General features: G+C 35.7%; 6 protein-coding genes and 1 pseudogene across 8 annotated transcripts; 1 reads left to right on the forward strand and 6 right to left on the reverse strand.

The window, feature by feature from the left end:
• Positions 1-4,130: 4,130 nt before the first annotated feature.
• On the forward strand, positions 4,131-6,159 carry LOC125203160 (60S ribosomal protein L19-1-like). The gene is made up of 5 exons (XM_048101460.1): positions 4,131-4,287; positions 4,944-5,066; positions 5,363-5,676; positions 5,763-5,830; positions 5,919-6,159. The coding sequence occupies exons 1-5, from the start codon at positions 4,176-4,178 to the stop codon at positions 5,941-5,943; spliced, it is 642 nt and encodes a 213-aa protein (XP_047957417.1). The 5' UTR covers positions 4,131-4,175; the 3' UTR covers positions 5,944-6,159.
• Positions 6,160-7,481: 1,322 nt separating this feature from the next.
• On the reverse strand, positions 7,482-13,160 carry LOC125207377 (kinesin-like protein KIN-14I). Of its 2 annotated transcripts, none has more exons than XM_048106683.1 (19): positions 12,760-13,160; positions 12,152-12,318; positions 11,935-12,078; positions 11,600-11,836; positions 11,438-11,506; positions 11,133-11,201; positions 10,936-11,013; positions 10,722-10,856; positions 10,560-10,641; positions 10,365-10,460; positions 10,108-10,281; positions 9,899-10,005; positions 9,642-9,820; positions 9,389-9,550; positions 9,064-9,317; positions 8,821-8,984; positions 8,581-8,730; positions 8,002-8,489; positions 7,482-7,859 (listed from the first exon to the last, which is right to left on the reverse strand). In XM_048106683.1, the coding sequence occupies exons 1-19, from the start codon at positions 12,878-12,880 to the stop codon at positions 7,727-7,729; spliced, it is 3,009 nt and encodes a 1,002-aa protein (XP_047962640.1). In that variant the 5' UTR covers positions 12,881-13,160; the 3' UTR covers positions 7,482-7,726. The 2 variants fall into 2 exon arrangements, with proteins under 2 accessions (XP_047962640.1, XP_047962641.1); XM_048106684.1 differs by having other exon boundaries at positions 10,722-10,853; positions 12,760-13,159.
• A 6,789-nt stretch (positions 13,161-19,949) lies between these two features.
• Positions 19,950-23,681, reverse strand: LOC125203311 (nicotinamide adenine dinucleotide transporter 1, chloroplastic-like). Its single transcript, XM_048101627.1, has 9 exons — positions 23,209-23,681; positions 22,915-23,010; positions 22,591-22,697; positions 22,431-22,479; positions 22,219-22,328; positions 21,381-21,475; positions 21,186-21,274; positions 20,977-21,071; positions 19,950-20,497 (listed from the first exon to the last, which is right to left on the reverse strand). Exons 1-9 carry the CDS (start codon positions 23,276-23,278, stop codon positions 20,258-20,260), a joined length of 951 nt encoding a protein of 316 aa, XP_047957584.1. The 5' UTR covers positions 23,279-23,681; the 3' UTR covers positions 19,950-20,257.
• A 1,245-nt stretch (positions 23,682-24,926) lies between these two features.
• On the reverse strand, positions 24,927-27,256 carry LOC125205957 (protein DEHYDRATION-INDUCED 19 homolog 4-like). 2 transcript variants are annotated; one of them, XM_048105185.1, is made up of 5 exons: positions 27,010-27,256; positions 26,745-26,911; positions 26,455-26,532; positions 26,042-26,304; positions 24,927-25,421 (listed from the first exon to the last, which is right to left on the reverse strand). In XM_048105185.1, the coding sequence occupies exons 1-5, from the start codon at positions 27,071-27,073 to the stop codon at positions 25,322-25,324; spliced, it is 672 nt and encodes a 223-aa protein (XP_047961142.1). In that variant the 5' UTR covers positions 27,074-27,256; the 3' UTR covers positions 24,927-25,321. The 2 variants fall into 2 exon arrangements, with proteins under 2 accessions (XP_047961142.1, XP_047961141.1); XM_048105184.1 differs by having other exon boundaries at positions 26,042-26,348; positions 26,433-26,532.
• A 6,970-nt stretch (positions 27,257-34,226) lies between these two features.
• Positions 34,227-36,136, reverse strand: LOC125205956 (probable galacturonosyltransferase-like 7). The gene has a single exon (XM_048105182.1). It carries the CDS (start codon positions 35,671-35,673, stop codon positions 34,582-34,584), a length of 1,092 nt encoding a protein of 363 aa, XP_047961139.1. The 5' UTR covers positions 35,674-36,136; the 3' UTR covers positions 34,227-34,581.
• A 15,687-nt stretch (positions 36,137-51,823) lies between these two features.
• LOC125208059 (GATA transcription factor 15-like) lies at positions 51,824-52,671 on the reverse strand. Its single transcript, XM_048107608.1, has 3 exons — positions 52,546-52,671; positions 52,357-52,464; positions 51,824-52,277 (listed from the first exon to the last, which is right to left on the reverse strand). The coding sequence occupies exons 1-3, from the start codon at positions 52,555-52,557 to the stop codon at positions 52,050-52,052; spliced, it is 348 nt and encodes a 115-aa protein (XP_047963565.1). The 5' UTR covers positions 52,558-52,671; the 3' UTR covers positions 51,824-52,049.
• A 3,567-nt stretch (positions 52,672-56,238) lies between these two features.
• Positions 56,239-60,394, reverse strand: LOC125207473 (annotated as a pseudogene).
• Between the last annotated feature and the right edge of the window lie 10,951 nt (positions 60,395-71,345).

The following is a 71,345-nucleotide window of genomic DNA, read 5'->3' on the forward strand; positions in this document are numbered from 1 at the left end:
TTCAATCCTTTTCTAGAAATCAATCTTTTCTGTCTCCTAATGAGAAGACCACCAACCACAACTAGTGACAGAGGAAGACCTTTCCATTTCTCGACGATCGATCTTCCAATTTCCTTCAAATGAGGAGGGCAATGCAATGTAACATCATCATTATCATTTTTCAGCATATCACCGAAGGTAAGATAATAGAGCAACTGCCAATTGTGCTCCAGCCCGAGCAGCTGCATCTCATGAAGTAAACTAGATTTTTCAAAAATTTTATCAGCGACCTCCCGAGGCCTAGTGGTGAGAAGAATCCGGCTGCCATTCCCCTTATCCGGCAAGGTGTGCGCGATCCGATCCCAAGCATTAGTGTCCCAGACATCATCCACGACGATTAGAAACTTGAGATTGTAAAGCTCCTAATGCAGGCACTGGAACAACGTCTGCTCGTCGCCCTAGGTGGCATAGTGGTCTGATTGGTAGTTTTTACTCTCCATGATTACTAGCAGTTCATGACCTCAACTATAATTCATTTACTACTGTTGAATATCAAATGAACTTAGTAAATTTGTTAAATTTAGTCATGCATCAAAAACATTATTCCGATATTTCATACTGAGAAACATGTTTTTACAGCGGGACGAAATTAATTGATATCAAAATCATAAAAATAAAAAAATAAAAACACTTTGACAAACTTTCAGTAGCCAACTTCATTGAGAACTTTCATCAAACAGTTGGCAGAAAGATGCCACTTACATATGTCAACAGTATACAATATCATGTCAATAGCTATTGTATAAAATGTTAATAATCTTAAAAATTTAAACAAATCCTTAACTGGAAGGAGATGTTTGTTCTCTTCCTTTTTTACCAGCAGCAATATTCAATTCCATCTCTTCCGGTTTTACCATAACTAATCAACAAAAAAAAATCAGCAGAAATCGAATTCATAAGTAAACAAATCCAGATGTGTTTTAACATACTAAAATCGAAGCAATATACTTAAAATTTGAATAAATTTCTTAACCTGTAGAAGTCACTTCAACGATCGCCGATTTGGATGCCTTTTTCCGGCAACAATCGGCGCTTCAGCTCCATCCGATTCGCTTACATTTAGTTCTTCGATCCTCATTTTTGGAAATTATTGATGTAGGAAATTGACTTCGTAGATCTAGGATTAGGAGATGAATAACATTAGTTGATTGATTTTTGAAGATTTGCAGAATTGTATAAGTGATTTTTGAAGATTTACAGAATTGTTTGAGAGAGAAACTTGGGAGAGAAACGTTCGAGAGTTTTAGAGGGGTTTTGAATATAATTTAAACATTTAGAACTGAAATGACAATAATACCCCCTTATTGAAATAAACTACATGTTGTTGACATTTCATAAATATTATGGATGAGTGGCTGAGATTGCATCTCAATTCTCAATTAGGCCCAAAAATCTCAACCTAATAGGACCCTATATATATATATATATATATATATATATATATATGCATGTTAGGGTGCCACCACCCCTTAAAATAACATTATACCACCATTCCTAGTCAATCATTTGTACACGTGGACGAATAATAAGCTGTCACGTGGCAAAAAATATTAAAAAAAAATCTGAAAAAGACGGCCAGCAATTTGTTGGTCTTTATCCATCAATTTTTCTTGTCTAGCAATATCCGACACACTATACAACAATCTATAGATTGTTGTGTATTGTAATATTGCTGTGTATCGTTTATAATATTGCTGTATAAGTGGTGTCACAGTGTCATTTTAAGAGGGGTTGTCATATCCACCACCCCTTAAAATAACACAATACCACCATTCCTAGCTAATCATTTGTACATGTGGAAGAATAATAAGCTGCCACGTGGCAAAAATTTTAAAAAATCTGAAAAAGACGGCCAACAATTTGCTGGTCTTTATACATCAATTTTTCTTGTCCAGCAATATCCGACACACTATACAACAATCTATAGATTGTTGTGTAGTGTTTGTAATATTGTTGTGTAGCGTTTATAATATTGTTGTATAAGTGGTGTCACGGTGTCATTTTAAGAGGGGTTCTCATTTTAACACAAACCTATATATATATTCTATTATTTTAATACTATATTTTATATATTCTTTTAATAGGGCAGTGATCAATTGCTAACTAAATTAGCAATCCCAAATTAAGACCATATCTTAGCCATTAGATTAGGAGATCTATTGGTTGAAATAATGCCACATGGATTATATTTTTAATTAATAAAATTATTAAATAAAATTAAAGGGTATTAATGTCAATTCCCTCTCATTAAAATCATCTTAAAACTTTAAATTTACGTAACTCTCTCGATTTAAATTATTTTTTCGCAAAAAATATATCAATTAAAGATAATTTTATAAGGATTCCAACGATATCTCAATTGCATATGTTCCGACGACGTTCGGATGATGAAATTTGATATTTTTTATTTTAGTTTTCGTAAATGTTGATAACCAGATTTTTATCAACAAATACATCATAAAATATCAATATAATGCATATAAAATCTCAATAAAACCATGTAAAAATCTCAATAAATATGTGTTGATGTTTTCTTGTACTAGTGTTGATATTCTTATGGCATATTGTTGATATTTGTAATACATTATGTTGATATAAAAAACACTCACGAAAATTATCATATGATAATATAATGACGATATTACCCTTTTGTTGATATTTTGTCTACTATTTATTAAAATTCGTAAGGTTCAATCTCATCCACTTATTTTAAAATCTAAGGATGTAGATTTGGTTTTAATTTTGGATTGTGATGCTATAAGTAAGAGAAGATGACCCTCTTTTAATATATTTTATATAATATGTATTAAATATATCTTTTATTAATTATATATTTTTTACATATATTTTTTTATTAGTAGTATATATAAAATAAAATATATTACATACATGTATTGATATATTTATTTATTTTTTTTCGATTTTTCGGTTTTTTAAAATTAATTTTGGTTTTCCGGTTTAGTTCGGTTTTTGAAGTTCGGTTTGGATTTTGAACTAAATTCGGTTTTTCGATTTTGGTTCGGTTGGACAAAAAACCGAATCGAAACTCGAATGCTCACCCCTATGTGTATGTGAGGAAAAATTACATCCTTTGGAAATATGGTGTGATAATTACCCATATAATATAATTAAGGCAAAACACATATGGAGAGATCCTTATACTACATTTTATTTTATTAGGTCCTAAAAGAAAAATCACTTAAAGTAAAATGCATTAGTACAGAGACTTATTAAACAAAAATTTGTAAAAGAATTTAATGAAACAAAATGCATTAGTACAAAGATCTGATAAACCAAAAAAAATTTAAAAGGGTATAATGATAGCACACTGATCTCTAGATGTGTTTTGCAATCTCAACTAAACGTCGTTCCCCAGTATAAAATAATACTCCCTCCGTTCCAATAAAGTTGATATAAAATTTTTGGGCACAGAGATTAAGAAATTGTGGTCGAATAGATTAAAAGTAAAATAAAATAGGAGTAATAAGGAGAAAGTAAAGTAGATGATGAAATAAAGTAAGAGTGATGGAACAAAGGAGTACTCCGTATTACCTACCTTTGTTGGGGTGTCAATGATTACGGGCAATTTCGTGATCTCAACTAATTGTCGTTGTTGCTCAGTACAAAAGGTGTATGACGCCCTTTAAGATTTTGACTCAGTTGTGATTCGATATGCACATAAAGGAGGTAACTTGGAGCAGATTTTTGTCACGTTTTGCTTATAGCTATTCTAGAAGAGTCCATATTTAGAGTGCTTTGCTTTTTGGAGTAAGTAGTTAATTGATCCACGATAGCATAAAGATTATTATGGATAATTGTGCTAATTTCAGGCTTGGCCTATTTTCCATTAACAAAAAAAAATTAACCAAAGTTTTGTATATATGCGTCTACGATTATGCCCGCTCTTATAAAAATTAATAGTACTATTATTAGTTTATTACACATTTTCCACATTACTAATTAATTGATATCTACATAAGGAAAGCCCAATATGCGTTGCTATCCTGGAAGCCCATCTAGTTAAGCCCAACAAATGAAAGCTGCATCACAGATCATAAACCCTAGGTCAAAATCGAGTGGATTATAAAACATCATCTTCTGTTCTACATTCCTCCATTTGCTCATCTACTGAAAAAATGGTGACGCTGAAGCTACAGAAGCGGCTGTCCGCCAGCGTGCTCAAGTGCGGCAAGGGCAAGGTCTGGCTTGACCCAAATGAAGTTAACGAGATCTCCATGGCTAACTCTCGTACGCTCTCAAACCACTTTTTGCTTCTAATATGTGCCCCTGCTCTTTGTAGATTGTGTATTTCTTGCTATAGATCGATGCTATATGTTTCTGTTGGCGATTTTTGTAATTTAGATTTGATTTTCATAGCTGTAGGGGTTTCATTCGGTTAGGACTGTTTTGGATGGAAACGAGCTATTAATCTAAGAAGCTTTTATTGTTTATAGCAATGAAATTTCAAATTAAAAGAAATTATGTTGCTGCTGCAACAAATTTGGATTGATGATGATTAGTTTAAATTTATTAGTCTATAGGAGTAATATAATTATATTACCCTTTTGATGTCTTTTAATTGTACCCCGTATTTTAGTAGAGTCTTGTTTGTGGATGCGATTATGGAAATGCTATAGCATGTTCGAATTAGGAAAACAAATTAGGGAATGCTCTACTGCTGCGTCTAGGTGCCCCGCCACATGATATTTGTTGTCTATATTATATGACTAGATATCATCAGAAGCATATTTTATGAAAATAGCCGTTTTAAGTTTTATCTACTGCTGTAATATACTTTCAAGTCATCTGTTTTTTTGCACATATTCCTAGCCTCAAAAATGAATTTCTATGTTGATGATATTAATGCTTTGTTTAACAGTTGATGTTCTCCCTTTCTTATTTAGGACAAAACATTAGAAAACTAGTCAAGGATGGTTTCATTATCAGGAAGCCTACCAAGATTCATTCACGATCCCGTGCTCGTAGAATGAAGGAGGCCAAGAGGAAGGGTCGTCACTCTGGATATGGTACTACAGTCAATGACTTTGTGTCTATTTTAGTGCTTGTGTTCAACTTTTTGATTCAGATTACCATGCGGTTGATTAAGGATCTGGTGCTTTGCTTGACTTATCTTTGTTAACTCGTCATATTAAAAATTAAAAAGTTTTCCTTTTTATTTACAATGTTAATCTGTATTGGCTATAGTGTATGTGAGTTGATTCAATATCTAAGATGGATATCTTAGAATCTATTCGATTGGTTTAGCCCACTTAAACATTATTGTTTAGCTTTGTGTTTTATAATTATTTGTGAATGATAACAGGTAAAAGAAAGGGTACCAGGGAGGCAAGGCTGCCCACTAAAATTCTCTGGATGAGAAGAATGAGAGTTTTGAGACGTTTGCTGAGGAAATATAGGGAGGCTAAGAAGATTGACAAGCATATGTACCATGACATGTACATGAGAGTTAAGGGTAATGTTTTCAAGAACAAGCGTGTTCTCATGGAAAGCATCCACAAGTCTAAGGCTGAGAAGGCTAGAGAAAAGACCTTGTCTGATCAGTTTGAGGCTAAGAGAGCTAAGAACAAGGCTAGCAGGGAAAGAAAGTTTGCAAGAAGAGAGGAACGACTAGCCCAGGTATAACTTGAGTATATTTTTAAATGTATCTGTGTGTTGGTGATGTTTCTAACCCAATTTTCTTATTATTTCTTGTCTGAGTTCAGGGACCAGGGGAGAAAGTAGCACCTCCACCAGCTGCGGCTGCCCCTACACCGGCATCTCAGCCAGCTCAGTAAGTGACTTGTTCATGCTCTCCACTGCAATTGGTTTATTGGCTACGTATTCTATTTTGACTATTTGCAATATTATATGCTATGCAGGGTTACTAAGAAGGCTAAGAAGTGAGATCGCAGATGACTGCCTTTTTGGTGCGAGATGACCTTGTGTGCCATCTTGATGTTTTTGTTAGAGTATTCACAGACTAGTGTTTTTATGATATCCATTTCTCTTGTTATCATAAGTATGCTATTAAATGCAAGGATTATTGATACATAACTTTTATCTTTGGATTATCGTCAGTGTAATTTTACATCTCTGAAAAAGTGTCGTCTTATTGTGTTTTGTGCTTCACTTCAATTAAATTAAAGTACTGTGTGAAGTTACTAAATTTTCCTAATCTACACTACATTAAAGTATTGCTCTTTTTTGGCTGAATTTCATTTAGTTTTGGATTGTCGTTCTAGGGGTCTGAATCTATTGTGCAAGTGCAACACGTTGAATCATGAATCAATTTATTTTCTCAAGAAATAACATATCTATTCTGACTATTCACTGATTCACTCTATCAATAACCGACCTGATTTTTTTACAATAGATTGCACAATCTTTGGGTAGATTTGATTTTGTATATAACGTCATTTCACATTTTGTATACTCCTTGTCTTTTAAAAAGCATGAACTTTTTTTTTTTTTTGTCTGTGTCCCCTGAAGGTGAGAAGGTGAGAGCATTTCCAATGGTCCGGCGATAACATTAGGCGATTTTCCGCCGACCGTTGGGAGTGTTTCGGCGTTTTTTCGGCGTAAATTCTACCGAATTAACGCCAACTTCCGTTTCATCGCCGATTTATCGCCGAATCATCGGCGCCCACTGTAGGCGCGATTCGGCAATTTTTCGGCATTTTTTTTTTCCAAAATAAGGGAGAAACCATTGGAGCAGTTGGCTAAAAATTGGGGATAAATTTTGGTGCTGATGTGGCAGGAGTTAGGGAGAAATAAGGAAGTTTTTAGGGAGAGCATTGAGAATGTTCTAAGAACTTTTTAATTTTGATAATTTTTTTCTCATTAATAAGGGAGACTCATTCTTTATAACAATACTTTAAAATCTTTTTCTTTGTATATAACATTAGTCCATACTGAATCAAATGTTCATACTTTTCAGAGAGGATGAGAGTATTAACTAAAATCTAGCTAAACCAAGATTGCGTATGAACATTCTTCCCCCTCCTTCAATTAGTCAAGCGTGAAAATGACAATTTTTAAGAATAAACGAACAATTTTTAAGTAATTTGTATAATCAATGATACTAATAATTAAATTATGTACTCTTGTATAAAATAAAATTAATAATTCTAAACATGAATTGAAACGATGGTAGAGTTCACAAATAATCTCAAAACTATTTGTATTTGTTGTCTCCAAACATGTAGTAAGTAATAAAATATTACAGAAGCGAGTTAAAGAATTGTATTACTAGTAGGTAGATTTATAGCGATATGGAGTCTATATAAACTTCAATAATTCAAACTATTTGTTTCACTGTATTCTTCAGCTTTAGATAAAGTCTGAATCTTCCGGCTCGTTTTAGACAGCTTTTTACCTAAATGTAATTGTGTCATATGAAAAAGATATATTAGTGCTTATAAAAGAGTTACAGGGACATATAATTCACAGGAAAAATAATGAAAAATTTAATAAATTTAAATCATACACATCATTGTTGAAAGCAAAATATCAACCAAACCAAAAAAACAAAAAAATCTTCCAATCCAAGCAACTAAAATTATTGCTGTGTTGGCCTATGTATGAGAAGGAAAAAAATGAAAAAATTGATAAAAAAAAAAAAACGGAAACTCTACACATTCTCCGCTCCAACTCAATGTAAAAAAACCCCAAAAACTCAAAAAAACTTCTATTTTCTACTGCCTGTTTTCCGCTTCGTTTCAGTAGTAGCCTGCCTTCCCATCCGCAGGGGTGTCTGTCCATGTCCACCTTCATTAACAGATTTCCGCAATGGCGACTGCCCCAGTCTCGGAATCATGCTCCTGATGCACGTAAAAGTTATAAATTTATGAAAAGATTATTAAGTAGATAAAATAACATTAACTTGAAATTTAATGCATATCTAGTGAGGAAAGTGGACTGTAAAATAAGGAGTATTTAGGCAATGCCTGCATGCTACTGTACCTGAATTCTTGGCTTTTGGTGTGTTTGTGATTAGGCTTATGCTCATTTGGACTCCCACCATTTCCAAAGCTGCCAAGCTTGGAATGGTTAATCTGCCACAACAAATCTGGCTCGGATGAGTCGCTGGTCCCGGCATCATGCTCGTCCACGTCGTCATTTGCACATGCATCAAACTGGCTGTTTGTTTGAAATAGGCCAAATGACTTGTCAGGGTAGAATTTTGATGAATCAGGCAGGTATTTCTGATAAATGGCATCGGATGCGTTGCCGTTGCTCGGATCCCAACTAGTCATGAGATTGTCTACTCCACAAAAAGGATCTTGCTTGTTCACCATGAGCTTGTCCACCCACTCACCAGAGCAGAACTCTCTGTCATCATCTACATTGCATAGGCCGGGGCTGCTTGAAGGCGGCCAGCTAGGCGAATTCCCAAGTAGCTCGTCTAGATCCAAGCTCTGTCGTTTTTGCCGCGATCCTCTGCGGTGAACCTGTGGATTTGGTGAAGATCAAACATACGCTTTAAGGTTTGCATCTGGATTTTGCATAGCAATGTTGCTTAGATGGTATTACTTCAAATACCTCTGTGTTGGCTACACCTTCCATTGATTTCCGGAGCCCTTGTGGTGACGGCAGGCTCAAATCTCTAGTGTTTAAAGTAGGTTGATAAGGAGATTGCTGCATGCCACCACCAGATGTCTTTTGCTGCAAGGCGGCCTTCAAACTGACGATCTATCACACAAACGAGAGCAAATTGAGCATGCATACAAATCAAAGGTCAAACTATATTGATATATTGTTAGAAGTAAATAGATGAAAGACCTGTTCCTTGAGTTCCTTCACATCTGCTGGATCCTTGTTCACTCGTGCAGCGCCAAGTTCAACAGAAGCAACACGCTCAGCAAATTTAAGCGTGCTGATGGTCTCTCCAACGGCATCAGGCTCTGGACTTATGTGGACAAACATCAGTGTTTTGGCTTGCCCTCCTGAGAAAGAAGATATGTGGAATCAAATCATGCAGAGAATGGAGACAACAGGTTACTTCTGCAGCTGTGTTAGTCTTACCGAGTGAGTCTTGGAGCAGTTGAGTGAGTTTGCTATTTCTGTAGGGGACATGTGTGCTCTTTTGGGCAAGGGAGGAGATCACATCACCTAATGCAGAAAGTGATTTGTTAATATGCTGAGCCTCTTTGAGTCTGTCTCCGGTTACTTCTGATTTATCAACTCTCTCACTCCCAGCTAGATCGACTAGATGCATACAACCTCGGAGGAAGCTACCGGTAGTCAAGTCTCTTCCTTGGACGTGAACTGTTAAACAACTGCAGCGAAAGGATATAGTAGTTAGGTGACACAAGACTTTGTGAGAGTAACTCGAGCTCTGATTGCTTGCCTGTGTGAACGACTACTACGGTCATTGAGTGCTGTTGCACCCACGGCTCGGTTCCTGTGTCCAAGATTCATTAGATCGATAATGTCAGATGTTGAGGCGACGCGAACCAAACTTGCATCTGGTACGCTAAGTCCTGTCTGGGAACTGTTTCGGATTTCTAATGTACACTCTTCGTAAAGGAATCCAAACAGCGTAAATGCAACCATAAATTGATTATTATGATTAAAAGTTAAGCAACATTGAAAAAGGATATCTTCTGTTTAAACCATCTGAATTAAGTAGATCTCTGACTTGTTCATTGTAAATCTCTATCATTTGAACGGAGACTTCATAGTAGAAAGTGTCCTTTCTTTTCTCGGCAAGCATGAACAGATCACGTAAAGCTCTGTAGTTCACTCCCTGACTATCCTCTGTGAGATCCCTCGGTCCAGTCTGGATAAAAGAAAGAAGTTAACATGAATGCTTGATTCATCTTCCAATAGAAACAGGTAAGTTCCAGTTGTATCCTACCATGGTGAAAGTCTTTCCTGAACCAGTTTGGCCATAAGCAAAAATGCAGACGTTGTAACCATCAAGGACCGATCTTATTAGTGGCTGGGTGTCTGAAAATACCTCCTCTACAAAAAGGTAAAAATAAAACCACAGAATTTTTTTTACAGTTATCAACTAGTAAGAAAATGAAGAAAACAAGTTACTGTATTGATTTGATGAAGGCTAACCTTGAGTTGCAGAAGGTCCAAATACTTTGTTAAAGTTGAAAGATTTGCGCCCTTTCCCATTCTTTGCTAGAGTGTTTATGCATATGGTTCCTTCTTCAATATGATCAATGGTATTCAAATGATCATATTGTCCGTGCAAGAATGGCCTGACTCGGCAATAAACCCTAATGCTTCCTGGTCAATATAAACTACCAAAAATTAATTTACCGTGAAGGAAGTAGGATGAAATGGAAACATATACAATGATCAAATTTTACCCTTTAGATCCTGCACTTGATTATAAAGCTTCCGGTTTTCCTCAAGAACTCTATGATAACTAGAAGCAGCATGAGCTAGTCCATGAATATGGAGGCCTGTTGAGAGTAGAGATATGTTAACATGGCACTAATAAGCAATAATATAGTCTACTTAAATACAAGCAAACAAAGAACTGAAAATTTTCAAATTCTTACCAAGATTGTGAAGTTCTTCATGGAATTTCATTTGCATGGATTGCATGCCTGCTTTTGTAGTTGAAAGAGTTTGCTTGAGCACCTAGACCAGGTTAGTCAAAGATGAGCATTTTTCAGCATACATAAAAATGGAGAGAGTGCATCGATTTTCATATTTCTTACGGTAATGTCCTTATGTTGCTGATTAACAATCAAGTGCTGGTTCATTAATCTACGTTCTGATTCTTCATCGACCTTGTTCTTCTGTAACATGTCGTTTTTCTTCAGTATTGCAGCTGGTTTCTTCTGTTCGGCCTTCTTTCATGAAAGAGGAAAAAAGTACAATTTTACCAATAACTGACGAATTATAAACACTCGGTCATTTTAACAGACTTACCTTCACATGGGACGAAGAGAGATTCACAGAGGATTTGTTGCCATGAGAAACGGTCGAGTCCCTAAAGCAAGCTTTCTTCTGTAAAATGATGAAACACAATGAATGAGAAAATCCAAACATATTTCTATAGCGTTTTGAAATAACAGTTCACAAATGATCAAAAGGTATGCATAAGCAACAAAGAAAACAAACTATACCGGTTCAATTTGGCTTCCAATGCGACTCTCAAATTCCTCCACAACCCTACATAATACAGACTCAACAAGCTGCAAAACACCAGAAGCTACCAGTTTAGGTATCAACAATATTATATTTCAAGCTTTCTAAGTTGAGAAATTTAAGCTGCACACATAGCAAGTGTCCCCGCGTAAACTCACAATGTCACATCTCAAGTATACATAGTCAACTTTCTACTACAATTTTAATTAGCGGAGAGTGGTTTAAAGGCTACATACTTTCCAAGTGTTTCTAGAGAAATTTACATCTAACACTTTTCACTTACATTTGGCACTTCCTCAGGCTTCTTGTCCAATAAAACTGACCGAACAAGCATACTCAAGGATGAACTAGACTGCCAAAACAGAGAATATAGATAACATGAATGTCAGACACATGTGCTAAAGTAGACTCAGTGTCAACTTTGAACCAAGAGCTTCCTACTCACAGTTCTGTTAGAATCTTGCTCATTGCATGCGCCATTCAGAGATTTCTCATTCATAGACGAGCTCCTTGATATGGAACCTGTGAAAGGCTCAGAGTTTTTTCGTGCAAATTGCTTCCCTGATGTACTTGTTCTAAGATTTCCACCAAATTTCCAAACCCCATTCCCTCCCGTCTGTTTCCATTCGCTGTAGGATTTAAGTGCCAGAACACAATTCACCACCCTCGAAGATTTTCCTCCCTAACGAACAGTTGATGATCATCTATCCACCATTTGTTTCAAGACTAGCAAATATAAAAAAAAAAAACAAAAAAATTATTAATTTTTATTATGAATACCTGCTCCAAATCAGAAGCCTCAAAAGTAGGCATTCCCATCTCTTCCACGGCAACCAGAAAGTTCCTCACATTCTCAAAGTACTGAAATGCAGATAGCGCAGCGCCATCAGGGACAAGCACCGGATCAGATGGACTTTCGACTACCTGAAAATGCATCGATAAGCACATAGACCTGAAATCTCAAAATAATATGAACACAATTACTCAATTAACGAACCTTTTGCACAGCTCCAGCTTGAACTTTATTGAGTATATTGCAGAGAATTATTCCACTTCTTAATCCAAGCCTGAACTCTTCCTCAGAAGGCTCGGCTGGCAGATCTTTTGCCGCCACTACTCCGATCAGTTTCCTCATCCACGCCGCAGCTTCATATCTTCTTATCGCTGCATTTACGGACTTGTTATTCCCCAAAACTATGCATCACACCACCAAAATCCAGAGATATGGTATTGGGGAAATAGAATTCCTCAATTAACTATCCAAATTCGAACCAAAATACTATCAATCTCAATTCTACAGCTCAAAATATGTTTTGCATAAAAAAGTCACGTGTACTCTACCAAGCCAAACCAACAACCGCAACTGTATCATCAAAAATGCAGAAATCCTAACACAAGAAATCAAGCACCCACTCCTTTTCGAAAATCATAACTTAAATTTCGACACAACTCAAAAATCAAGTGATCATTCTTCACGTATTGAAATATCGACAGTCAGAATCCTAACATCATCAAACCAAAAAAAAAAAAAAGCTGAGCGGCGGTTGGAGTCCATTTTAAGCATAAAAATAACCAAAATGCGAGCAAAATCCCCCCAAATTTTACCGTCTTCTTCAGCGCGGCGAGCATCCAAATCGAGGCCACGCGATCGGCTGCCGTGCTGCTGCAGCACATCCTCGACGACCGACGCCACGGAAAACGGCAATGCGCCTTCAATCGCCGCCATTCCGAATGAAGTTTTCAGGCAATATCTCCAATTGTCAATCGCAAAACAGAATCATCCAACAATAATTATCAAATAATTTATTATTGTTTGTAATATAAGAAGACAGGAAGATGAGCGATGAGAGCTCCAACGTCAGTTCAGGTACATCATACACTCTTATCATATATAGAAAGAAATAGAATAGTTAGCTTTTGTTCTCATTCTACAACACTACAGTTAAGCATTGGCGATGCTACTACGCCTTTTTCCCCTTCTCTCTCTCTCTCTCTCACTCTGAACTGGAAAAGCTTGTTCATCGCTTTATAGTTGGAGTTGTGACGCTGTGAGTATGAGTGTCTGCCACTTTTCAATTTATATAATTGCTTAAAGGCCCCCCAATCCCAAACCCATTTCCCGACCCTCCCAACCGCTAGCCTCGGCTTTTTCACAAACCTATATTTCAAGCCGTATATTAATTAGTACTTATAAAATGTTTAGATTAGTGTGTGACATTTTTCATGTAATATTTCCTTATGTGTTTATTTCGATTATAAGTAGTAGTACTATCACATGTTTGCTACATGCTATATAGTAGTAGTATTTTGATTCGGCACTTCATTAAATTCGTACACCTGCATTTTGTGATTGTTATATTATATAGTGAATTCATTGTGTGTGGAAAAATTTCTCAACTTTTACATAATAATTTGTACCCATTTGATTGATCTATAATACTTTTACATATTACGTCTGGCAGATTATTTGGAATGAAATATCATACTAATGACGATTGACGAGCATAGGAGATAATAAGATAATACTAAATGTAGCATAAAATCTTGTGCAGTTTAAAACCGTAAATCCTTTAGTTCGTAATATACTAATTTGGTATTTTATTGTATTAGTGCATTTAATTTATTTAAGAAGTATAAAAACATGAGAATGTTTGTGACTGAGATATGGGCATATCATATAGTGGAAGAAATCTTTTAGTATTCACTGGGTTGAAGTTGAACATTAAAACCCAAGATTTCGGTTACAAATATTGTGGTTAATTGTTTCCTTTTCGCTTTATTCCAAATAAGAATGAAATTTGTTCGTATCTGTGATTAAAATCCATTTTTTTGTTCGATTTTCTTCTCTTATATTCTAGAAATATCTGCTCACTTTATTATTTTACTTGCATAGTAGTAATAATTGGCGTGTGTAACTTAGATAGTAGAGGCAAAAAATTAAAATAAAATACGGTTGTACTATTCGATTTGCAAGATTATAACTTATGATTAAATATGTAGTGTATCTGGTTCATGAGATTTAATCTCATAACTTAATCTTAGATGGATAATCATATAATAATTAGTTATAACCATATTCTTTCAAATTAATTAATCTACAACTTAATTATAAATGAATAATCATATGATAATTAATCATGACAACTGAACAACACTATAATCTACTAATACTACTCCTTTAGCTCATTCTCCTTCGACATATTTGCTCATCCTTCTCCTCCCATTTTTTGAAATAAATAAATGTCTTATGCCAACCTAAAAGGTGGGTATCATATTATGTTAGATATTCAATGAAACGTCAACATTGGACGTAAAAAAGGTACTTCATCTGTCCCTGAAAATTTATTATTGATTTCTATTCTCATCTGTTTCTAAAAATTTATCACTTTTCACTTTTATCAATTTTTTTTATCGTAGATCTTATATTCCACTAACTTATTCACACTCACATTTACTATAAAACTAATAGTACAATATATAAAAATAGGACCCACTTGCCACTAACTTTTTCAACAAACCTTTTTACTTCTATTACATTTCTTAAATCAGATTAAATGATGATAAATTATTATGGACGGAAGGAATACTTGCAATAAATTGAATATGGTTTTACTTTGGTAACAAATACTCCGTATATATGGAGTATTTGTTAATGAAAGTGTTAAATGTATATCTGTTAAAGTATTTATTAATTTTACCTACACATAGATTGATTTTATAGAGTCACTGAATTATTTGATCGTAACCTAAGTCGTGAAGGCATCATATTATGTGGCGCTTTTTTTGAACAATGAGATAGATTATTAGAATAATTAAAATTAACCATTAGCTATTACGATGGATTGAATTTGTATCTTGTTTGATCATTTCATCATCTTATATTCAATTTTATTGGATAATTGTATATTATAGTATTTATTTACGGGAAACAATTTTTTTTTTTTTACCTTGCAGGGAGAGTTGACCTAATTAAGTGCAACGATTGTCACCATCTAGGTAGGCAATTTGTCATTTTCAGGAAATGTTAGTTGGAAAATGGTTAACTCCAAGATTGAAGTTTTAAAAAAATTAGATTCGACGTCTGTAAATATTTAGTATTTTTTCTTTCCCCAGTTTTATACTAAAACTTTTTGCTTTCTTTGATATTAAGCATATAATGAATTGGCCACATCTGGAAGAGATTGTTTAGAAGTAAGGTGATGATAATTTGATTTTAAAACCTTGTCCCCGGAACAAAAATCTGCATATTATAGGCGACGTTTGGTTTATTTACTACTACTACTATATTTTATTTGAATTTTGAGGGGTGATGCTTGTTTGGGTTTATTGAGGTGGTCGTCGTACACAACAATTTCAAGAAAATTAAACTGAGATAGTTAGTAGTAGTATGGTCTATTCTTTAGGGTAATTTGAATTTCAAAATTAGCCAAGAGTATAAATAATGGATTGGGTTCAACAATTCAACTTGTTATTCAAACACCAACCTTCAGCTTTTTTGAGGTCTCTAATTCTATCTCATTTTTATTGTGTTGACCATGTTATTCAGTTTACCTATATTTTTTAGTTTTATTTTGTCAGAATATAGCAATTTTTGGATTTTAATTTCTTTCAATATTTAGGAAGAATAGTAGAATACCACCAGTGATTAATAATAATAATAATGATGATGACGACGAGGAGGAGTTAGAATATTAATTTTGCATTTATTGTTACTATTATTATTATTATATATTTATATGGCGGAGTTAGAATATTAATTTGGCATAAGGTCGTGAATTTGGATTTCATAAGTAGGGAGTACACTTGTATATGCATAATATCTTAATGTGAAAAAAAGGGAGATTAAACAAAGTGCAATATGCAAACAGGCAATAGCTACTTATCCACCGAACCAAATAATAGTCATAATTTAGTAGTATAATTTTTTTAAAAGTGGATATAACTTAGTTCGGAATTAATGTTGTCATTCACACTATCGAGTCTACAACTAACGTTCGATTTTTAAAATCGGCGGCTCGGTTCCGAACCAGAGAGGTTCGGATATCTCTTAACTAGTGCATGCATTTCCCAAATTTTAATCCTCTTACGTGTCAGTTTTCTAACTGGTGTTTTTCAGCTTATGCAAATAATTTAGTGTAGATACATTTGAGTTTGTAGCCTGACATTCAATATTTCTAATAATTTATTTTTCCAAAGATCTTCCCCAGCAAATCCTAAAAAGATGAAAATAGTTTGCTAGTTCCTACGACAAATATAAGTTGCTAGTACATTAATTGATTATTAATGGTCACCTTGACAATTCGAATAGTACAATGTAACATTAATACTACATAAATGGACTAAATAACACTAAATCGTAAATTATAGTACAAATTTTATGAACAAATCCACTATCATAACTAAAGCCAAATTAGAGTCATATTAGAGTGATTAACCATCTTAAACAATTAATCTTTTTAAATATTATCTTAGATGTCAGGATTGAATTGAATTTCGGAAAGCTAGCAAGTAAAAGTAGAAAATTAGTTATATGTTCAATATTATACAAATTAATTTAGAAGTTCTCGTCTTTCACCAACTAGTACTGGTCAGAACGACTTATTTCGTTTTGGGCATTTCTCTCTCATTTGATAATTCCTAGAGATGGCTTAATCTACATTAAGTTCTACTCAGTTACCTACTCTCTCGTTTCACAATTAACTGATACCAATCTCATATTTCCTCTGTCCGCAGCTAATTGACATTCTTGCTATTTACTCTATTTTTACTAATGGCATGCACATTCCACTAATTTATCTCACTTATATTTTATTTATAAAACCAATATATAAAAATAGGTCTCATATCTCATTAACTTTTTCAATCCACTTTTCACTATAGTATTTCTTAATACTTGAGTCGAGTCTTAGTGTTTTCTGTCGATATTAAGAAAAAATACTCTGGGGTGACGGTCTTAGTGTTTTCTGTCGATATTAAGAAAAAATTAGGCACTTCTGCTGGTCTAGAGTGACTAGATCTATTTATGAGAGTACGTTTCATAAAAATTGTATAGATTTTTTAGATTGCATGCCGAGCTTCATTTTACTCAAGAATGTACACATGTGATCTATTTGCTCACAAGTGGATAACCTAGCACCTTCAGAATTAATGCCCCATGTTGTAAAAAGGGCAAAATGATAAACAAAGGCACAAAGCCACTAATACATGCCATTGTAGCTATTGAGTATTGTCATGATTATTTTTATTTTGGAGAAGGCATTGATATAACTATCTATTAGCTTCATAAAATTTGCAAATGGAGGTTCATTCCCATATTCCCCACTTTTGTGGTCCACCACAACTCATGCAAAATGTTCTTATTGCATTCATCAAAGGTTTATTATATCTATTTTTCATTTTTATCAACCCATGAGAATCCTATGTAAAATACTTATATACTACTTCTAGGTTGGCTTAGAATTGTGGGTATGTAGTTCTTCTATGGGAAAATCTATTGTCTTTTCTCTCTATATTACTCCTATATATATGTGGATGAATTTTACAAATCTCAAAATTAAAAGGCATAGTAGTTTATTTTTAGCTCAATAACAAATACTACTAGTAAGTGGAGTACATATATACTAATATCTATATACCTACTAACCTAGCTTCCAGATTTATACTTTTTCTATAAACAATTAGCCAGATGCTCCTTTTTAAATCTAGAATATCTTAATTAGCATACTAATGAATACCTATATATTCATAACTTGCATTTCTTTTTGTCACACTTTACCCTACAACCACACTACATACTTTTGTGTGAAACTTGTGAATCCAATAAACTGAGTATCAACACTCGGATGAAAATACAAATTGAAATGTATATTACAAAATTTGTGAATATGCTAATACTAGATACTACTCGTAGTGTATATTATGGGTTTCAACTCGTGATATAATTTCACACTATTTTTCGCAATTATATGAAGATTCTATACATGCAAGATAATAAAATCAAAAAAGACTTTCCATGTGGGAAAAACCCATAAATTCCACCCAAACCATGTTTATCATCTATTTCTTGATATATATCCCACATATGTGACAACCACACAAAATTGTTCAAGATTTAAATAACCACCTAAACTAACCCAACTTTTGCTTCCAATAATAAAGTACACATCTTTCTGAAATATCAAAAAGAAGATTAAATAACAAAGAAAATAATCATATCTTTGCTGTTTTTGCTATTTATTTATTTTTCGGTTTCTATTGTTAGGGCAGTAGGGGTCCATATATGAAGCATCCCCATAAAATCATGATAGCAATGGCACTCCTCAAGAACTTTTTCACTTTTACAGCCCATCAAGATATGATGAAGACAAGGTCATTCATTTCTTTATTAGGGGCCGGATAATTAACTTTATTTTTTCATATTTTAATTTTAATGCTAAATCATTGATTATAGATAGTTTTGTTGATAATGATATTATAACCATGTTGTTAATCCCATTTAATATAATTGAATTCATTGCATTCGTGCTGTTTACCACATGTGTGCAATGATGAGTGTTTGGATGAATATGATAAAAAAAAATAGTGCTTTCAATCCATTATTCATCCATGGCACTCACATTCAACATTATAATTTTGTGGTAATACATCTAAAATGATAATCATAAATTCTTAGTTATCGTTGCAAAAGGAAAAGAAACCATGTTCCATGGTTGTCCCTAACCTCAAGTTATAGGTCAAGATTTTACAGAAGTGTTTCTAAGTCAAATGAGCTGTTGTCCCCTTTCTGAATCTTACCTTTAAACTCAATTAGTGTGATTAATTAGGACACATTGATGTGCTACTATAATTTAGAACGAAAGAATCAAAATATCACATAGTAGTATATAAATTAAAAGTCTTTTTAAGTGGGACATAGTCCTCGTAAATATTCTTAAAGTGATTTATGACTTGTCACTAATTCTCTATGTCGTCATGTGTAATACAACTAGATTGACTTTTACATTAGTACTAGGATAATGACAATTAGTGGAACTAAATACTTTGATTAGGTCAAATGGGACCAACAGCCTAGTTTTCTTTTTCTTAAGTCTTTGTTATTCTCTTGGGAAAGCCGAAAGAGTCATTGCCACGGTTGTTAGATGCTCAAGGAATTTCATTTTCAAGAATCCAATATATCCTTGAATAAAGAGAATTAAAGGGATGAAAAAGAAGAAGGGGAAAATGTGTGGTTTTTAAGACATAGTGCCCTGCATAATTCCAACCAAATCACATGCACTTTGGGAAAAAAATTTCAGAGGATTGCTGCATAAGTGATGCCATTCTATGCAACCCATGATTGTATTGTGTATTGCATTGTGTCCAACGAGAGGTTTATATTTATAAAATTTATTTTATAATTTCGAATAGTAATTCTTAATTTGTTAAGAGAATAATTTGGTCTCCAGGATAAAGGTATAGACATGTGTATGAACAAGGTTGATTCGCTCTATCCAGATTATGGTCATTTTAACATTACCAAAATATAATAAAAAATACAAAATTTGTCAAAAACGTCATTTGTTTAGCAATTTTTTCCTCTATTTGAATCAAATAGTATATAATAGTTACTTCATATTGATGTTTCATGCAGATTAAGTTACTTTGAATGAAAGTAAGAAAAGAAATCCAACTAATTTTCTTATAGTTCACTCATTTAATGACAATTGGGACATTTATCTGAAAAATGGCTACTTGGGCTCACTATAGTTTACTAACATACTTTCAAGACTAAGATTGGCAAAGCTATAAATAACTGATGGTGAAAAACAATACTGAATACAATAATTGGACTCTAAGGAATCCAAGCCCACAAATATCCATTGAGGCCATTTGGTAAATGTCACTAAACTTCTATGTATACAGCAAACAGTAACGAAAGAACAGCAAACGTTGTCGTATTGATGTTCTGTACAAGTAATTATCGTCATCATCATCATTCTAAGAAAAAACTGTCTTCTAAGTATAAGAATACAGAAACAATCACTAATGAGGGCTCCTAGGCACAGCATATATAGGACTGCTGCTAAGAAACAATGCGTCTGTTGAAGCAGGCGATGTACCGTGATCATCTCAATGGTTGAGGGTGTTGATCAGGAGGAAACAATGTAACGAGAAATCGGTGAATCATCTCAAAACTGGTAAATGTGATTACAGCAGCTGGGGTCGTCCTCAGCAGGTTGATGGCACAACCCCGGTAGAAACCAGGGATGCCATCATGCTTGAAAACCTTCTTGATGCAGTCGACAACGCCAGAATATTGCTTCTCGGAGTGGTAACCTTGTTCTTGAAGTCTTGAACGGACAACCTGCAGGAGCATGAAGTTACAGTCTGTTCATCCAAGAACACTTTTTTAATTTCTAAATGGGTTGAATCGAGAGCCATAATACACCAACAAGTGTAAGGAATGGTGAAACTGGAAGAGAGTTTCAAAATCGCAGTTTGATAAAATACCAGCAGACAATTGGATGATCACCGCATGGAATAATTTTAACTAAAATACAGTTTTCAGATACTATAATGGAACTTTCATGTTTGACACTTGTGATTTTTGAGTAATGTATATATCACCTAGTCATGACTCATAAATAAATGAACTCAGTTAGCATTACAACAAGTTTTTTCAGAATTATTCTACATTTCATTATCCAATCAGAATATGTTGAACTAAGTTATTTGTATGTGCAGATGTATCTTTTTTCTTGTGTTTTGAGTTTTGGTCATTTGTTATGAATTATTTTGCACAAAGAAATAAGAAAAAGAAAGATTGACATCTTTTCCACAAACCTCATGAGGATATGTCAAGGTCGAAGCAAATATTTTTGAAACAGACGAAGCTAAAGCAACATCACTTGCACTGAGTTTATCAGTCGTTGTGTTACCTACCATCATCAACAAATATTCAAGATGGGATTATTTCAGCGAGGTAATAAAAATGTTATTGGAAAGAATAAGGAATGTGTCATTTTTTCAAGTAAAATATTGGAGCTACATACCTTGTTTAGCTAGATAACTCTTTATCTTTTCATATGTTGGAAACTGAATAGCAACATGACTAATACCAGCCAAAGCTGGCACTAGTCCACTGCATAGCACAAATAACAAAACAGAAAATTAAAAATTGATTCCTCTGGTGTAAAATATTAATCCAACGTAATTTTCCGGCATGCTTCATGAAAGAGTTAACCAACCTATACAATCCACGAATGCCCTCTTCACGTGCAATTCTTTTTAAGGCAGATAATGTACCCCTATATGGCACCACACCTGTTCTCATCCCTTGTGTCTGCATAAAACAGAAAATCATTGTATCACTAAAATAAATAAAAATAAAATTCATCAATGTCTTTCAATAGGTTGTAAGCAAGACTTTGTACATTAAAGTCCACTGGGCAAGTTTCTGAGGCTATACAAATTTGAAATAAAACATTTATTATGTATCAATGCATGTGCTTTACTGTAGATAGTGGAAAGTACAATATTTTATGCTGATGCCAGAGAGATTCAAATCTTTGATGATTTTGAATGTCAACTTGCAATATGTTTATAGTTTGTATGGCAAATGCGCCATCATACCATATCCCCACACCTACAATCAAAGAGGCAAATTTCTCACGTCTCATTCACCAGTTCCAATTGCCCAACCCTCCACCGATATCGTACACAAACTGCTCTCTTAAACGTTTGGTAGTAAAAAAAACAATCTCTTTCATAACTGTTTCTAATATCAGTATCTAACTATATGAGGACACGAAAGAATTAGAATATAAAGATACACAAATACGTATCCAATGAACACAAATGCCCTTATCCTTCATACAAACACCTGCAGCACAACTTCATGGATTTAAGTTTTATATATGCACTTATCATTAATTCGAAAATGGAGTTTCAGTTTACAAACATATTTAAATACTTTAGATTCAGAAAGTAACATATTAGCTTAGCTACACTTTTAGCAGCAATAAAAAGCATAATAATCAAGATTTACCAAAAAGAACATATGCCATAGTGACCAGAAAGAAATACCTGAAACCTTGTTTTGACAACCCAAAGAGGATTTGTCGTGATTGCTGTTGCAGCTCCAGCACCAGAAGCAGCCGCCATACTTGCACCAACAGAGAGCTGCTGATTTACATCTAAAAATTTCAGAAGCATCAATAACACCCATTCAGACTGTTCAAAGAAACAGCTTTCGACAAATATATGTATAGAATGATAAAAGCAGGTAAATAACTGACCATCGGAACCAAGTAAACTCTTTAATTGTTCATAAATAGTGAAATACACCTGTAAGAAAAGTCAATAACAAGTTAATTGTCTCCCTATTTCCATTTACAAAACCAGTAAATTTGCACATTTATAAGCATCAGTTCAGGATAACTGAAACCTCCAACTTACTGCCCAATTTGGAAACATGGCAAGCATCGTAGGGGAGAGTCCTCGGTACATACCACGTAATCCCTCCTTCTGAAATATCTGTTCTAAACTTTGAATTATAACACTACCTGGAAAATTATGAACAAACAACCATCCATCATATGGTACCACACTCCACACACAACAAAATTGGTAATTGCTACAGCATCAGATTAAACCTCTCTCACAAAAATGTAACCACTGATTGAAACAGCCAAAGAGGAAGCACCGGAAAATGAACCTTCTAAATCTCACCTAGCATGCACTAAACTACTAAGTTTAGCCCAAAAAGAAAACTTTTGTTACCTCTGATATTAGAATTTGCAAGCCGGGGAAGCCCATGGACCTGTAACCTAGTCTTGATAACATCTAAAGGGCATACAAAAGTAGCTGCAATCGCACCTGCACCAATCAAGTTGTTCCTCATCAGAATTTGAAAGGGGGAAAAGGAGGTATGAATCTATCCTCCAAATTTGTTTCTAAATTCATTAAAAAATTGAGAATTTGCAGTGATCGATAACTTAATTGAAACATCCAATCGCATTGAGGAAAGAATAAACCACCACGGAATCGATTAAAAACTCGAGAGAAGATATTTACCAGCCGCAGCGCCGGCGCCAGCATTGCAGAGAAGGCCCCTAGGACTAACGCCGTGACTCTGAGCAGCCATCGATAAATTGAGTAGAATCAACCAGCAAAACTAGAGCTAATTCGGAAACAGCAAGTAGAGAGAAGCGATAATTGTCTGCGACGGAGTTGGAGGAGTCCTCTGTGGAGAGGCCGATCACCGCCGAAAACAACCGCAGCATGGCCAACCAACACTAATGAGAATCAATTAAACTCAACCAAATCTCCATAGCTGTTCCGTCTCAGTTATCAAAAATTAAAGACGTTGGGGAGAATTTGTGTCAACAAATCCTAGCTGGTTGTTGAAGGCGATTAAATCGAGAATGCGATAAGATTGAGTGGAGTGAGATGCATAAATTGAACATTTGACTACAATTGTTAACCATAAATATTTAATGCACATTTAAGATTTATTTTGATAAATTCCAAATTCGGACCACAAAATATTTGCATCAATTCAACACGCATTCTTTGCTTTGAAAAGAAATTAATTTTATTGTACTTTGGTATGAGTTTTTGAATTCAGCCTAATGTAGAAATGTACTTATATCATGTGGAATTCAAATCTTACCCAATTAATAAATAGGTTTATTCAATACGACGCTTTGATGAAAAAATTATTTATATTCTAAACTCGAACAATTGTTAGCCACTCATATGGGTGCATTTACGTATGTGACGGACGGTTCGCCGCAATGGGTCCCGCACACTTTTTGGGCATGTGCATTTAAAAATTGAAATTAATGCTATTACAGATCGGTTTATTAATTTTTAATAATTTGTATCTAAATCATAGTGACATAAACACGTTAATAAATTTGTGTGACACGATGGATCCTTGTTCTAGTTTTGGCGTTTCTTGAAAAATTGTTTACTCTCGCCTTGAAAAGAATAGCTGCCGAAAAAATATTAAAGTATGTGTTGCATAAATTGGCCCTAATTCAGTTATTTCTGTTGTCGGATATTGTTGAAGGCTTCAGATTGAATGACGTTATTGGCCCTATTTATAAATTCAGTTATTTCTATTGTCGGAAATTGTTGAAAACTTTTGGTTGAATAAACGTCATTTTTTCGATCAAAGTGAGATGCGTCAAATTGGTGGAATTTTAAAAAACTCAATTATTAAAATTAGAATATAAATCAATGTGAAGTAAATTTACTTATATCAAGAGAAGAAACTAAGACAAGATAAATTTACCCTTTGCAATTCTCTCTTACCAATAAATTTATAATGTTATGAATGACAACTCATTTTACTATTAGTTGAGAAAAAACAATATCACTACCTTATCGAATTTTTCAGGATAGACAATATTAATAGTGGAAGCATATCGAAAATCAATAGTATATCATAATACACGGTATATAGAATATTGATGAACATATCACTTTTATTCCAATATTTATTAATCTTGCGTATTACTATACTACATGGTAGTACTAATTTACATTCATAAGCTATTGTTAAGATAGACTATGCATGGTAACTAGAATAAATGCATACATAAAACACATAAGCCCAAAATAAATATCTTTGTTCAAGTAATAGAGAGCGAATCACAATTTACCTGACAAACGTCTTCGGCTGAGGCCCACATAAATACCAAGCACTAAGAATAAGCCTTTTGACCTTTGCCCTATTCACAAGTAATAATGAGTGGCCTAACAAAAATCATTTAAATTTCGGGTCATATTGCAATATTCATCATGTTTTATTGATAAAAGGAAAATTCCAGCCAAAGTAAAGGGGTATATCTCGTTCCAATGCAACATTATACAAACTACAGAGGAGAAATAAATCAGGTTAATAGATTGTATAAGCTCCCAACTGCTCCTCACCACTCACTGACCCAATTTCTCAACCCTACTATCATTTGGCCTTTTGTCAGGTTAATTGATACATTAAAAAATTTCTGCAGTAGGAAAGTTTTTAATCTCATCAATGGCTCACAATACACAGGCACAAATGATAGTAGGGTTGAGAAATTGATTGTGCTTAGACATGTTGATGAACTACCGCCAGGAACAGCAACTGATGTTTGAAAGTGCCCTTCACTCGAACAAAGCTTCGGGCAGATACAGGTGTTCATAAATCGTCCAAAATGGTCGATAATACTAGTCCCTGTAGAAAATTGCACCGGCTGGCCCTCTCTTTATGCCAGTCTTTCGATGGGATTGGTTGTATTCTGCAATAGGGATGATACTACATAAGGCTTGCTATAGCTGCGAGAATGTCAAATAACAGTAGCAAAACTTGTACTATATGCTAAGCATGATAGTAGTCCAACAAGCAAATGTTAGCGTCTATGTATAACATGTGATACACAATCACGATGAACTTTCTTCTGTGACACCAAGAAAGAATACTGAGGGTTATCTCTACAAAAATATCGCCAAGAATCAAACCTAATCAAGCAATGCCAATATAATGTGTGAGTCTACGATTTCCTACAATGCAGTTTTCACGCCTTTTGCATGAGATTTGTTGTTCATCAATAATCAGTTCAATGCATCAATTTAAACGGTGTTTAGTTGAGCTTATAAACTCCTTTGAACAATTTATAAGCTGTGTAGGACAATAGGAGCTTATATTTTCTCAATGATGAGACAATAACAAAAATGTTATCTCAATCTCTAGGTTGTATAATCAAAGTACATCTTTCTAGTTTATGAAGTCTTTCCAAACAAAAACATCCTATGCAATCTAGCGTAAAGGCAGTAGGACACAAGTCTAATGCACTAATGAACTTTGAACATTGACATTTCAAAAGTGTTGTGAAATATCCAAAAGTCATGTGGTGCATACCTGTCTATGGTAACATCTTTTGAAATGTCCAACAATGTTACTCTGGATTTAGTTGAAGAAGCATCTTTTGTGGTTTGATGTTTGCTAGCACGGCGTGGACTATTGGCGAATGAAAGTAGCTTGGAATCAGTTTCTGCATTAGAGGAAGATCCTACACAGGAAGACTCCTTTATAGACTGCAAATGTTTCTTCTGCAACTCTTTTCTGAACTGAAATAATGCTGAACGAGACCGAGTATTCCAATACTTCTTGATGCACAGTGCGTTTGTCGAGTTAAGGTCACAACACAACAATGTAGTATATAATACTGGCAGTAACCATGTTCAAGTTTAAACTTCAAAAAGTTAAAATAAAATGCATATAGTTCACAATCACAAAACAACCCATTCACCTAAAATGCCTTGAAGGGATATCTTCAATACATCTTCGTGCTGTGTGATTACATGTGAAGCCATGTTCATCCTCACTTTTATCATACAATAAGGACATATCTGTGAAATAAAGAACTCGGTTAAACAAAGTAAACTCAAAGCATTACTGTTTTTAATAATCGGTAGAAAGATCTTATTAGACTATATTTCAACAGCACATCAGGCATTACTCACTAGTAATAGTAAACACATATTTCAATAAATACTTTTCAAGCCAAGTATGATCAAACTAATATTCCTAATAACACCAACACGCGATCAAAATTATTAACCTCTATCCGGTGATCGGCATCAATGTGGCAGCACAATCCAAGAACATCAAAATCCTCAGAGCAAAACGGGCACGCCAACTCTTCCGATTTCTCGTCGCTCTCAAAATTGTTCAGTTCATACTCCCCGTAATCCCCTCCCATCTCCTCATCCTCCTCCTCGTAATCATCTACAATTTTAGAAACGGAACCCCAAACAAAAAGATCGCGGGGTGAAAACATAAGATTTTAAAGAAGTGAAAAGAAAAAGAATGTATTGAACACTAACCGATAGTGTTTCGGGAAAAAGAAGACTTCTCAAAATCCATATACTTGTCAAACCGATCCGCCATTATCAATTAAATTAATTGTTGTTGATGAAACTCTGCAAGACATGAGTGGATTCGACAATCAAAGTGAAGAAGAGGTTGAAAGGAATTCAAATAAGAAATTGATAGGGTTTGAGGTGGGTTTTTCTCCTGCTTCTTCCCTCAAACAGTGATTTTGTGCAGAGAGGGAACAGAAAATGGCAGTTGGATCCGAATAAAATTCGAGTCGGATTTCGGGTCGGAAATTGGACTCATTTTGCACACGGATGAAGTCACGACGCGACACGTCAGCCGCCAAATCAATCCTATGATGAATGGATGGAGGGAGATTAATGTTTACACAGCCATTTAAATTAAATCGGACTATTTCAAATGTGATTTTGATTAATAATTCTAGTTTATATTTTTTTAACATAATACCTGAATATTATTATAGCAAAATCGAATGACTAATTATTTTATTAAGACTGAGTGCATATTGTAAATTATTTTATTTTGACTAAATTGCTATGATGGCTACAATGTAGTTGCGAGCACCGTCGAATGGTCGACGATTAAGCTGGGAGGAGGGAAGTTTGCCGAGCGACCGTATGGGGAAGGAGAGATGCAATGTTGCCCCGCCAGACAGGGGCGGACACACTCATAGAGAGGGTAGGGCTTAAGCCCTTACCCAAAATGATATTTTTATGTTTTTTCTACTTCTATTTTTTTTAAATAAATGAAAAATTGTGTTAAGCCCTTATTAGAGCATCTCCAATGCAGCCGATTTCCAAATCCTCCCGTCCCCCCTTATTCCGCCCACCAATTGGGGGCCCCCGGGGCGTTGGCTAAACCCCAAAACCACCCGGGCCGGGGCCCCCGATCGTTTCCCCCCCCGGGACCTCCCCCCCGGGCCAAAGGCCTTTCCCCCGTGCGGCAGCCCCCCAAGCCGCCCTAAATTTCCCCCTCATGTTGACGCCCCGGCTTGTTAGAAACCCGGGGGATCGTGCCACCTCCAACCCCCCCCGGCCCCCCCGGGCGTTTTTCCATCCTCCGTCCATTTTCCCCGTGGGGTTTGCCACCGGGTCAGCCCGCCAACCCCCCTTTGGCCTTCCCCTCGTCTTCTTTCTTCCCGCGGCCCGGCCCCGAAGGGGAGGCCCGGACTGGAATCGACCCCCATGTCATGAATGAAAAAAGGTCATCCCCGTGAACCGGCTTCTCCCGGGTCGACGTGTGAGGGGGCCCCAAAAAATCCGGAGGGCGATGGCCGGTGTTCCTTCCCGGGGACCCGCCCCCGGATAAATACCCTAAAACTGCTTTCTTTCTGGGATCCGGGGCATACTCCCCCGCCCGTTGCCCCAACCCCCGCCGGCATCCCCCACGGCATCCCCCGGTTTCCCCCCCCGGCGCCCCGGCCATCACCCCTTTTCAGGATTCCGGGGATTTTAAAACCCTCCGGCCCCTCTGCCCCCCTTCCCCCCCATCCGGACCCCAGGTCCGGGGACCCCCGAACCCATTTCCCTTGGATGATTTCGGTTGTGACCCATGCCTGATGCTCTTTAAAAATTTAAGAGAGAAAACTCGTTAAAACAAGGGGTTTCAAATGAAAATGAAACTAAATTCGCGTTTATATAGGTTTTAAAAAATAATAAAAAAAAATTTTTTTTGGGCCCAAAATTGGGGGGCCCGCCACAAGGGCCCGGGCGCTTCGGCAAAGGGGCCCTTTTCCCGAAACTAGCCACCCCCGGAATTTTCCCGGTCCCCCGGGCCGCCTCAATGGTTTAGGAGTTATTGGTCAAAGTGTTTAATTGGAGAGAAAGAAGGTGAATATAGGTGTTAAAGTCGAGAGATGAAGAAAGATGGATATTTTAATAGGAGTGAGAAAAAGTGGTTGAGTGTATTAATTGGAGAGAGAAAGTTAGTAGTAAAAAAAAAGAAAATGTGTCATCTTAGTTGGGACAAACTAAAAAGAAAAACGTGTTATCTTAAGCGGAACGGAAGGAGTATTATTATATTATAAATACTTCTGACAAACTAAAAAGAAAAACGTGTTATCTTAAGCGGGACGGAAGAATTATTATTATATTATAAATACTCCTTTTAAAAAGTTCCGAGTACTTAAACCTTAAAAAGCGTGCCGAGCATTTTAAAGGGCCAAATTGCTAGTAAGTACTACTATCATTTATAAATGTTAAACTAAAAGTGCTGAGTTAAAAAGCCATGTAATCTGCGTAAGCAAATTTAAATTCATAACTTCGAGCATCTTTAACAAGGATCTTTAACAAGGAAGGAAAGGTAAATGAAAAAGGTATATCATCTATTTACCTTCTCAAAAAGTGAAATATATTCTTTTAAAAAGTAACACGTTTCAAAGGAAAAAGGTATATAGAAAAGTAAATGATTTTTAAAAAACAAAATAATACTACAATATGCATTAAAAATTATAAGGTGTAATACCTTTTCAAATATCTTCTTCCTTGGAGAATGATTTTCATGTAAAGAAGACAAATATGGTAGTTATAAGATTTTACCTCTCCATCCTCTCCATTGATGGAGAGGTAAAGATACCTCTTCAAAATGGGAAAAAGTATAATACCTTCTCAAATACCTCTCCCCTTAGAGAATGATTTTTCATGCAAAAAAAAGGTAAATATGGTAGTTATCTAATTTCACCTTTCCATTCACCTCTCCCCTTTGAGATGCTCTTATCTAAACAAATTCTATGGATTTATTTGCAAAGAAACTATCTTCACATAAAATATTACTATTTCAAAATATTTCCCATTAAATTCCACACAAACTCAATTAATAACTTGGACTATTTAGCAGTATTAACGCGTAAGATAAGTTTTTCTCTCTTTATTATTTATTTCTTTTTAGTTCAATATGCAAATACTCCCTCCGTCCGAAAATTTATCACCTATTTCCATTTCCGTTCGTCCCTAAAAATTTGTCACCATTCACTTTTACCATTTTTGGTAGTGGATCCTACATCCACTAACTCACTCACACTCATATTTTATTATAAAACTAATATATAAAAGTAGGATACTCATACCACCAACTTTTTCAACTTACTTTCTATTACATTTCTTAAAACTCGTGCCGGATCAAATGGTGACGAATTATTAAGGACAAAGAGAGTATTTATTTTGTATACTATTCATTGTATTGAGAAATTGAAACTATGCAAAAAAATAAATACAGTTTGTATTGTTAAATATATATAGGATTTTGTGATAAAATGATTTAGTTTTATCTGTTCTATTTGAGTTTAAGATGTTTGGAGTGGTGATATTTTTTTGCTAAACTATGAGTTTGAACCATTTGAGTATAATAGTTTGAATTGTTTTCAGTACTATTTATCTGCATCTATAGCTATCGCATGATAATATTTTTAGTTTATGCATTGATTTAGTTTTATGTATAAATATATTTATGTTTTTTATAGTTGTGATTTTTTGCATAATTATTGTTTTGCATGTATAATATAATAGTATAATATAATATACTCCCTCCGTCCGAGATAATTCATGACACTTTGACCCGGCACGGGTTTTAAGAAATCTAATGGAAAGTGAGTTGAAAAAATTGGTGGGATGTGGGTCCTACTTTTAAAGTATTAGTTTTATAATAAAATGTGAGTAGCAATGAGTTAGTGGAATATGGGGGCCACTACCAAAAATAGTAAAAGTGAAGTGTGACAAATTATGTGGGACGGCCCGAAATGGAATATTGGGTCGAATTATCTGGGACGGAGGGAGTAATAAGTATAATATAATATAATGAAAAAATTTATGCACAGTGGAGCCCTTACTGAAATAAATTTCTGCGTCTGCCTCTGCCGCCAGACATTCACAATGTAGCCTCAATCGAGCAGGGCTGCTGCATTATGGACACACTAATGTATATTCCCTCCGTCCCACTAAAGATGACATACTTTTCTTTTTTATTTGTCCCAACCAAGATGATCAATTACTAAAAATGGAACACTTTTATCTCTACTTTATTCCCTCTCACTTTCTTTATTCTCTCCATTTAACATACAAAATAAAGTTACATAAAATATCTTTCCGTTCAAGGAAGAAGTCATCTTTATTGGACAGAAAGAATACATGTCAATGTGATGATACAGGCATAGCGGGGTTGTGTTGTGAATGCCCATATGTGTATATGTGAAGTGATCGATACATACATTCCTTTATAAGGAGTACTAGTATTCAGATTATGAAAAATTATGTGTGATATTATGCATATGAGTATCGTCCGCAAATGTTATCCCCCCAATTTGCTGCTTCAGTTTAACATTATTGTCTTTGATCCATGATTCTAACCCGAGTTCCAGCCTAGAGTGAGAGTTGTCAACTAGGCTAACCTAGGATCTATATGGCGCGACCTATGGCCAGTCTCATTGGTTAAAGTGGACTGTAATTAAGGTGTTCATTAAACCTAGACCTAGGTTCATCAGAATCTCTCTCAATCTAGGCCCTTGCACCATCCAGCCCAGGTCAAAGAGCAACCCATGCCAAGCCCAAATAAAGCCCACAATTATAAATCCTACATTACAATTAATTTAATTATGTTTATCCTAAATTTTATACGGTATTAGTCATCAATTTCCATGATAATTAAACATGGGCCACAAAATTGGTAATGGGCCCCATAAACATGGATGCTGCTCTCAACTGGAAAATTGGTGGTTCTTAGCTGTAAAGTGTAAAGTCTCATGTATTTCATGGTGCCTGGGTTTATACTGTGTTACTATAAAAGTAATATTAATAAATAAAAATTAATAAAATGAATAGATCGAGGTAAGAAACTCGCATGAAACAAATTGGACATAAGAAGTTAATAAGATTGGAACTCGTTTTCTCACCCACTCCACATTAAGCCCATACAAATATATTTTATGTTTCTGTCCAAGTGGGGCGTCTGCATTCAGTTTTAGTTATGTGCATCATCAAATTGATTGTACAGCACACTCACCTTAATCAGTTCAATCACCAACCCAGTTAATTCAAACATTCAATTTTGAAAGAAATTCATACAACGAACAAATAAGGAGGCAGCCACAATTTGTAACCATCTTAGATAGCGCCAAAAACGGATTAAAAAAGTTCTACCAATTTGTATAAGTTTCAGATCAATAAAATATAGTAGTAGAAGGTATTAACTAGATTCGATAAGCCTATATATTTATTGTAATGCCCACCCTACCTATTTACTCATTATTTAACTCATTCATATGGACTATGGAGTACTATAAGAATAGCCTAAATCCTACGAGGCAGAAGCATTAATTTAAGGCCCCAAACAAAATAGCTAACTCCTCTTAGTAAATTAAAAATACAATAAATGCCAAGCCTAATAGTACTCACTAAGTTCACTTTTTTATAGAATAAAGAATTTAATAGCTGAAAAAGAATTAATTCAATTTTGATTCGATTGATAAATACAACAACTAGGCTTCCCTATTCTTAAAATAAACAAGGATAAATAAGTATGAATTTTATTTAATTGCTCCATTCGATGCCTCCAATAACGGTACTATGCAGCAGACCTAAACAATGACACAATTTTGTTTTATTTTCAGCCTTTGAAATCATTTATCCGAAGACAAGAGCATATTTGGTTTTTGCATTGTTTAGAATCGTTTTCTTCAAAATTGAAATATTTGTCGTAATATTGAGACAAGCTCTACCACCCTTTTTGATTCGGCACGCTAATAAAAGAAATATCTGAGTCAAAAAATCATTTTTTATTTCGAAAACGTGCTATGAGGTTTCCATCCACACGTATTATTTCACATGTTGTTTTAATCCTATTATCGAAATTCATACTCCAAAAAGTGCAGCAAAATAAACTCAATATATCGAATTGAGTTTCTCTTTTTTTATATATGTGTGGTTAAAAATCTCTCAATATGAATCGAAGCCTACCCGAGTTATATATGGGGAACTTAATCTTTCACCCCCTAATTCCTTTTTTTTTTAAACTGACTTTAATTAACTCTTTTAAAACAATACTCCCATCAAGACTATACAAATGGTAACACGGAATATAATAAAATGCTAGTGGAAAACGTATCCCATCAAAGACATAGTAGATCAAGATTGTAGGTTGTTAGTTGTTTTTTGGTAAATACTAGGAAGTATTGTAAAAATAAATAAAAAATATTTAACAAAATTAATTGCACTTTCTTAGTGGACCCATATAAAAGTAAGAAAACAAAACCAATAGACTTCGGTTAAATTAATTGTTTTATGTTGTTAGCACTACACGACATGCCATCCAACTCCCCACAACATCCTGAAACAGTCTAACAATCCTAAAAATACTTTTTCCATTTTCAAATTTGGTCGGTAAAATGTTAGTAATTTAATTTGGAAGTCTCCTATAAATAAGCAATAAAAAAGGTTAGGAAGTGGAGAGAGCAAATATTTCATTTCTCACCAACAACCCATACCATGTGTGCCGCATACCTCTTCTCGCATAATGGCCTACCACTATTTCCCATCTTTTTCTTCTTACCATTTCCAAATACTTCTACAACATCCACTTCTCATAATACACAATCTTTCCCACTATCACCATATTCCTTCCTTTTCTTTTTTTTATTTTATTACATGTCCAAAACAAAATCAATAAAGCTTCTAGAGACCAACTTACAACATACTGTATTTCCAATATAACTACAAGCCCAGATGAAACCAACAAATACTGTGGTTGCAAAACTAGTTTCATGTTGCACAATATACCAAAATAACAACTTATTGTTCCCTTATTCTCCTCTTTTTTTTTCTTTTTTTTTCCACTTTTCATTCATGTTATTTATGTTAGTATCAACGAATCAAGAAAGAAAAAGGCAGCCCCTTTTTACCATGGCCCCTTTATGCTGCTATGTTTAGAAAGGAGAAAGAAGATAAAAAGGAGAGCACCAAACTCAAACTTGCTGTCTCAATTATATTCTTCACAAATGCTTAACATATGCATGGAATGAATATAATTTAATTAGTAAAACTAACATTGGGAAAATAAGTACAGCTACGAAGTAGAGATGGAACAAGAAAACTATAGTGCAAGTAGGCCGACAACATCGAGTCTTCTTCATAATTTATTTGTATTAACATAGCTGTATTTCCTAGGCAATCTCGTAGTAGCTTTTAATCAACTCCAAAACTTCTAAATCTCACCACAGTAAAGTGCAAACATTACTATTAGGAATATAACCCTTCAAATGGAAGAGGAGTAAACACTACTACCAAACAACTGTAACATCGCTAGGAATAAAATCCGAGCAGATAAGTAAAATATACAACAAAGCACAAATCGATCAGACTCAGCACAGTTAATCATCTAACAAAAACACGTTTAAGAAATTAATGGTTGAATTGAAGCCATGATTATAATTGAATAAGGAAATAAAATGGGAAAATGTAGCAAAAGAAGATTAAGAAACGAGAAAAAGATTTTTAAAAAAAAGGTGTCGCTCAAGGAATTTACCGGCGGAGAAAGAGCTCTGTTACAATGGCGGAGGCAACGAAAAAAATTTCTCATGTCGAGTGGCCGTACAGATCGTAGGGAGCCCACAAGGAGTCGAGAGGGCATGGCTGCTTCGAGTCGAGCCGAAGCCACGGCTTACCGCTGCCGCTCCAGTGCAGCAGGCTGACGGGGCCGGGGTGGAGGTCCCTGCAGCTGCCGCGCACGTTGTCGCCGCCCAATCCGTGCTGATTCCACCTGTGCTCGATCGGCGCTACGTGTCCGGCGAACACCAGCAGGAACGGCGGCAGTGAGCCGAGCTCGTAAATGCGGCTCGAGCTCGTCTTCTGCACCTCCATCCACCGCTCTATGCGGCGCGTGTAGCCGAACCGCCTCCACTTCCCCAGATCCATCACCATCACGCCGGTGTTGAAGTAGCACGGGCTGCGGCCGGAGAACACGCCGGAGAAGCGACTATTCGACCAGAAATGCGAGGTGAAGTATTTTGTGAAATTGGCGTGGCAGTATTCCGGCGCGCCGATCGTTTTCCGCCCCAATTTCGTGCTCCAGAGCTTCGAAATGTCGTCGACGACGACGAGATCCGAATCCAGGTAGATCACTCGCGTGACGCATGTTTCCAGCAGATCTGCAAGGTAATTTCGGGCGTAATTGAGCGGCTGTTCGAGCGCTTGCCTGACGGAGCTGGAGATGAGATTCCGCACTCTCTCCGGATCGAAGTAATACACATTGAACTTCAATTCCGGGAACGTGGATCGGACGAGGCTTTGGAAACCGATTTCCGGCACCAGGAAATGGAAAAACACACTCTCCGGGCACTTGGTATGCTGAAGAACCGAATGAACGGCGGCGACGGAGCCGCGCAGATACTCGACGTCGAGAGTGATCGCTACGTGGACAAGCGACGGATCGCAGACGCTATAATTCTCCGCCTTCGGCGAACGGCACTCCCCAGCATTGCGGAAAGCCGGTGCGCGGCGGAAGGAGAATTTGTCGCCGGAATGCGTCGGCGTGGAGAATCTGAGCACCGAATCGGCGTGCGAGGAACGAATCGCCTCCGCCGGCGGGAAGGACTGGAAGGAGGGGGAGAGCACAATCATCACCATCGCCGCCGAAAAGAATCCGGAAAACCTCATTATCCACAGCATTTTGGCTCCGCTCTGGAAGAATCTGTGCTTTCTCCTCTTCGATTTGAAATCGCAGCGGCCGGAGGGAATCGGCGACAGCAGGAACGCTAGAGTTCCTCTGAGGTCCGCCAGAGTGAGGCACACAAGCACAAAAATCCAATCCAAAATCACTCGAATTCTAGGGCACAATCGAATTGCATAGACTCCAAATCAGAATGTGGCTTCACTATCTGCAATTCGTTGACCCCAATTTTTGGTACTCACCGCCCATGGCCAAGAGAAGAGAAGAAGAATCAGCGATTGAGGAGGTTGAAAAAGGAGAGATAAGCGCCGACGTGACGCGCAGTCACTCTCCCTCTCTCCTCCTTTGGGGAAGGTGAAGCAGTAATGCGGAGAGATAGAAACTAAAAGAGATGTATAGAGCGTGAGTCTGTGAATTTTGGGATGGGGTTTTCGCTTTTTGTTTTGGTTTTCTTCAGGCTTTTTTGCTGAGTTTTCCACCATAGGAATAAAAGGCCAAAATCATGGAGCTTTTATTATAATCTCTTAATTATAAATATAGTAATTACATAAACTTATCAAATTAAATTCAGAATCCATTTATTAAAAATGGAGTAACAATGTAACATACTACCAGACACGCCAGCTGTGTATACTCTGTCAAAAATTACAATAATTAATATACTCCTACTTACTAAATTAACACACGCCCAGTCGCCCACATACATCCTATCTGGGCACATGGCCTTTCTAATTTCTAACCCATCAAATATCGTCAACTTTTGTATTTGGATAAAATCGAAATTTTAGAGAAAATGTTGCTATCATACTACATAAATTTAATATCGATAATATTTTATTTTTATTTTTAGTAATCAGATATATCCTAAATTCCTAATGCACTTGAATCTTCATAATATTATGTTGAAATTAAATTTTATTTTTGGCTCAGTATCTTCTTGCACTTAGAATCTTCATAATATGCAGTTAAATTGTAAATTTGCAGCATCAAAATTATATCTCTCAATCCACAAAAATTAATCTTATTTTTATACTTTCATCAGTCCATCAAAATTATCCACCTTTCTTTTCATCTCATATATTCTATCTATTTTTTCTTACTCTCTCTTTTATTTTACTCGTTTTTTTTTTTCTCTTTTTCACTTTATTAATTTTTGGTGGACGGAGGAATTATATATTTATTGATCTGTTTACTAAAAAAGTACACTTTGGGGACATTATGTATTTTAATAGGAAATTGATTTGATAAAAAAAACAAAAGTAGTTGAAGTTGTATTATAAGATAATTAGATGAGTATATATCAGTGTTAATAATGTAACATGTGATAGAAATAGTTTTTACAAATAAAATTGGATTAATTTTGGTGGATTAATTAAATAGTAAAATAAGATTATTTTTTTTAAGGGATAGAGCAAGACGGGAGAGGGATGAAGGGATGATATTCTAACCGCTTGTTTCCATCTCTATATCTATAAAATTTATAGGACAAATCACAATTTGAGTTACTTGTACTATAATATTTAATGTATATGCATCATTTTGTACTCTCTCTATTAAGTGTTTATATATTTTTCCCATTTTGCACTATTGACCACTTGTTCAGTTATCCTTATTTTTTATCTTCATTATAATTTATGTACATCAATATAATCAGAACTCGCAATTTTTTTATCTTCATTATAATTTATGTACATCTATCTAGTAGGAGCACTAATTACATAAAATATAATCAAGGTTTGTGTAAAAAAAAAGATATTTCTTCTTCCTAGATAAAAAATAGATTAACAAATACTATAGTACTTACTTTATTATGGACGGAAGGAGCATTTTGTAATACTATCAACTAAAAAATACTATGCGATTGGCACTCACGTGAAATATTAAAAATTACTAGTTTTATTTAACCTACAATGCGACTTATAAGTTGTAGTTATTTCGCAATGCTCGTTTTTGGACATTTTTCGTAATAATAATATCGATCTTTTGGATTGTTTATAAAATTATCCAAAATGATAGGAGTATTTTTCTTCTTTTGCATATAAAGAAAAAATTATTGATTTTTACCTTAAAATGAAAAAAACATGACACACAGAAAGAAAATGATAAAGTAGAGGACCATTTAATAAAAAATAGGAGTACTATAGAGATTTAACTTTTATAGACGATCAAATGAAAATTTATGTAACATATATTTGAACATGAGAGCATCCGCAATGGTGCTTAGGCCAGCCATTCTCTCCCCTGCCACGTCAGCAATACTAAAAAATCCACCTGCCACATCGGATTTAGGTCAGCCATAGGCCAGCCGCAATAAAAATAATTCAAAATATACTACATTTACGGAATTAAATTTACGACACATATACTGAAAAAATTCATTAATTTTATTTAAATAAAAAAAGTACATTAACTAAAAATCAAAAAAATTACATAATAAAATAAAATCCGGGCTTCCACACACGAGCCACCGCCCCACTCTACTCCTCACTAATTTATTAAAAAAATACATTAACAAATGTTAGTATGCTGTGAATCCTATTTAAAAATTACATAATTAAAAAAAAATCATAATAAAACATTTAAAAAATACATTATATATTTTTTCAAAAAAAAAAATTTTAAAAATAGCGCTGGCCGATCGGCACGCCACAATGGCGGCCAGCGCAACGCGATCGGCTAGCCCACGCCGAAATTTTGGCCGATTTTCCGCTAGCCTACTCCAATGGTTCGGCTAGCCACGTCAATCGGCTAGCCGATGGCTAGCCTACCGTTGCGGATGCTCTGAACTCGTATATGTAGCAAAAGAAGTTATTGATTTAACTAATCTAAGGTCATATTTGTAAAGTAGACATTTAATTTTATAAAACACGTTATAACTTAGCGATTTAAATTCATGATAAATGTGTTTGCAGAGACTTTTTTTCAATTGACTGAATTAATAAAATTCGATGATAGGTTTAGTAGATTATTGATGTATTCTGTTACGAAAATGTTATAAGAGTTACTGACTAACTTATTGATTAATTGAAATGATTCCAATCTTAATTTTATACTCAAGTAAGGGTATCCGCAGCGCAGCTCGCCACCGTCTCGGTCTCGTCCCAGCGAGACGAGACGGCGGCGAGACCGCGTTGCAACACAGAACTCGTCTCGACGAGACGGGACGTCTCGTCGCGTGTCGCGCGCAGAAGAGGCCGGTCTCGAGCTGTCTCGCCACGCGCGCTGGCGAATGGCGTGACGCCCACTCGCCGGCCCGCGAGTGGGCGTCGAATTATGACGTCATAATTTTTTAGTTTTTAAAAAAAATTCGAAATTTCGAAAAAAAATTTTAAAAAAATTTTAACGGTCATTTGACCGTTCCAAACGGTCGAATATTCAATTTATTTATTTATTATTATTCTATAAATATTCCATTCCTCTTTCATTCTCCATTTTACACACAAACACTATACTTATCTATTCTTTTCTCTCCAATTGTTGAAAAAATGTCCGGCGATTGAAACTCCAGCGGCGGCGGCTCTTTTGGAAAAAAGTCACCGAAGTTTACAACGCACGAAGGCCGAAGAAGACCTTTGCCCGCAACATGCTCCGCAGATTGGGACCGATGCGACAAAGATGTTAAAAACTTTTGCGCGATATACAGGGCAGAAGAGGCGAATTACCAAAGCGGAGCCAGTAGAGCTGACATTCTGAGAGCGGCGTTGCGGGTCTTCAAAGACAACATCGGTAAAGATTTCAAGCATGTCGAAGTTTGGTCGCACGTCCACCACCTTGAAAGGTGGGCAGGCGGTGTCGAGTCGGGCTCGGGCTCGAAACGCACGAAGCACACGACGCGTGGCCACTACTCGTCTAGTAATGGCGGCGAAGGCAACACCTCACAAGAGGGCACGCCAACCGATGGTGCAGGGGGGTCTTCCGGTTCACGACGTCGGCCCCAAGGGGCCAAGGCGGCGAAGGCGGCTAGAGCGAGGGGGAGAGGGAGAGGGGCCGCGGCAAATCAAGCCAGGCGGGCTTGAGCTCGGGCTCCAGTTCGAACACCCTAATGTCCATGTACTTGGTCGCCACGATGGCTGACACTTAAAAAATGTCCTCCCCAATTTGAAGCCCATATGGACGGAATTGCGCATATGAAAGCTCAACTTGGTATTCGGGCTCGATCTAACTTGGGTGCACCGTCGACTTCGGGGGATGATTCGCCTGTGGAGTAGTTTTTATAATTTAATTTAGAGTATTTTAATTATATATTTTTAATTGTTTTTAGGATTTTTAATTATGTATTTTTTTATTTTTAGGCCTTTAAATTGTCATTTTTATTTTATTTAATGACGTGTGTTTTTATTAATTGAATTTATTGGAATTAAAAATAAAAAATGAAATTGAATGAATAGTTAAGGGATGAGATGGTTAAGAGATGGAGGGATGCAAGTGTTGTCTCTTAGTTAAGAGATGGGTTGAAAAGTACATTGAGACCCATGAATAGTTAAGGGATGAGATGGTTAAAGAATGAATGCGAGATAGCGTTGTGGATGGCCTTATAGTGCATCCTCGGTTAAACCATTTTCAATAATATACTAAAATCTAAAATATAATAAGAACTAACTCCAAAATCAATCTCATTTTTGGTTTTTGAGTAAAATATAGTAGTCCCTCCGTCCCGCTTAAGATGATACGTTTTCCTTTTTAGTTTGTCCCAACTAAGATGACACATTTCATTTTTTGGTAACTTTCTCTCTCCAATTAATACACTCAACCACTTTTTCTCATTCCTATTAAAATATTCATCTTTCTTTATCTCTCTACTTTAATACTTACACTCACCTTCTCTCTCTTCAATTAAACACTTTAACCAATAACTCCTAAAATCCCGTGCCGGTTAAGCAATGTGTTATCTTAGCCGGGACGGAGGGAGTACCTATTTTAAATTATATTAAGCAAAAATCAAAATTTTTTATAAGAATTATGTAAGTAAAAAATATATAATATAGAGAATATTCTTTTAAATTTGAATTTAGTATAAATAATTAGAATATAAATAAATTTATCATGACAGTTATACTTAAAATATGATTGAGTTTAATGTAAAACTGTAAATAGTTAGTGATGCTTTTTTACTTATAAAAGTAGTTGAGTTATGCTAAATTGTATAGTTGTAAGAGTGATTTACGATTGTTTAGTCCACCTATGTAACATTTCTGCTAAATTGTTGAGATTTATATGTGATTTTGTTTCGTCCACCTACACATTTCCGTAACATTTTTTTAATTTATAGAAAAAGGCTCCGCATGTGGCAAGCAAATGTTTAAGATAAACAGTCCAAAGTCAAATAACAAAAATCAAAACAAAAAATTACATCAATTCGAATTTCGAATAGAATATAAAGAGTCTTACGTTGAATATAATGGTCCCTAGAAGCCAAACGATTCGATATTTGTTTATTCTCTCTACAACGTATCACGAAGAACGTTTCAGATTGTTTGGAAAGTCTATAATCGTTGTAAGCAATTCCACAATTCAATTATATATAGATCAATGTACGCTTACATTTTACTTTCTTCCGTCCCATTAGGGTATACACTTTTTAATTCATGATACTTTTCTCTAATTAGAGGTGTGGCCCATTATCTAGTACTCCACAATTAATCCCATCGTTCCGCAATAAAAGACACATTTTGACAGGTATTAATAAATGTAAATAATGAGTTAGAAAAGTTAGTGAAATATGAGGTCAACTTTTTATATTGGTTTTATAATAGAATGCGAGTGAAGTGAGTTAGTGGAATGTGAGCCCTACTTAATATTTATGGTAAAAATGAAATGTGACTCTTATTGTGAACGAGGGAAATAATAATTTTATTACTTTTTTCTTTCTACGTCTTTCTTATTTTATTAATTGTACATTAAAACCATTACCCGACGAAGAGTGCATACTCTTGTGGGAAGAAGGGAATATGATTTATGTTTCTTATGTGTTGTTATTGATTAATCATCATAGAGATATTCATTCAATTATTCCAAAACAAAGACCATAGCGCAAGGTTGGGAACCATGGACACATACCTGGTATAAATCTTCACACCAAAATGATATTGTTCACTTGATCGATCGATAGCTATGTTGTGGGGAGTTTTGAACACCTACTTCTGTTCCCAACGTAATTTGCCAAAACCTTTGTAAAGTCATTTTTATTTTCATACGTTCCAGATTGTCCAAGATATGATATTAAACATAGAGATCCATACCTTCTTATTAGATTTTTGGAGAGGGTGTCCAATCAAGAAAGGAAACGCGCTATCGGGTCCTTGGGTAGGCACATGGATATGTTTCATCTATCATAACAATGGTGCCACAATTAATTTGAAATTTTGCAGCTGAACATAATATATTCAAGAGACTCGATTTCTAATTACGAAAGATGCATCAATCACCCTCAATTCTTGCTATGCCATATCTAATCAATATGTCCTTGATATATTCCCGTAACAAATACATTTCCATAGTCCTACGGTGATAATATCATCGTGATAACAACTAGTCACAAGATCTAAAAACCAACGGTCTTGATTTAATATTTTTGAATGTCAGTGCATTCATAAAAATATCAACAGAAAATATTTTTGCCACAACACATGTTTAACAGGATATAACTATAGAAGGTTGCAAAATTGGAGGGATTTCAGCCCACTCCTCGCGATTGATATTTCTTGACCAAGTTTTCATAAAGTTTTTTTGGTATTGACAAAAAAAAGAAGACATTATTGGCACAAATGATTCCGAAATACAAGAATCTAAAATCATATGTACCCTAAACCAGAAACCTTGGCTTCAGCATTTGTAGCAAATTCACAAACCACGGCTGCTACTCATCAAAATATCTAGTATGCACGGTACAGAACATTGACTGGCGGTAGGCTGCACCCACCCAACTAGAATCGCACACGTGGCGGATCCAATGCATTTGACATGTCACGAGTGGGTCAGGTGGTGCAGGCGTACGTACGCCAGCCCCAATAGATTCTTGGACCGTACAATAGTGCCAGCCTGGATTCCACCGCATAAATATGAGTGATTCTCTTTATTCTGACTTGGCGGGGGAGGCTAAAATAGATTGGAAAGTTGAATATGTGGCTTTTATTCGGTGCTTCGCGGCTCCATCAAATCAGTACTCCACTACTAATATTACTAGTAATTTATAATGATAATAATATTCTCGCTATTTTAATAAATTATTTCACTTAATAAAAGATGCAGGACTCAAATTTTAAAAGGGGAAATGAAATCAATTAACAAATAATGACGCATTTTGTAAATTTCATATGTATGAACTTAGCTAATAAGATGATACTATAAACTAATGAAATCGGAGTGGTAAGAGCATCATTAATGCCGCGGGCAGATCGCACCTGGGTCCTGGCACGCGGCCTACAGCGTTGGAGGGGAAGGAGTTGCGGCTCAGGTCGCGCCTGAGGACAGGGGAGAGTCCAAGGACCGTACCCGGTTGCATTTCGACCCGGCATTGGAGGCTTCTGGCGCATGGTTGCGGCCCGGCCTAGGGTTATGGGATGTTCGGGCCAGACCCGGAACTCCTATCTAGTTTTTTTAATTGTTTTGGTTTTTTTGCCTATCTATATGCCATTTCTTCAACATTTTTCAACAATTTCTAGCTCTCTATTCTCTTGTTTATTTGGTTTTTTTTTGGGTGGGGGGGATAATTTCTAGGGTAGGTAATTTTTTTTAAACACCCATAACAATGAATTTTTCGTGTTTTAATTGTTCAACGTTTTTTATTTTACGAGTGGAATAAGTTGTAGTAGTTGTGAATAGTGCAGTTTAGTAGTTGGGGCCGGGATGAGCCTACTTAAGAGTTGTGGTCTGTTGCAGAAAATTAGGGGAATGATGACGTGAAGGGGACTTGGAGCTTGGATCCGAGGCGGGTTTAAGGATGCTCTAACTAGGCAAAACCAAATCTAATTTTGTGGCAAACATGTGAAATAATTTGAAAGATTAGAGCCTAAGATATTATCACTACAAAACTTATCTTTTGAATGACAAAACAATTGAGACGAAATTACTATTGTCTTAACTTATTTTAAAAATCACTCCCCTATAATTTAGGACGCAAATGAAAGCGTCTCTAAGTTGATGACAAAAAATATCTTAATCTTTTACTTCTTAGGACGCCTCTATTTGTGGTGTCCTTAATAGCATTAAAAAGTATCCTCACCTTTTTTTATTGTAGTGTATTATGCTTACGTTATGATAAAATGTAAATTACAAACTAAATGAATTTTTATTCTAAATTAAATAGGGTTTTTGGCTTTAAAAACCATAAACTTTGTCCGAATTCCAGTTTTTTCACCAACTTTGAAATTTGTTTTTAAATTCACGAACTTTTGATTCGTTTGGTTCTTCCCAAGGCGGGTCACAGGTGAAACCCGACTGGTCTATGTGTCATTTTCAATCCTATTTGGCAATAAAATCACAAGTGATATCCTATTTGGCAATGCCACATGTCTTATTCAATTTTGCCATATTCACTTTTTCCACCCTTCATCTTTAATGAATACCCATTTCCAATCCTTCATCTTTGACATATTCCCTCTAGGCCTCCCCAAATTTCAGCGCCGCCACCCCCTTCCTCTCCCCTCAACTACTCCGATCTCGACCGCCTTAGCTGCATCATCAGCGGCGCCGTCTACGAAACCAGAAACCCGATGCAAGGCGGCAGAGACAGACGAAGATGGTTTCAAGAAGGAGAAGAGAGATGGAGAGGGGAGATCGGCATTCTCCCCTGAGATGATGGAGTTCTCGACGGAGACGGAGGCGAGTTGCACGGTGCCGAGGTGGCCGGCGAAGATTTGAGTATCGGTGATGAGCTGGTGGAAGCGACACAAGGGCAGCAGCAGTAATGTCGGCAGCGGATCTTCACGAGATGAAATTGAACAGGTGACAGCGTGAATTGAACCGGAGCTAGACGAGAACGGAGACTAGACATAAGATCCCCGGTGAAGATGGGAACGGTGGTGGCTGCATCTGATCGCTCAAGCTACCTTCAATTCGACGGATGCAGCAAAGCTGCACCGCGTCTGTGAGAGAGAATTGAGGCAGAGCTGAGAAAGAGATTTGGCAGCATGAATTGCAGATTGAAGAGCTCTCGGTGAAGGAGTATCTCAAGAATTGTTGATTGCATATCCAGAAATTCATTGATGATTATTTCTTAAATTTTTTGCAGATTGAAAGAGCTCCAGAATAGCAGATTTCTGCTCCAGAAATTTTCTTTGAAGATTACTTATTTAATTTTAAGTTTTAATTCAGAAAATTGTGTTATTTCACGGTCAAAAAATCAGCTTCCAAGTCATGTTTCCAATTGTCCACGTTGTACAATTTTGCACCGGAGATTTGGTATTTGGGTCAAGTTGGAAAATAGCAAACAAATCAAAAGTTCGTGGTTTTAAAAATAAATTTGAAAGTTTATGGGAAAAACCAGAATTCAGGCAAAGTTTATGGTTTTAAAAGCCAAAAATCCAATAAGAAAGGGAGAAAGTCTACTTTAAAAAAAATAAATGGGAAATGTGTTATGGTTTAGTTTGAATGGTTTAATGAAATCACTATTTTTGACCGGATTTGATTTTAAATTAGAAAATACTTTACTTTTTATTTTCTCTCTCCACCTAATACACAAAATAAAATCTCTTAAAATCTCGTGTCATTCTCTAAGTATGTCATTTATTATGGAACGGATGGACTACTGGTATTATAATTTTTAAAATTTGTACTGCTGGTAACATTTAAAAGGATCCAACAAAATACTGTGGCATGATTTTGTTTGCATATTGGCAATTGGCTATGCAATATTTGCAAATATCACGTGATAAGCGATGTCGGTGGACACGCAACCGTCTAAATGCATCGACGAATTTGAAGTGTCTCATTGGTAGTGGTACTACATAAGAATAAAAAAAATTAGTGCTATTATAGGAGTAGTAACTTATCAAATTTGGTGAATAATAAAACTATGCGAAAAGTTCGGTACTTTTTAGCATTTATCCTTATTATAGGTATAGCATTACTTGGAGATTAATCTATTTTTAAGTTGATGAATCTCATCAATATCATGTTTGAATTTTTTATGTCAATGAATCTCTATAAATTTATTTTTATAATAAATTGAATCACAAAAGTTTGCAAATAATTCAAGTATAGATTTCAATTGCCAATTGTTAGCAGAGATTTTTCTTAGCGAGAGCTATTGTGACTCTAAATTGTACGATATATTGTAGCATGTATATAGGACTTTCATTAATAAGACATGATTTACAATGCAGTACGTTTGAAATTAATGTTATTAATGAGTAGGACATAATATGTTACTGAAATCTACTGTATTTACCAAAATCTGACATCTATGTCGTGCAAGGATTCTAAATCTCCATTATGATGACATTTCGAGAAGGTTATTCATCAAAGCAAATAATTCAGTATTTAGATAAATTTTTTTTTACCAAACTGTTGAAATTCATTCCAAATTTGGAGGCAATTCAAGTACCAATGAATAAAATAAAGTAATTCATTCCAAGTTTTGTAGTATTACCAAACTGATGAATATTTTGGTTGGAATACCTCATGCTCCATTATTATTATGGTTAGCTACACCTTAGACTGGACTGGTAAGTGGTAATTGAAGTTATGATATTTTAATGTTAGGGCCCAATATTTATTAGTATTATTTAGATCCAAGACCATCGAAAGGCAGGATCAAAATATACTCCATTATTGAAGTACAACTTTAGGGCCCAATATTTATAAGTTATAATCATAGTACTAGAAGTATATAGATTTAAATTCATATTTACTGACATATTTGTAATTATAAATGCATAAAAAATTGTCATGAGTTACTAAAATACGAGTTTGATATGTGAATATTAACGGATTTTATGGTGAAACGATTTTTTTTTTGTTTTGTTTTTCTTTTCCATTTTCACATTAAGCTAAATTAAGTAGATACTCTAACAATTACTCATAGTGTGTATAATTAAAGCTGGCTAGTCTACAAATTACTTTAATTTATTCAATTTCAATTATTGAAAATAACTTCGATTTTGTAACGTACTTTTCAAGAAATGAATCGGAGAAAATATGGTACCAGCCTATGTTATAAGAGTAAATAAAATATTACGTTCTGATCATACATTTCAAATGTTTTATATTTATAAGTTACAACGGTTCTATAACTACAAGGAACGATAATCTTTAAGTCCAATAAAATCCAGTTGATTTTCAATGAGCCTCATTGTTCTGTCAAATAGAAGAAGATTAAATAAATGAAAAATACATATACGCAAAATGTATATATTAAAAAAAGTTTATGCGACCGACAAATTCTCAAAAGTCTAATCAACAGCATTACAGCAACAGAAACGCATTTTAATTAATTTTCATCAAGAAATTAATGAAATGTAAATGTGTACCAAATCATGGCAAAATTCTGGTGCAGTTAATATTTCAGCTGTGTCGCGGTTTAAATTTTACAGCGACTGACAATTTCTATTATTTCAATAATGGCAAACGTAATAACGACAAAGAAGAAAAATGGGAAAGAGTATTTAGAAATTCAGTCACAAACAATGAAGCATGAAGAGATAATAGGTTTTTATGCCACTCAAAGATATTCTCAGTGGTGGATCTAATTAAACTTAAGAGTTTTATTCTAAATAAATACATAACACATAAAAAATAAAAATAATTAAATTGTACATCTTAAAACAATATATTCAATCTTAAAGTCACGTATATATTAAAATGGTAATTAAAAAAAAATGCAAACTACAGTACTAGTTATCTAATATTAAAAAAATAGAAAAAAAATTAAATTCATACAATTCCATAAAAAATATAAATGAGATAAAGATAAAATGGAGTAATAAAGTAGGTATATATAAACTACTCCCTCCGTTCGCCATTAGACTATGTTTATCAGCAACCATTCAACCCAACCCAACCATCCACTTTTTTAATATTTAATTAATTTCTATCTCCTCCACATCATCTTCCATATCATTCATATTTATCCAACCCAACCACACATTTTTTCATGGTTTATCAATGACCACCCAACCATACCATTATATATTTTTTAGAGTATTATTTTTCAACAATAATATTATTACATAAAATATATATTCTTGAATTAAAATTTATAAAAAGTACGAAAAAATGACAAACTAAAAATTATAAAAAAAAACTAACAATAAAAGGATTACAAAATAAGAAATTATACCAAAAAAAAAGTATATGTGGAAAAAATATTAGAATTTTTTGTATGCAAAACTATAGCAAATGTGGTCTCTATTTGTAGAGGATGAAAAACTATAAATTTTAGTATAACTTTTATAATTTTTATATATAATATAGTAAAGATATATCCATTAGTGGTAGTGGTGTGGATCCTGAGGAGTCGAACGGAGGATGAGCGAGGCTATGGAGGACTACATGAACCGCGGGATGGAGCGGTACATGCGTATGGTGGAACGCGGGCGATACCTCGCCCTCCACGAGTTGTCCACCACCGGCAGTGATTGATCGGGATCACGTAGCTGCACATCAGCGGCTATACGAGGACTCTGCGAGTACCGCGGTTTCCCGCCAACATGTTCCGGCGGCGTTTTAGAATGCGCAGGAGTTATTTATGCGCATCGTTGGGGCATTGGAGCGTCAATATCGTGTTTCCGCTTCGGCACGATGCGGCGGCAGACCCGGCCACACCCCTATCCAAAAGTGTACGGCGGCAATCAAGCGGTTGGCCTACGGAGCGCGACGGACATGTGGGATGAGTACCTCCACATCGGTGAGTCGTCGGCCCGAAATGTCGAAGGAGTTCGTGGGGGCGTGATCGGCATTTTCGATGAGCGGTCTTCGAAGCCCTACTCCGAAGATTGTCGGAATTTGATGCGGATGCGGGGAGAAGCATGGGTTCCCGGGATGTTAGCGCATAGCGATGCATTGGGAGTGGAAGAGCTGTCCATTGCACGGAAGGGGCCTACACGACCGGCTACAAGTCAAAGAACCCCACGATAATCCTCGAGGCCGTAGGCGATTCAGGTGGATCGCATGCGTATTTTGGGATAGCCGGGTCGAACAACGACCTCAACGTCCTGAACTCGTCTCCCCTCTTCAATGAGAAGTGCTGGAGCGTCGGTCCACCGTCTCTTTTGTGGCCAACGGCAAGCCGGCATGATATGGGCTACTACTTGCGGATGGGATATACCCTCGGTGGCGGTCTTTGTGAAGACGATCCGACAAACAAGTGATGAAAAGAAGCTACTGGCAACGACGAGTAGGTGGTTTTTTTAGTGTTGCTGACGTGGCAAGGGAGAGAATGGCTGGCCTAAGCACCATTGCGGATGCTCTAAAGTACATTTTTGGTACCTGATGGAATTTCACCCCAAAATGCCCTCTAAACAAATACATATTTCCATTTGTGTGATTGAGATTATTTTGGGCATACAAAACTAAGTACCAAAAGTGATATTATAATTTCTTCTCTCATTCTTCTCACTCTTTATACTATTATTACTAAGAGTGAACTACAAAAATAGTCCCTGGACTATGCGTTTATCTACTTCGATGAGACCTACTGGACTTTAAAAATATCCCCAGACAACAGCTGGACTAAGCGTTTATCTCGAAAATAGTCCCTTTTCACTGTTTCCGTTACGAAAGTACCCTTCAAGGGGTTTTGGAGGGTTTTGGGGGGGTTGGGCAATTTAGTCTTTACATTTTTAAATCGATATTATTTACGAGTTATATACTAAATGCTGGTATTATTTCAAAATTATCATTCTTCTTCCCTTTTGGCATCCTTCACTTTGTTTCTTTATTTCAATATCAGATTTAATTTTATAAAATTAAATTTTAAATTTTAATTTTTTATAATTATATTTAATTATTATAATAATAATATAATTATAGTACTAAAAACTAGTTGTAATTAATAAATAATAATAATATAATTATTTATATTATGAATCACACAATATTATATAATACGAGTAATAATAATAATAATAACTAATCAATATAGTCTTAGTAAAAATTTAAAATTGTGAATTGTATTCATAATGATATTAAGAGTTGAATATTTTTAGTTAAGTGTTTCAACCCTAAAATGAGTATAAAATAATTCAATACAAGATATTTAATTGATTTAAATATTTTAAATAATTAATTTAATTAGGTGTTTTGTTCTTGATTTATATTATGAATGCAATTAGATGTATGTATAAAACACTAAAAAAAAGAAGAAAAAGAAGAGAAAAGAAAAAAGAGGAAACAATAAACTAAGGAGAAAAAGAAAGAAGAAAGGAAGATAAAATACTAAAAAGAAAGAAGAAAATGAAGAAAAAAGAAAGAAGGAGAGACTAAAGAAGAAAAAAAGAAATAAGAAATGAAGAAAAAAATAATCGCATGTTTGATACTATTTAATAGAAATTTCCAAAAATATCATCCATAATAAAAATATCACAAGTTTGGTTCCTTATGGTCATTTTTGTCACTGAGTACCAAAAACGCTATAAAATAAATATCAGGTACCATTTGCGTGCGAAAGTGAAAAATCATGTACCATTTATATAGTTCACTCTATTACTTAAAATAAAAGGTTATGTTAACTCCACGTAGTGCCCTCGAATCATACAATTTGTGTGTTTAGGGGTGCCAACATGGCATACTTTAGTGTACTTTCTCACAATCTTCTACCAACATGACGCTCTTTTATTGTTGACTTCTCGATACTGCATCTTCGCTAGCATTGACATATGCAGAAGCACGTTGTTCGTCTAGTGAGTATGCCACTTAGACATCGACCTTGGCCTCTCCATTTCATTTGAGATGTTGGTGGGGTCAAGATTTGGTGTCCATGAACTGAGACAAGGAGAACCCATCTTGGATGGTTGCGAATCCATACCATAATTCCTTGCATTGTATCCAAATTTGGGTAGATCGCCCCCAATCCATAGCATAATTCCTTGGTAGTTGAGATTGTTAAACATTGTTGCAGTTGGAGAAGAAATTGTAGCATAAAAATATGAAGTAGATTGTGTGAAATACAACTAAATTCTAGAATTTGGATAGATCCAATTTTCAGCATTTTAAAATTAGTACTACTATAGTTGAATAAAAAAGAATCTTTGGCTCTTTGCTTAATTTCCTCAATTCATAATTCTCAATCCGACCATAACTTGCTTGCCGACTTTTTGAGATAAAAATATACTCATATAAACTCGAGAAAACATCTAATTTATTTAGAATGTGCATTCTAAAAGTTCATCTAGTTTCTTATTCTTTCTTAGAAAAAAAATAAATCTTTTAAATAGTCATTTCCTATTAATGAAAAAAGAAAATAAGTTAAGAATTTTATTATCGTATTTAAAAATTATGAAAAAAATGAGTTGCACACCTATTCTCATTGGCAGAGAGACGCGAGTGCATGCAATGCGTTCGTGGTGGCACTTGCGGCCTAAGAGCCGCGTGCACTTCATGAAGCATTGGCCATTCCTCCTAGAACTACGGACATGAGACAAGATAAACAAGCAACTTGTTTTGTTGCAGTTGCTCTAAGCTATCTAAGCTATTTACGTCTATGCATTAATTACACATTTACACATTATCTTTGAGAAATTGTTAGATGTGGAGTAATTCTTAGAGCATCCCCATCCGTGCTTTTAAATAAGAGCACGGAGATGGACCCGGACCCACTTTTACTCCTTGTCCTTAGCTAAGAGCACAACACCCATATCCGTACTCTTCCGTAAGGACAAGCTCAAGGGTCTCACCATTCTATTATTCAATTTAAATACTTCAATTACTAAAAACGCTTTATTTTGTATTTGTTGACCAAGTGATAAAATGGAAAATATCGAGTCAAATGTGTCAAGTTCCAATCTATCAGAATTTGATTTATGAATATAATATTGTCATTAAGAAAAACAATTTGTAGATTTTACAAGCTCATTTTTTAGATTGTAACTAAAAAAACTCATTTTGTTTGCTTGAACCGAAAGAAAGAACAAGTTAGGTCCATCATAATTAATTGCTATAATAGCACTCAAATCCCTTTCTGATCCCAAATTTTACTCAAATGTACAAGTCAAATAAATTAAAGTAAAGAAATTAACTACTAATACTCCAAAAATATAGTCAAACAATCATTGTTAGCGGATTACATTACATCACACATTCTCACTGAGAAAGAGTAAAAATAAAAGAAAGCATTAAAAATTAAATTAAATTAAATTAAATAAATGAAAAGCCCTACATACACTACAAACATTACACAGCCTCTCCTGGTACTACAAGAACAGCGCGACGTACAAGTGAACTATGCAGAGACGGATCCGCAAGAGAGAGCCATGAGCAGAATCGCAGCCTGCTCTTCCTCCCTTAGTTTGCTCATCAGCTTACTCGATCTCATGAATCGCATCTTCAACATCTCTCCGACTTTGCTGCTCCGATCTTCGCTCCTCTTCTTTTTCCGATTTCCGGTATCCAATCCCAGGCTCTCTCTCCTCCTCTTGTTGTACTTGATTCCGCACGCATTGCACAACGACTGCCGATTCGACCGATCAAAAATCAAAGTCAGTGTAAAAAATTACTAAATCACAAGAAAATTCTAGATCGCATTTCACCTTAGGTCCGTGAGGACCGCCTCGCCAGAGAGGAGTTCTGGTGGTGCGACAATCAGTGCAGCTTTTTGGGGAAGAAGTGCTGATTTTCTTCTCCTCCGAAATTTGATTCTGGATTTTCAGAGAAATAAAAAATCAAAATAAAGACGATAGGAGAAAAGGAGTAAAAATGGCGATCAGTAGATTTGGCACCTTCAGATCCATGCGATGATCGGATAAATGAATTGTATTCGATCTAGAGTGAAGGGAGTGTGCTTGAGTGCTTGGACTCTTTTTTGGGATACAGAAACGTAAAATAGTGAGTGAGATGGACACTAGTCAGACATACACGAAACCCTAGCTGACTTTACGTTATTTTTTGTATTCACGCTTTTGCCCTTCATCTACTTCCAATATTGCACATATCTCGCCCCTTCAAATTACTCCTACTAGTATATGCCAATAACGTTAAAAACTGGCTCTTCATTCAAACTAGTTTAGTCGGGCTGAACGATCTAACTCCTGGTTGGATTAATGTAATAAATTTTAATCCATAAAAACTGCTCCTTCCGTTCAATAATAATGAAATCATTTTGTCATTTTAGTACGTTTCATAGTAATAGAATCATTTCCATTTTTACTAAAATTTTAACACATTTTTTAACACTTACTTTACTCTCTTTTACTTTTTCGTTTTTTCATCTCTCTACCCTTTTCATTTTCCACTTTATTCTCTCTTTACTTAATTCACCTAACACAATTTTTCTTAATCTTCGTGTCAAAAAAAATGCCTCCATTACTATGGAACAGAGGGAGTAGATAAGTACCATTTCGAATCGTCCGCCAAAATTAGACTAATTCTAAAAATGAAAAATTTTAAACCAATACTAACCATATTTTTACTTCTCCTTTTTTACTTTATCAATTATGCATTAAAATCCATGTTATAAAATCATGTTATTTGAGATATGGGAAGGGGTATGAGTTACTTTACTCATGTTATAAAATCACCTGTGAGCCCCTCCTAGTATACTTTATTCCTAACTACAAAACCATCATAAATAAATTCCAAAGGAAAAAAGAAAATTAGAAAGTGTGTATGTTAAAAGAGGAGAATCGCATTTAATAAAAAGAGGCATAGAAATTTGTTGATTTGACAATGCAATAGAGTTGACATTCTTTACGCTATTGGGATTGTGATGTGGAATTAAAATGTTGCGATAACAGAATCTAGTTGGTATATTGCCAGGCATTGGATCAGTTCTAGAGTGGAAGCTACCAAAAAATGTACTCCAATGCTGGTGCATTACTATGTCATTTTTTTTATTTTCCTATATTTAAATGATGGATGTCTTAAATTGATATGACTAGATAAAACTTGGTATTATGGGATGATTTTCAAATCAATAAACCTATAGTAAGTAGTATATTTGAATCAATCAAACACTCTTGCTCCTCAATCAAACGATAAAGTAGCATATAGTAAGTAGTATATTTGAATAAGACATGTTTCCGAGACCGAAAACATTATTCTCTCTCTTCAATGCGATCTTCCTCAATCAAACGATAAAGTAGCATATAGTAAGTTGAGTGAACTACAAAAATGGTCCCTGGACTATGGGTTTATCTCGCCCATAGTCCCTGGACTTTAAAAATATCGCCAGTAGTCCCTGGACTAAGGGTTTATCTCGAAATTGGTCCTTTTAGCTTTTTTTGGTACGAAAATACCCTTTGATATTATTTTGGGGGTTTTGGGCAATTTGGTCTTTTTACACTTTTACATTTTAAATATGATATTATCTTAGTTACGTACTAAATTTGATATTATTTCAAAATTATCATTCTTCTTCCACTTTGTTATCCTTCACTGAATTTATTTTTTTTTTATTTCAATATTAGATTTAATTTTATAAAATTAAATTTAATATTTAGATTTTAAATATCAATAAATTTTTTTAATGAAAACTATTAATTCATGGACACTATAAATATTGATTAAAACTATTAATTTTTGTTATTTAATATAATATTCAATTGAATTGAAGAAGTACAGACAAATAATATTAATCATGATGGAAAAATAAGAGTTATTCTATTTAGCCTCCGTTCGGTTGTTATAATTGCTTGTGATTAAATATTATGAAGTTGACTAAAAATTTGATCTTACTAAAAATTTTATATATGAGTATTTTTGTTGAAATTTTCTAGTAAATTTTGATTGTTTTCAAATTAATAAACGAAAACTATATTAGTCTTACATTAGATGCATATTTATTTCAGAATAAATTGTCTTATATAACCTATTTATTATTAAAGCTCCTGTATTAAATATTGATTAAAACTAAGGCGTTGTCATACCTTATTGATTACATACTATACACTATCAAATATTGATTGTAACTATTAATTTTTGCTATTTAATAATTTTTATAATTAAAAAAATTTATTGATATTTAAAAATTAAAATTTAAAATTTTGTAAAATTAAATCTAATATTGAAATAAAGAAACAAAGTGAAGGATGCCAAAAGGGAAAAAGGATGATAAATTTGAAATAATATCAAAGTTAGTACATAACTTGAAATAATATCAGATTTAAAATGTTAAAAGTGTAAAAAGACCAAATTGCCCAAACCCTCCCAAAATAATATCAAAGGGTATTTTCGTACCAAAAAAAGCTAAAAGGACCAATTTCGAGATAAACCCTTAGTCCAGGGACTACTGGCGATATTTTTAAAGTCCAGGGACTATGGGCGAGATAAACCCATAGTCCAATGACCATTTTTGTAGTTCACTCTAGTAAGTAGTATATTCGAATAAGACATGTTTCCGAGACCGAAAACATTATTCTCTCTCTTCAATGTGATCTTCACCCCTAATAAATCACACAGTCGATTATATACTAGTCTACTACATGATGGATTTTTAGAAGAAAGGGTAAATAAATGACAGAACATGGGGCAGATTGTTACTCAGGTTGTGGTATGAAAGACAATGGTCCATAGCTCTTTCCACTTAAAGTAACACTTCACTATCTACTGGGTTATAGTAAGACTTTCTAAAATGTACTACAGTACTTTGTGAAAATATTGAAAATATAGTAGATTTAAATGGTACTCCTACTACTATATCACAACATGGATATGTCTGGAAAAGCTCTTGATCTAGATTTTTGTCGTACAGTGATCACCCAAATATTCCTTTACCATAGTTAGATTATTATTGTTGTTGGGGTGAAATGCACACCACTCTTCAATTTTCACAACCCAATGACCAATGTTGTGTTTTCTTTTAAAAAAAAGATCGAATTAGAAATTTTAAAAAACTTGAATTAGGACACTCGTGTCTTGTTGGATTCATTTCCCATTATCAAGCTTGTTAGATTAACCTAGCTAGTAGAATGATCGACATTATAAGCGAAAGCTTATGAATCAAGTTAAAGATTGGTCACGTCGGATTGGCCTAGAAAGTGAAATATTACGAATCACGTACAAACAAAATTTTCAAGATCAAACTAATTAACCTACACCTAAAAGTGGCGTACGTGTAAACTTAAACAAAATATTACCTCTATCACAGAATGTGAATAAATTATGCAGCTGTGGTCCTAGGATCCCATGCTCTAATCTATAACACAAACACTATCATTATGCAATTACTTGTAAATAAAAAGGTATTGATCCTAACGAATAATGATCAGCATATAATGGAATAGTTTTATTCCTAGTAGCAGCAAATGGGCAACAATAATAAGGCTTACCAAAAATTTAAGATGCTGACTGGAAAATAAACAGTAGTAAGAGTTTATACATTTAATAGAAAGGGGAAATCTGTACCACAGCAAGAATAATAAAATGTCATGATAACTCAATGAGTCTGGCCTCGTTAAAAACTAAAATAGCACATAGCAGCAACATTGACATTTTGGGACGTGATAAATACAAGAAAAGCTCTATTACAAGATGCAAATCATAGAGAATCGACTCCCAAGATGTATGAAGAGAGAGAGCTAAACAACTAAGTGACCAAACAAATCCAATAAAATGTACTAATTCTCAGAAAAACACCACATTCTTCTAGTTTACATTAACTGAGCAAGAAGCAGAACTCATACTTCTGCCAGAGCAATAATATTCAGACCATAAGGTATAACCAACTCAAACTTACACAATACATATATGACTTCATTTTTTCCCTCATTCCAACTCAACATGGAAATGATTTTCCATCTGGACAATATATACCCGACTCGACTCTTTCTGACTCTAGGGGGGAAACTGCCCTCCTGAAAAGACGACTAAATACAGAGTGCAACTTTCATGGCAGTTTTACGCTGCATCACAAAAGTTGTCAAAACTAACAGCTCATCGCGAACTGGCTGATAATATCACAATGACCCTCTGTAGTATTCAAGAACCATAGATGGCTAAGCTAAGATGAACTGCTTCTCTTCAACTGTGACTCTAACTTGCAGTTCACCGGACTCTGATGACTATTCAACTAGCCAGCTCAGAAACACTTTTGAGCATAACGGGATAAATATAATGCCTCCTGTAAAGTTTAACATCTACGTACATTACATCATTGCTTACTGAAATTTGAACAACAAAGTATATACTACTACTCCATAAAACAAATAAGTGGATTAAGACTTTACCTTCAACCAAACCTGAAACCCCCAGAAGGAACAGGAAGTTCACCACCTCCAAAATTGAACCCATCTTGTGCAGCATCACCAGAGACTAACTGCTCATCGTCTTCCTCTAACCAGTATGTTTCAAGTATCTTGACTGCCTTCTCATAAATTTCATTATTATCGTGACTCTGAAGATTTTCAATCTTCTCCAGACCCTCTGCATCATCAATCATCTGAGCAAAAACATTCACGTCTCCTGAGTTCCCTTGATTCTTGTCTGCTTCTCCGACCTTCAAAATGTTTTCAAGACCTTCTAAGCACACCGTGACAATTCTTGGGTCAGGACAAATTAGGAGATCACAAAGTGGCTTTATACACCCCTCACGTACCAAGAACCTGCCATATAAGTTAACTCAGCTTCCGATGCAGATTACAATCAATGATATATGCGACAACATTGATAAATTATTTTACTTGATTTGCTCATGAGTTCCACCAGAAGTGGTATTTGAAATAGCCCAAGCAGCTTCTTTCTTTATATCAAACTCGGCAGCGTGAAGCAAAGTAACAAGAGGGGCAATGAGACCGGCCTCAATCACAGCTTGCTCATTCAGTGCAAGACCTCAGTCATTAACAAAGAAAGGATAATCTGATATACTTTAACAAATAGACAAATAACAACATAGCCTGATTCGTCAAACTGAGCATTCTTCCACATGAATGGATGATAATGAAAGAAAACAAAGACAAATGTCCCAGCACTTCAGTTAATATTCCAAGAAATGATATTAAGCATTGAGCATATAATCAAAGCAAAATAACATCATCATGTTCTGGATACCTGAATTTGATCTCTATTTCCTGCAGTGATGTTTGAGATAGTCCAACACGCTTCCTTCTTAATGCTTTTCTTGTAATTTTGTGTCAACAAGTGAAGCAAACAAGGAAGAGCCCTATTATCAATGATAACCTGCAACAGACGAGTTAACCACATTATAAAACTATACTACCTCCGTCCCTTAAAAATGGAAACTATTTCCATTTAATTCCGCCCCTTAAAAATAGAAACTTTCAAATCTTTATTTTAGGAAGTGGATCCACAATCCACTAAACTACTTCCACTATTTTTTCTCTTCCTCTCTCTTACTTTACCCATTTTTCTTTCCTTATCTCTTACTTTACCAATTCTTCTATCTTATTTTACCAATTGTGCATTAAAACCCGTTCTGTTTCTAAAAATTCTATTTTAAAGGACGGAGGTAGTAATGCCAAACAATAGTTGCACAACAAAAAAAGGGGTAAATGTAAGGAGAAGGGCTCAAAGATAGCTCACAACAGACAATAGTTTTGCAAAGACGAGAAAATATGCCATAGATCTTTTGCAAGTGTGCCCAAAACTTCATAAAATAGCTTTACAATTTACAATATAGTGATACCCTTCTAGATTTCATTTATTTCTTCTTCCAGTGACTCTTATGGCGTGCACAAGGAGTATGTAGGTTTAAAATACTACAAGCATAACTTTATAACCACGTAACTTATCCCAACAAAAACAACAACTCTCTTGCCAGAAATTAAAATAAACAAATTCAACTACAAACCTGAGTTTGGACATCATCACCCGTCACAATATTACCAACAGTGCGCAGAGCAGGAACCAAAACAGATGGAGAAGGATGGCTAAAAGGACAGAAACAGTTAAAGAGACCAGTCAAGACTAAAAAGTTCTGCCAATCCTAAGCACATTGTATAGGAATAATATCATATGAGTTGTCACTTACATTAACAGCTCAGCCAACCGAGAGCACACATGAGAGTCAATCACAGCTTGGATTTTATCATTGGTGCCATCAGATAAATATGAAAGTGCCCAGCTCGCATCCGTGAGGACTTCCTCATCAGTCATATGTATAAGATGTGTAAGAGCAGGTAGTGCTGGTTTCACCTGTAGTGAACATAAAAAAAATGAGAGGTTGAAATCAAGCAAACATCATACAGAGGCATCTCGATTAATATAATGTACAAACCAGCTCAAACTGCGGTTGTGGCTTTCCCCTGCAGAAATTTGACAGTGTCCATGTTGCGTTCCGAAGCATAGATAGCTTTGCCTGATCACTAAATTGCGCCAACAGAGGTGCTAAAGCTCCGTAACTAAGCACAAGATCACGACACTTTGGTGAGTCACCAGCAACATTTCCCAGTGCCCATACAGCCTGAATAATTGTCAATGTTTGAAAAAAACGCAGTCAGCAACACAACTGAGCAATACTCAGATTAGAAATGGAGCAGAATTTTAAGTCCCAAATAGACCGTATAAGCATTCACTTGTAGATTTTAAGTACCTGTTCACGGACATCATCACTCGGAGAACTAAGAAGTCTCACAAAAATGGGAACAACATTATGGTCAATCACGACTTTTGTATTCTCAGATGTCCCAGAGGCAATGTTTGTGAGCGCCCATGCTGCCTCAAACTAGAATATTGGGAAAGCTACTACTCGAGAACACATCATATGAGAATATTTATCAGGAGTCAAACTGCACAGAATTATTCAACAAAAGCTTAGACCTGAAGCTGAGGATAATCATCTCTGGCAAGAAACTCCACAAAGCGGGGAACTACTCCAGACTTTATTACTTCCTCAATCGGCGGATTCCGCTCTGTCCAAACAAAATTACCATGATAAACCCAATGACCTTCAACAAAAAGAGATATACAGATAGCAATCAGGAGAAAATCTCCTAAACATGAAATATTTGCTTACCTATCGAAAGAAGCTTGCGGAACTGGGTCGTGGCTTCAAGTTGCAGAGTAGCGTCATCCGACCAAATCCCAGCAATCATTCCAGGGAGACTCTCCAACTGGAGAGAGAACACGAATACATCATGATGTATCATGTACTGTACGTTTCACTTGATCCACCAAATTAATTTAATTACGACTTTAACAACTATGTACAAGCTATATACCACTCAAACTCGATTTAGTCACATACACGCAATCTATAGGGAAGATCACTCCCAACATCTAGAGAATTTCTGATCTTATTCTATAACTTGGAACTATAAATACAAGGAACAGAGTAACATTAAAGCCTTTACTGTTAGGCAGCAGCTAATCAACAAACAAAACCACTAAATCCAACATGATCGGATCAAAAACCCTACAGCAATCCATTCAATTTCAAAGTTAGGAAAAAGAAAACGATTCGGTTGAATCAGGTGATGGATTCTACCTTCTTGTCGAGCTGTGGAACAGTGACTGCGGGCTGGAATTGCTGCGGCTGAAGGCCCTCGCGCCGCTTCTTCTGCAAGTTCTCCTCCCGCTTACTCTTCCGGATCTCCACCATGTTATCCTCCCGGCGCCGGCGGACACCTTGTACCGGTTCCGGCGGACCTCCGTTCTGGCGCTCGGCCTCAACGACATTGTTGCGAGCGAGCAAACCAGTTGTACGTAATAAGCAAACGGCTTTTCTCTGACGGATTATGATTAATTATAATTACAATTATGATTATAATTTGGGAATTATAATTTGGGTTATTTTAGATTTTGGAGCGTCAGTTGCTGTGAAATGATTTTTAGCAATCTGGGCTTGTTTGTGTGATTATTAACGATTATGCCACCAACTTCAATTTTTTGTCCAATTAAATTGTTGTAGCAAAAGGTGATGCGGTCACCCAGCTGCCCCCACACCCCGGCCCGACAGTTTGTGAGGGGGTTCAATCAGGGTACACAACGGCCCGTTAAAGAGGAGGCCTTAACCCACTGTCCTGACAGGAGCCCAACTCTCAAGGCCTCACACGTGTGCCGCCCCCTCACCCCGGCCCGACAGTTTGTGAGGGGGTTCAATCAGGGTACACAACGGCCCGTTAAAGAGGAGACCTTCAACCCACTGTCCTGACAGGAGCCCAACTCTCAAGGCCTCACACTTGTGCCTGAGAGATGAAAGCTCCCACACGCCAATAGTGGGATTCGAACCCACTCCTTATAGCAATATCTGTTCTCCCAGAACCAACTGCGCTAAGCCCCTGCAGGCATCCAATTAAATTGTTGATAATGGCTTCAGAGTCTTTAATTTCCAGGTTCGGCCTATCATTAGGCCCAAGCAAATGGACAACGCCCCACAAGGCTCCAAAAATCCATTATGAACATTAGTAATTTTGGTTACCGGTAGAGGTGTAGAAAAATACCATAATATTAAAATATCAGGCTTATTGTATTGAAAAGAATGAAGTCTAGGTATACCGTAATTTTTGAAACAAAATGTTACTGAAAAATATGATAATAATATGAATTTTAATATATCGCGATATAAAATTTCTGCATGTACAGTAAATTACAATAAATACCAAAATTTATGATATATTGAATAGATACTGACATCAATATATGCCGTAAAATGATACTCCATATTGTGAATACTAAATATGTTTGTTTATATATATAATAAATTTATTTATAATACTCATATATAACGGTATAGAAGTATGCCATACCAAAATCGGGTATGTCACAAAATTCAGGCAAAATATTTTTATCCAATATCGCAGTTTTTTTTTTTGTCCAGAGCCTTTGTACTAGCGACAAGGAGCTTAGACATCAATGTATGAGGTGCCGAGTTCGAGCCCTCTTGACATCAGTTGTAATTTCCTCATTTCTTTGGAGTTTATTTGTAATTGTAATTTCCTCCTTCATATAGGAGTTAATTTTTTAAAAAAATATTGCAGTTTTTTTTATTTATTTTTACACTAGTAGTAGTATTTAATTGTATTTGAGTGTAAGAGCATCTCCAATGGCGGCTAGCGGGTCGGCTAGCCGGCCCGCTAGCCGACCATTGTAACCGGCGAGCGCCAAATCGGCGATCCAATCGGCTAGCCCACGCCGATTCTCGGACGCTGGCCGATGGGCTAGCCAATCCGCTAGCCGCCATTGTAGGCGCCCGATCGGCCGGCGCCATTTTTTTAATTTATTTTTTTTGAAACTCTATATATACGCGATCTGAACATCATTTTCATTTACACCACTTTTTTTAACGAGTTTCTCTCTCTCTCTTAATTTCTGTACAAGAGCAATAACGCGAAATGGAGAACAACAACGACTCTCCTCTAGTGACGAGCGGGTCGCAAACTCCCACGGTACCCTTGGGAGGTGGATGGGGTATGATGGGCGGGTACTACAAGATGTACCCTTGGCCGCAGATGATGCCGGGGATGGTAGCCGGGTTGGCCGGGGGCAGGGGGCAGTGCAGGGATGCGTGATGATGCCGGGTTAGCAGTCGGGGATGCAGGGGATGGCGGGGGGAGGGGGACAATGTCTATCGCCCCAATCTTCACTTTTTGACTGCTTCTTCCCACACATCGACCCCAGCGGAGACGCAATACACTGGGGTTGAAACTCTCTCCTTAGAAGAGTTGGGGATAGATCTGGAGGACTCTCCCATTCAAACAGGGGGAGTAGGTCGGGGTCGGGGTCGGGGCGCACCGAAGAAGAAAAAGAAGGGCAAGGGCAAAGGGGTGGTCGGCGAGTCGGCGCAGCCGGATGATGAGGGCAGTTCAGGTAAGGTACGGAGGAAGTGGACGGATGAGGAGAACGTCGCCCTGTTTAAATAAAATTCTCGCATTTTTCTGTATCGTTTTTCCGTATTTGTGTCGTATATTTAATTTCGTATTTTGCGTGATTGTAATTTGTTTGTTTTTTATAATTTAATGGCTAGGTGGAAACATTATCACAAGCAAATTTATAATCTAACATGTATTAAGCATACCCAAACTACTTCACTTATGAAATCAAGTTTAGGGAAATAAAAACTTCATTTTAGTCTAGTCATCAAAATATTTCATTTCACTTAAGGGGGGGATGGTTTAAGCCAAGTAATTAGTAATGGTATGCATATTTTCTTCATGTTCAAGATAGCTGCGCCGACGAGACTTTCGGCCAAGGGGAAACTTGGCTTCGAAACTCCTCAAAACCATACATTTTCATCCCACTACCGCCTGCATTCATTTTATTTCAAACACAGCCAAATAATCAATGGTATTTAAATTCCACAAATTTCTCACCACCTGAGCATCTCTACTTCCTATTTTCCTATTTTATCAAAGAAAAATATATTCCTACAAATAATCTCACTGCTGTAATTTCAAAGATGGAAACAGAAGAAGGTGGTGAAATCGGTACTAGCAACGAAACCGATGCTGCTGAGATGTGGCAACACACTGGAGAAATACTAACTGAATCCAGTGTGGGGAAAGCAGTAGCACGAAGGGCAGTATATGGGTCGAGCCAGCCGCGGAGAAGGGGTACAAGGCTCAGAAATATTCACAACAACAGACGACCAAGTAGGCTGAGCAAAGTTAGCCTTGCTGATGAACTTGAAAATAATTAGCACTCTATTCCACTATATTATTTATCCACCAGCATTGTTGCATATTGTGGTGCAATTATGATCTCAGAAATGGCAGTGCTCGATAAGATACACTTTCAATTTTCTGTTGGGCTAAGGCGGTTGGGTTGGATTAGCCGGTTAGAAATTTGGGCTTCCACATGACTAATTTAATGTGTATGGCGATTATTTGTTTGGAACTTAGGATGATATATTGAATAATTAAAATTCTTTTTATTGGTAATTCATTAATGTAGAGTATGAATTGAGCTATATGGTATTGTTAGAAATTTGTTTTGATGTTGTTTTTGAATATTTTTATGTTTGTTGGTTGCAATTTTTGGGAAACATCAAAATTTGGATTTTGTCGATTTTAATGTCAGTTGGAAAAAATTATATGAAATCCCGTAAGAATTGACAATTTGCGATTTCTTGAGGGGAGTTATAGGAGCTGGCAAGTGAGGATTTAGCGACTTCTTGAGTTCGCAGTGCAGGCCATTTGACTGAATTCTTGGCCATATGTTCAGAAAATTATAAGCATTCCCTGCAGTGTTTGTATTCAGTTTAAATTTTAAATTCAATAAAATTTTGGTGCATCTCATGTTCCTTTTATTGATGTGTGTATTTTAATGCGGATATTAGTCGGCCCCGAAAGGAAGATTAATATTTGGCACGAAATACGCACATATCTTCTGGTGATGAATCACATTGACAATTATTCGTTTTTCGTGTAAAAGTAGTGTGATCTTAGTGGAGCATTATTTCTTTGATTTTATTGTCGAGTGTTTGATCACTAGAGTTGCTGCAAGTTGCGTACGTCAAAAAGACTTGATGTGGATGTTGTGCTCGAAACCTCGTAATGTTTTACTAATGTTCAAAGTAGATTAGTCGAAGCAAGACGTTGCAAAAGTAACCTCTTGTCTAGACTTCTTTATTGCGAATATTAGGACGGTGATAATGGTAATGTATTTTTAATGCGGATATTATTCGGCCCGAGGAAGGTTATTATTTGTACGAGATACATACATATACGTGGTGACAAGTAGGTGACAATTATCCAGTTTTTGTGTAAGTAAGTGTGATGCCCAAAGGTGGACATTACTTGACATGATTTTATTGTGCAGTGTTTGATCACTACATAGAGGTTACCTTTTACAAGTTCATATTCTTGTCCAGGAGCTTGGTATGGTGTTGTGTGAGGTACCTCGAGATGTTATTGCTGAATTTTATGATGTGAGCATGACAATTTATTTGGTTTTGTTCTGTTTGTTCAATTATGATGTCTGCTTTTGCGGTTCTTCTGACCTTGAACAATATGTTGGTATTGGAATGGAGTCAAAATTTTAGGGATTGCAAAGATTGTATTTTGATTGCTTTCAGGTTGCATGGATCTAGATTACGACGCTGAGGATTGAGCAACCTACTTCCTCTGGACTATAGTTGTTGCCCTATCGAAGGCTTCTTGAAGTGAATACTCTAATCGTGTAAGTCACTGATCATTGGGTGTAGCATCAAACTGAGAGCACTGCATCAAAGTATATCACTACAGTAAATGAATACCTTGCCAAAATTAAGGAACGTTTGTGAAAAACGATAAGGTTGAGACAAGCATGTGATCTCAATGGTAAGGAGCAAAGGGCAACATTAGGGAGCACATTATACGGAAATGTCTCACGTTTGCTTCACTAAAAGCTTGAACTTTAAAGACTTGCTTTGTGCATTTGGTGTTGCACATCAGGTAGATATCTCAAGAAATAAAGTAAAAGAGAGCGTTAGAGTGTATTGAGAGTACTATAGATGAGTTGATCTGAAAAACTTGTATAAAGATAATGATAGTTGTTTCTTTTGTGGTATTTATGAATATAAAAAGAAGAATTGTAAATATCACGCTTAGCGTGCAAAGGAAGTTACAATTCTGTGTGTTTGGTCTGTTCTAAGAGATTGGTACACAGTTTGATCCTAATGATATTTAGTGGGTAGATTAAGTGCTATTTGTAAGGTTATCAGTCTGAAGCATGCGAGCTCACAAAGTGTTGATGGTATGTGGACAGCAAATCGGTGGAAGTAGAGAGCTATTGGACATTGTGGGTGTTATTAAAGTTTGGAATTGTCTTCTTTTTATGGTAATGTCTCCCACAAAGCAGTATCATTGTCCGCATGTTGTTACCTTGATAGGAACACTTATCGTAGTAGCATTCTCGATACGCTCTCTTAATGCCCTTTTACTTTATTTATTTCTTGAATCTTTGACCAGATGTGGCACCCGAATGCCTGAGAAACAAGTGCTAAAGAAGTTCGACTTTAGTGAAGCAACGTGAGACATTTGCATAATGTGCTCCACAATGTTGCCACTTTTCCTGCCCACTCTTTATTGAGATCAAGCATGCTTGTCTCCCGACCTGTCGTTGCTGCAAAAACAGTTTCTTAATGGATAATCATCACATATTTATCACCACAGGTATGTGTGTATCTCGTGCCAAATATCAATCTTCCTGTGGGCCGACTAATATCCGCATTAAAATACACACATACTTACCGCTCAATTTGTTATGGAAATTTTGAGATATAACCAAAACACCTGTGTCATAAATTAACCAAATTCTAATTCTTTAATTTTCTTAGTCCCTTTTGATTCAACATGTAAAGCTTCTGAATATGAAGTAACATAACTGAACATTCAAAGATTGTTATATGCACTTAAGGAAACAGTGTCCACAATACTAGAATTATTTGAAGGAAGAACTTTACTATTTCTGAATGAACAAGAGAAACCAAATTTGTCCAAAGCAGAAATAAAAACCAAATTTTGTCTAAAAGACAGTACAATAAGGTATCCTTCAAAGAAAGAATAATTCCAGTACTAAAGGATTGTGAGACTTGTATCATATGTTGTATTGAATACACTTATCTTTACAGAACTTGATTTGTGTGTTTAATGTATCGAAGGAAAGCAGACCAAACTTAAGAAATTAGGTGCCAATAGAGCTATACATTTTAGAATTGATATATACGGACATTTGTGGTTCATTCACTTCGGTTTCATCGAATGATCAACAATATTTTATATCATTCACAGGCGAATATTCTTGTTTGGGCACCTACATTTAATCTATTAAAAGTCTGAGGCTTTAGACACGTTCAAAATATTCAAGGCTTATGTTGAGCTCCAACTCAACAAAGGCATTAAGAAAGTCAAATCTGATCGTGGTGGCGAATACTGCGACAGATGTGACTGTTCAGGTGAACAATGTCAAAGACCTTTTGCCTTCTATTTGGAAGAGTGTGGGATCGTCCTTTTGTACACCATGTCGGGATCGCCTAGCATGAGTGGTGTAGCTAAAAGACGAAATAAAACTCTTAAAGATATGCGAAGGAGTATGATTTATCATTCTTCCTTGTCGCATTCGCTTTAGGGAGAGGCATTAAAGACTGTAGCATATATTCTCACTTTGGGGTTTTTTTTTTAACTTTATGATCCCACAAAAGGAACTAATTTTTGGGACGAGAAATATAGTATTCCTTGAGGATGTTGCGTTTGGGGGGAAGAATGTGTTAAGGAACATTACTTTTGAGGAAGAGTCTGTATAGACACCTACTACTGCTTCTGACAATGATCAGGTATTAATTACTATCATTGAAGAAGAAGCATATTAAGAACCTCAAGATGATATTGTTGTAAACATTCAATTTCATGCGGATGATATCATTTAAAGTCAATCTCAACAACCTCAATTAATACTCTCGTCAATGGTACCACAAATTTTATGAAGTAGTTTTTTCATTTGGATTCAGAAAGAATGCTATTGATGGTTGTGTGTATTACAAGTTCAGTGGGAGAAAATGCATCTTCTTGTGTATCGAAAGAAATAATTTTCGATAAGAATATGTTGCACTAACACCAAGAATTTTCTCGCGAAGAAATTTGAGATGAAAGATCTTGGGAAAGCCTCTTTTGTATTTGGAATCGAAAGAAATAATAATAATTTGTCACAGAAGGGATATAGCGAAAAGGTGCCTAAAGTATTTGAGATGCATAATCGCAAGTAAAGAAATATCCCCTATGACTAAAGGAGACAAACCTAGTCCCATTCAAGTGCTCCTGCGATAAATCTTGAGATTTGTGGAAAATGCAGTATGTTCCATATGCTTCAAGTGAGTTGGGAGCCTAATGCGGTGTTCAAGTGTGTATTAGACCCAATTTGGTTTTAATTGTTTATATGTTGGGAAGATATTTCAATAACCCGATATGGATCATTAAGAAGCAGCAAAACGGGTTACGAGATATTTATAGAGAACTAAGCATTACATGCTCGCATACAGAAAATCAGATCATTTGGAGAGTTTCTTTAGGCATTTTGATTCTGATTTTGTTAGATGCCAATACAGTAAAGGATCCATTTTAGGTTACGTGTGTCTGTTGGCTGTAGAGCCATTTCGTGGAGAAGTGTTGAGCAAACACTTGTACCTACTTCTGCCATGACAATAGAATTCGTAACATGTTTTGGGGCATCTAGTAATTGAATATGACTACAAAAATTTTGTCGCGAGGTTGCATACTGTTAAGGTATTGAAAGACCACTTATGTTATGTTGTGACAATAACTCAGTAGGTATCATATTCTAAAACAAAAGGAGCTTCCTGGTTATTAAATAAAGGGTTCGGAATGAACAAATACATATAGAGGCTGTTCAATTCATTATGAATCAAGGTACGCTTCCGCTCTACGGTTTATGCTCCTTCTCCGTCGTTCTCGGTTAATCATCATAGAGAGCTTTATATAATTGTTCATTCAATTATTCCAACATAGCCCACCAAGGCCCAAGCCGTATATTGAACTGGCATCCCAACATAACTAATAACCTCAATATTCGTTGAAAATCAATTGATTTAATATAAATATCAATAATCTATGTTCGTAATGAGTCCATAGGATGATCTATACTACTAATGTATTCTTTAAACAGAAAATTACAGAATCAAATAAAATAAGTAGCCATTCAAGATTTAGTCTGCAATACAAAGTGTCCGAATCGGCATCGTCAACTTAATCAATCACAAAAAAAGGATAAACTATAGAATAACAAAATGATCGAGGCTAGCACGACACTGTAATAAAGTATTATGAGTTTAAAATAACGCAAATAAATGCCTTTAAATAACTACTATAGTATACTTCACATCCCAAAATCTTCACCTTGTCAAAAATATGGAAGGCAGCGGGTGGCCAGGTTTGATGAGGATCGACATTGTGAACGGAGCCAATCGATCCGAGTCGCCACCGATTCACGCAGCAGCGAATCGGTCGAGCAAGGCCGCGAAGCGCCGCAGCCGCCAGATGAAGAGGAGGAAAAGGGTAGCTGCGTATAGGTTATATGGAGTTGAAGGTAGGATGAAAGTTTCTATCACTAAAGGATTTTGTTGGATCAAGAAGAAGTGCTCTGAGATTATTCACGGCTATTGAATTTTATATAAGAATTCTATATGTACTTCCTTATTATTCTACAAATATTTTTTTTGTTTTGCTTAAATTGTTCTTACATATAAAGTACATTAGTTAATTGTTGTGGTGAATGTGGGTCTAAGAAAGGAATTAATGTACAACATGATATTTTACGTTCTCATTGTAATACTATTTCTATTTATTTCTCTTTTGTTTGTGGAAAGTAATAGTACATTTTCTTATATGATTGTTATTTTACATTTGTTATCTCGTGTTTCGAAATAAAAGTAAAACAATCTCAAGTTTCGAAGTATATCGATACTGACATCAGGAGTACATGTTATACTTATATGCATTTTATTATAATTTGCTATTAGCACATTAATTAACGAGATAAAAATACAAGATAAATAATTTTTCTAAAATATTGGAAAAGATACCAAATATGGCGATCACTATTGTACCTGGAGTTTAATAAAGTTAATTTCGTTTTCGTGTAATAACTACATCAGGCCATTTAACTCTTTCACATGACTATGTATATATTGTAAAGGATCAAATAAAAATCGTATAAGAAATTAATACGTAATAAGAATTAATCCACATCATTCAAATGATAAGATCTACGATTATTAATTATTAGTACTAATTTATACTTCCACAAACGAAGGATACATGCACATGTAAATGTTGTTTATTGTAATCTATACGAAATTTTTACTGCGTTATAGTAGTATAGAAAAACAATGTCAGTAGTATAGAAAAACAATGTCATTTTATAAGAATGGAGGTACATATTTTTCTTATGTTTATGTATATCAATAAAAGAATTGTTTTCCACAATATGGATCTGCCAGTGCATGGCTGGTAACGTTAAACTACAACAACGCAGGCAGCTTATATCAGTTTTTTGACCCTGCCGTTTATTTCCACAATTAAAGTTAAAATCACTATATTTTGGAGTTCGGCTTGATTTGATTTACAAAGGAATGACGTGCTACATACATTATGTGAGCTTGTGAGCACTTCGTTTGACACATGTTTAATTGAATCAAATACACTAACGCACAGCCTGATCAATTTAATGGAGTACTACGGAGTACTAGTATTCATGATTTAAATAAAAGGATATCCAAATATATATGATGATCACTATGGGCCGCTGTATTCATATTATATTTAGTATCTGGACTTGAATAAAGTTAGTAATTTCATATAACAACTACATGACTACATCAGGCCATTTGACTCTATTCACATAATTATGTATGTATATATTGAAAAGGGTCAAATAAAATAGATCAAATGTATAAGAAATTTATAAGAATTGCAAATGTCCTTAATTGCAAACCGAAATTATCAGAGTTTAACAAACTTATCACCGACGTCCCAAAATTAGTTAATTCTCGCTGACAAGTGACGAGCACATGATATTAAGACTTCATAATGAATTTCCTTAATTAGTTAAAGTCTAAAGTGCACGCCATAATCAGCCAATTCTGCCAGCTCCTCCATTATTAATTTGTATTGAATACTTAAGTTAATTATCCGCAAAGTTCATAGTAACATCCTAGTGTCTTCCCCAAATCAAATTGATTACGTTATTAAAATGGAAAATTGTCATTTAAATTATAGCTTTTGGTTGGCATTGGGTTAATCTCATAACTTGGGCATCCACAATGGAGCGGATTAAGCCCCGCCCTATGCATCGCCACGTCAGCATTTTATCCTCCGCCTCTTCCACCTACAATAGGACGGACTATAGCACGCCCTAAGCATTTTATCTATTATATAAATATTTAAATACTTCAAAAATTTGAAAGAGAAAAAAATTCATTTCATTAAAATTAAAACATTACACTACGAAATAAAAAAAACTACAAATTCTCAACGGCGGTGGCGGTTCCAAACTTCTTCAATCATGTCGTTCATGAGCTGAGTATGGTCTTGTTGGCTGCGCATTGAGGTCTGTCTCTGTAGAACCTCACCGAAGCCCATCGGTAATCCTCGAGCGACAGGCGGGGTCGCCGTGCTGGAGCTAGATCCGGCTTCATTATCCACCCAATCGGTGACATGTCCAACTTCTTGTTCGACTATCATGTTATGCATGATGATGCACGCATACATGACGTCGGCGATGACTTCCTTGAACAAGAAACGCGTCGGACCTTTCACTATTGCCTACCACGATCGGAGCACCCCAAAAGCCCGGTCCACATCCTTCCGCGCAGACTCCTGCTTTGCCGCAAACAAGACTCTCCTCTCACCCACTGGGCAGCTGACCGTCTTAAAAAAAACAGGCCACCTTGGGTATATGCTATAGGCCAAGTAATACCCAATACGATATCTGCGGTCGTTGGCAGTGAACTCGATGGCCGGGCAGCGACCCCTGCACTGTTCGGCGAAGAGGGTGGACGAGTTGAGGACGTTGATGACGTTGTTCGACCCGGCTACACCGAAGTAGGCATGCCAGATCCAGAGGCGGTGGTCAGCGACGGCTTCCAGGATCATCGTCGGGTGGCTGCCCTTGTAGCCACTAGTAAATTGGTCTCTCC

The sequence above is a fragment of the Salvia hispanica genome, chromosome 2 (assembly GCF_023119035.1).
Source record: "Salvia hispanica cultivar TCC Black 2014 chromosome 2, UniMelb_Shisp_WGS_1.0, whole genome shotgun sequence".
NCBI lineage: Eukaryota > Viridiplantae > Streptophyta > Magnoliopsida > Lamiales > Lamiaceae > Salvia > Salvia hispanica.

Excerpts from the sequence above, each read along its gene's own strand:
- LOC125208059 (XM_048107608.1), bottom strand. Across the intron at positions 52,278-52,356 it reads GCGGTCCTCACGGACCTAAG|TCGTTGTGCAATGCGTGCGG; the intron begins GTGAAATGCGAT and ends TCGAATCGGCAG.
- LOC125203311 (XM_048101627.1), bottom strand. The coding sequence starts at position 23,278 with ATGGCTGCTCAGAGTCACGGCGTTAGTCCTAGGGGCCTTCTCTGCAAT. Across the intron at positions 23,011-23,208 it reads TGGCGCCGGCGCTGCGGCTG|GTGCGATTGCAGCTACTTTT; the intron begins GTAAATATCTTC and ends TGATTGGTGCAG. Across the intron at positions 21,275-21,380 it reads GGCATTCGTGGATTGTATAG|TGGACTAGTGCCAGCTTTGG; the intron begins GTTGGTTAACTC and ends TGTGCTATGCAG.
- LOC125207377 (XM_048106683.1), bottom strand. The coding sequence starts at position 12,880 with ATGGCGGCGATTGAAGGCGCATTGCCGTTTTCCGTGGCGTCGGTCGTC. Across the intron at positions 10,282-10,364 it reads TCAAGTGCAGGATCTAAAGG|GAAGCATTAGGGTTTATTGC; the intron begins GTAAAATTTGAT and ends TATATTGACCAG. Across the intron at positions 7,860-8,001 it reads ACCAAAAGCCAAGAATTCAG|GAGCATGATTCCGAGACTGG; the intron begins GTACAGTAGCAT and ends TACGTGCATCAG.
- LOC125205956 (XM_048105182.1), bottom strand. The coding sequence starts at position 35,673 with ATGCTGTGGATAATGAGGTTTTCCGGATTCTTTTCGGCGGCGATGGTG.
- LOC125205957 (XM_048105184.1), bottom strand. The coding sequence starts at position 27,073 with ATGGCGGATCGGTTTGACAAGTATATGGATTTTGAGAAGTCTTCTTTT. Across the intron at positions 26,912-27,009 it reads TTTTTCCCGAAACACTATCG|ATGATTACGAGGAGGAGGAT; the intron begins GTTAGTGTTCAA and ends CTAAAATTGTAG. Across the intron at positions 25,422-26,041 it reads AAAGATGTTACCATAGACAG|AATACAACCAATCCCATCGA; the intron begins GTATGCACCACA and ends TCCCTATTGCAG.
- LOC125203160 (XM_048101460.1), top strand. The coding sequence starts at position 4,176 with ATGGTGACGCTGAAGCTACAGAAGCGGCTGTCCGCCAGCGTGCTCAAG. Across the intron at positions 5,067-5,362 it reads GGGTCGTCACTCTGGATATG|GTAAAAGAAAGGGTACCAGG; the intron begins GTACTACAGTCA and ends GAATGATAACAG. Across the intron at positions 5,677-5,762 it reads GAGAGGAACGACTAGCCCAG|GGACCAGGGGAGAAAGTAGC; the intron begins GTATAACTTGAG and ends GTCTGAGTTCAG.